The 72,089-nt window shown below is 37.2% G+C and overlaps 1 long non-coding RNA gene across 1 annotated transcript; it reads left to right on the top strand.

Annotated features, from left to right (window-relative positions):
* Positions 1–28,654: 28,654 nt before the first annotated feature.
* On the top strand, positions 28,655–33,215 carry LOC139182625 (uncharacterized). Its single transcript, XR_011566143.1, has 3 exons — positions 28,655–28,713; positions 31,252–31,319; positions 32,463–33,215. It is a non-coding gene; the product is annotated as an uncharacterized lncRNA (long non-coding RNA).
* Positions 33,216–72,089: the final 38,874 nt, after the last annotated feature.

Here is a 72,089-nt window from a genome sequence, read left to right as displayed (position 1 = left end):
GACCATTCTGTTACAATACTGTAATGTACAAAGATATTATTGTTACTTATGAAATGATTTAAGTGTTTGAATTATAGTATGTATTCCATTTTGAAACTTATATAACTTTGCAGTAAATAACATACCATATAATTATTTTAAAAAATTGTTATCAATTTTATTAGATAATTTTATTTTGATTTTTTATGGTTTTTTAAAAAGGTAACCACATTTAATAGGGAGTATTATTCATATTGAAAGGAGTTATATTTTTTGTGATTTCTAAATAACAATATAAAGGCCTTTAAATATAAAATAAATAATAGAAAGAAATAAAATGTAAGATACATTGCTGTAAAACAGCTAATAGTTAAAATTTTATACTGTTCAAAAAAACCACACAAAATTAACAAAATTTATATCACAATTCAGGTAAATTAGATTTCTTATTCATTTTTATACTGTCCAACAAGCCCTGTGGTGAGAAATTTTAAGTTGTCAGCTTTAGAGTAAAGGTTATGTTTTATATTTGGTGACTTTTGTCAATTTCAGCTAAGGCCCTTACACTTCCCTAATGTAAAGTAGTGTTTTTGCATTTTTATATACCCTGATTCACTTATAACTGACAAATGGCATATCTTGGGTTAACAAAGATATGCATGAAGCAGATGTCAGAAGATGGGAATGATTACAGTATGGAGTACCTCTTTTGTAAAATATATGAGTTAATCCACCAGTCATGAAAGTGAAGGACTGAGAAAAGCTTTCTTTGTGTATAATGTTGGCAGGTGTCATGAAACTTCCACCAAACAAGATTATTAATTCATGACCTATTTTCTTCATTGCCATTGCAGTAGCATCTTTTTCAGAAAGGACAGCCATTTCCAACAGGCAGACCTTCAAATAATGCATGGGGTATGAAGTAAATGCAAATCTGCACCACAAATTTCAAAGCCAATAGTGCTCTTGACAACCTGATGCCTATCTTCCCAGGTTAAAGCTTTCCAAGTTCTGATGGATGGTTTCCACAACCTTGCATTTACCTTAAAACCCATGTTGCTCCAAAACTTGGTTGGCAACTCATGGAAGAGAAATATACTTTTCTTGAAAATTAATTGTATCTTTTACAGCAGGCACGTGTACTAAGTCACTTCAGTCCTGTCTCATTCTTTGTGACCCCATGAACTGTAGCCCACCATGCTCCTCTGTCTATGGGATTCTCCAGGCAAGAATACTGGAGGGGATTTCTTTCTGCAGGGGATCTTCCCAACCCAGGGATCAAACCCACATCTCTTGCATTGGCAAGTGGGTTCTTTACCGCTGAGCAACCTGGTAACTGTGATTTAGCATCTATTGGTGACCTATGTTAGAGGAATTTCTGGAAAATCGTTCTATCAACTTTTCTGCTGTGTTATTGAAGATGTTATCTGTTAATCATATTATTCACTGACTTCTTTTTGAGGTCTTTGGGTCTTAGTTGTGATTTCCTTGAGCATTTGGTTTACTTATGCCTTATAATACTAAATCTTTCATCTAATTTTCCCTTTTTGTGTGGGAAAACAATCTTCCCTATCACTCTTAACAAATGTATAACATTATAGAATGCTTCATAAAAAATTAACTTCTTTCCTAAGTACATCTTACTATTGTAAATCTTAATTTTTTATTTTGACTCATTTTTCCTGAAGTGTATATTAGGTTATTTTCCTTGATTTTGCTGTATCATTGTAAACTACCTCAAATCATTTCAGACCAAGGTAGGATACTAAAATGTACACCTTAAAATGAAATTCAAGTCACTTTGCAATCTAAATCCAATTTACTTTTCAAATGTTAAATCTAAGAGCATCTTTATAACCATTGATTATAAACAGTTTTGTCACCTCCATGTCCCTGTACAAACTAGCTTCATTTTCATTTGGCCTGCATTGAAAATGCCTTCTTTTCACTTCTATCCATTCAAATATTACCTTTCAAGATCAATTTCTTATTATACCTCATCACAACATTTTCCTAATGATGAATTTGTGGCATTTATTTACTTAACCATTCATCTGGATCTTGACATTGTTCTCACTCCTGATTGATATGTCATATACCTTCTTAGTATATTAGTACCAAGATTTTTTCAGGTAAATAATGAATTCCTAAAAGTGAGGAGATGAGTTGTGTCTAGAACCTGTAATTTTGCATTCTTGTACATTTATTGAAGGCATGAACATTAATAAAATAATAAATCAATTCATATGATGAAATCAAAGCATTAACTTGGACTGAGAGGCCAAAGCAGATTTTGACAGTAGCATAAGTTCACTGAAAACTCTAAAGTATTAATTATTATAATACCTAAGATTTCTATATACTGAGTGGTAACTTGGGTCTTTAACATAATTCTCCAATTTTTCCTTATATTTTATTTCATTCTATCTCTTTATAAAATTTGTGATGGCTGTGTATGCTCTGAGTTTTTTTCTGGAGTGAAGAAACTTAGGCAAGAATCCTGTCTGAATTCAGCAGTGACATTAGGGTTTACACTGAGGGTCAGGCTATTGATCTGTGACAATTTACAGGGTTCGTGGCTTGGGTGACATTGAAAGATGAGTCATTATGATTCTCCTGGATGATGACCAATGGTGAAGTCAACAAGGTTCAGATGAAGCAACCCAAGTGAAGCTGTTGATTTTCAAATAGTGTATTCTTATATCTTATACAGGAGGTGGAATAAAGAATGGGACGTATTTGGAAGCTCAGAAAGTCACAAAATAATTTCCCTGCCACTCTAAATGACTGCCATCTTCTTGCATGCTGTGACAATTTTCTATTCTAAACACATAGTTCACTAACCATTCATACTACATTCCTTGAGGGGTTTTGTTTTTGAGGGTTCCCTTTTTTCTTTTCTTTCTTTTTTTTTTTGCAAAGTAGATAGTAGCATGCTGTTGATAAAACACTTGAACTCCTGCTGTTAAAATTGTTAGGTTCTGTTCAGTGGAGTGAAATAATGTTGTGCCGTTTGTTCCCAGGTACTGAGACTGCTGCTGAAATGTACAAATCAGTGCTCTAATGTGGGTGGAGAATAGTTCTTTGCAGGGTTTAAGGCAGTGCAAAGGGGAGCTGTCTCACCTCTTTGCTTATGAGAGGTTAACTGGCTTTTTTCACTGCTGAGACTTCCCTTCTTCAAAATTCTTAGGTACTAACACATGGATCACTAGAGGTTCTTTTTAAAAAATTTCCCATATGTATTCCCCCCGCCACACCCACATGCAAAACTTGCATTGTCAATAACAAGGTAACTCCCAAGGTTGCTAGATCCAACTTCTGAGAAGAATTTAAAGTGCTTTAATCTGTCGTTTAATTAATATGGATATTCTGAATGATCAGTGTTCAATGTGTTTTATTTTTACTTCAGAGAAGTTTCACTCAACTTCTTTACTTTTTAATTTCCTACATTTTGAAAGCAAGTTCTTCTCAAACCAAAGTAATCTTAACTAAGTTATAACTTTTTATCATTTTATCTAGATGATTTGATGTTCTGAATTTATTGGAGCCAGTGATGGGTGATCTGTTCTAAGCAGACTGTACACATTCACACATGCACACCCACTGGGACACATTCACTGTTAATGGCACACTCTTTTAAGATAGTTGTTTTCTATTTGGAAGGGACTTCCCTGGTGGCTCAGACAGTAAAGCATCTTCCTATAACACAGGAGACCTGGGTTTGATCCCTGGGTCGGGAAGATCCCCTGGAGAAGGAAATGGCAACCCACTTCGGTACTCTTTCCTGGAAAATCCCATAGACGGAGGATCCTGGTAGGCTACAGTCCATGGGGTCACAAAGATTCAGACACGACTGAATGACTTCACTTTCTTTCCCTTTTCTATCTGGGACATACTCCCCCACTACCAACTAACATTACTAAATTTTTTTTTGAATGAAATAATCCTCTCATGGGTAATATCTCATTTTGCACATTCAAAGATATTCCCTGTATCTTAGGACTTCCTTGGTGGTCCAGTGGTTAAGAATCCACCTTTCAAAGCAGGGGACCTGGGTTTGATCCCTGGTCAGGGAAGTAAGATCTCACAGGCTGCAGGGCAACTAAGCCCGAGTGTCACAACTAACCAGACTTCACACTACAACTAGAGAAGCCAGTGCCCCACAATGAAGACTCAGCATAGCCAAAGTAAAACAAACAAGCAAATAAAAACAAAGATATTCCCTCTATCCTTACAATAACTTTTTTTTCCACTCATCATCATAGATCTATTAGGCACTTAGTACTTGTCAGCAATTCTGATAAGCCTCAATGTTACAAATTTAAATCAAACTCTTGCTTCTGATAAGTTAATAAGGCAGTGTATAAAGTCAAAAATGCTGATAGACCACTACTGCGTTCATGCCGCTTGCTCTAGGTGTTCTACAAGGGGTCAGTGATGATGTTCTTATTTGAATAGCATATAAGGCTAGGCCACATACAAACTTCATATCTCTGGGTATATTTTAAAGAAAATCACTGAAATATATTATAACTATTACATAAGGTGAAATTTTGGTGCTGTACTGCTGATAAGTTTTTGCTCTAATTGATTGGATTGAATTGAAATTAAAAGTTCAAAGACCAAGGTTATGGAGCTACTTTACTCTGCTTATATCAGCCACAAATACCTACTGTCTCAATAGACATATACTCATATCAGAAATGTGTTGCCAGTTGTCAGTAGAAAATGTGACCACTTTTTATGTCTTTCGAGGCCTAAGAGTTAGGAGTAGAGGACTTGATTCTAAATGTCAATTCCAAGAAGAGATTATATACAATCTTTTTAAAGTGCTTATGTTGGTGCAAATCCCCATGAATATGACCTATTTATGAGTGAAAGAAATCCTCTTTGAGAAATTTCTTACAATGATGCTTTTCCACTTAAGGATTACCCATCCTTTTTATTTATCTTTGTTGCTTATTGCATATCGAGATTGCCCTTCTTTGTGATTTACTTCTTTTCCCCAAATGTTCTTATTTTAAAGACCTAAGAATGAGACTGCAGATGAGAATTGAATTGATATTGAAACTACAAAGAAAAAAAAATACCTCAGATTTTATCATAACTCTAAAAGCATATTTTAAACCCTGGAACACATTTGAGAATAAAAAGTTTAAACTCACACCTCTCAATACATATATAGTTAAGTATCATCTATTGTTAGTGTTTCCTAATTTGCCATTACTTGCTCTCAGCTATGTGTTAATAAGAGAGACCTAAATCTTTTATCACGTGTCTCCTAACTGGGTTTTATGAATTCCAAAGATGAGGCGGCTGGAACACCTGCTCAGACTGACAGAAATGCAGCACATGGCTTAGGAAATTGGTGCTGATCTGGACATTACAAATTCCCTCTCCTCATTTCGGCCTTTTTCTCTTTAATGGCACAGTCTAGGTCAATGGTAGAGATAGAGAATAATAACAAGAAAAATTTTAAGAGGAATTTTTAAACTTCTCTTCCCCTACAAGCTACTTTGAAAAGTCTCTTTCCTATTCCTATTTCAAAATAATTTAAACTCAGTTTCTTTACATCTTAAAAACATATTCTAGCATGATGGTTTCAATGAATGGCTTGGTAGATGATGTTTATGATAACTATGCTGTAGGTTCTAAGAACCACCAGACTGTATTACTAAAGCAATGGTCAGAATGAATCACTCCAAATTGTGTCCACTGAATCTTCTGTTTAGTACAGCTCCTCCCGGTCATATTAGATCCTTTTCAAAAGTGAGTTTTCTACTCTTGGCAAAAGGAATTTGCCTCCTAAAATTACCACTTTGGGGTGTTGTGTGATAGTCCCATACAGTATGACTGTCATCTTGCCTGCTTGGCTTTCCTTACTCAAACATCTCTCTTTCAGGAGTTCAACTCAAGTGGCTGGATGATGGTAAAATGTTAGTATTCCTGGACACATTCTAGTATCTTATCCAGACTCCTCAGGATACTAAGGTTTCTCATCAAAACTTTAGTGGGTCTCTTTGAAAACTTTATGTAATTATGTTATAGCAGAAGAGTTATAAATAAAACCATAATAACATGCTTTGTTTGCATCATGTCTTTTCATTTACAAAGTATTCCAATGTAGATTTAAAATTGGTCCTCGCAATCATTTCATTAGTTAAGTAGGGGTGTATTATTTATATCCATTTTCTAGATGACACTAGAGGTTGTGACAAGTTTAAGGTAATAAAATTTCTAAGCAGAAGGCTGACACTGTCTCCATAAAGAGGTTATTTTATGATATAGACTGAATCTAACAAATAAACCCATGAAAAGGAGTAGGTAATTCATATCAAATTATTTTTGGGTTTCCCTGGTGGCTCAGAGGTAAAGAATGTTTCATAATACAGGAGATTCAGATTCAACTCCTGGGTTGGCAAGATCCCCTGGAGAATGAAATAGCAACTGACTCCATTATTCTTGCCTGGGAAATACTATGGACAGAGGAGCCTGGAGGGCTACAGTCCATGGAGTCACCAAAGAATAGGACATGACCTAGCGACTAAATCACCACCACCAAAATCTGCATCACTAGCCACTGAAAATAAGTGTTGATGAGACAAAGAAGCTGTGATTCATCTCATTTCCCTGAGTCTAGAAGAAGCTTCTTTTTATAGTAGGATTATAAAAAATGCAGCTTCTAAACAAATACTTGAATGCTATTGATTTAGAGATAAGGAAAAAAAGGGACTTTGTAGAGGATGAGAGATGAAAATGCTTGTATAACATTCACAAAATAAGCAAAAAAGAAAAAAAAGAAAGCTAGATAACCCAAAAAACCTTAGAGGAGAAAGGGAGGAAAAAAAGAAAAGTTATACTATGCACACATGTATCCCATCAGAACTGTAGGTGATTCGTGTGTAAAAATAGTTCCATCTTCACTCCCAGCTTGTTCCCACAGAATGCGGGGTCACCAGGATTATCAGGACAAATAAGCATCACCTTCTGCATCACACAGCCCAGTAAGCCTCAGTGGCATCAGGTAGCAGGAACTGAGGTTCCATCAAACTCTGGGGAAGAATATGTGCGAGGAGGGAGGAATAACAATGAGGACTAGGAAATTACTTGTTAGTTTCTGGTGTGAAAGAAATCTTGTTGCATAGAGAATACAAGGTTTGGAGGGAGCTTTGCTGCTTCCTACAGTTTGGCTTTAAAGAGAACAAAAAAATAGTGCTTTAGAATAATAAATAAAAATTTAGCTTTTTTTCTTCTTATGGTTTTTTGTTATTCTCCTAAAAACAGGCAGATAATAAAAATATATTCAGAAAATTTTCAACTAAATTTGTATGTTAGCTGCAGAATGACTGTCACATTTGGAAGTTTTTTGAGGTTGACTTAATCGAGAGCAGCTATCACGGCACCTCCCCACATCTCCTAGATGCCAGGAATGGAAATGCTGAATTGGAGTGGATGGCATCTTTGACTGATACAAAGAGAACAGGTAGTAAGCTAACAAGACAAAAGGAAAAGGAAAAAATATATATATTCACTGAGCATAATATGTAGTGGGTTCCAATGCTGTGCCGTGGCCTGCTAGCACTAGCTTACCTGAGAGAGTTCATTGTTAAATTTTCAAGAATTTTTCAAGCCAGTTGTTAAAAACATTCATTACTAAAAATTAAATTGTATAAACCTTCACTTAACCAAACTATTAAAAGCAAAATTAATAAACTGTCAAAGGCAGATAACTTCTAAATTATTTTTCTGCATTTACTATTATTTGCTCTCTTGAAGTTATCCGTACCTGTTCTATTAGTGTTGGAAATCCTATATAACAGTGCACTACTACACCTCTCTTTTCAGTACTGTATTCAGTGACATCATACTGGTGGTTCAGATCAGCCATAGCTGGCAAATGCGACAAATCAGGTATTGATTTATTGTTCTGTTGATTGTCTAATCTTGAGAAATGTTCATAATGCAAATTAAAATGGAAAGTGTGTCATGTAGTTACATTATGAAGAGTATCCAATTAAGGAAATATTCATTTATCATTTGAAAACTGTTATCTGATTCAGCAAAGATGTGATTCATGTCACTGATGAGCAAATGCATTTCTGACACACATCTTAGTTGTCTCACTTCTCTCCTAACTTCTTACAGTAAATACCAATATCAGCCAGCCTTCGTGTCCCATATCAGATTCACTGATGAGGCATTTACTGGGAAAAGAGATGGCAGATTGGGATCTGACTCCATTTGCCAAATCCTGGTTGAATTTTAGCCATAATTTGGCTAACTCTTTGGCTATAAGAGTTTGGAGCTGGGCTTCCCAGGTGGCACAGTGGTAAAGATTCTGCCTGCCAATGCAGGAGACCCAGGAGATACAGGTTCAATGCCTGGGTCAGGAACATCCCCTGAAATAGGAAATGGCAACCCACTCCAGTATTCTTGACTGGAAAATTCCATGGACAGAGGAGCCTGGCAGGCTATAGTCCATGGGATTGCAGAGAGTTGGACATGACTGAGGAGCTGAACATGACAAGAGTTTGGAAAATATGAGTGGAAGCATTGTTAGAATAAATTAGTTATGCAGAATTAAAATAAGTATTGTGTATTTTATTATTAATTGCTAATTGTGTGCTATACATTCTTTATGTCAATAAAATTTATAATAAACTTATGTACATATGCATATGCATACTTTTTTCTTCAGAGAGACTGTTGTTTAATATTTGTTAGCATACTACTGGAGAAGGAAATGGCAACTCACTCTGGTGTTCTTGCCTGGAGAATCCCAGGGATGGCAGAGCCTGGCGGGCTGCCGTCTGTGGGGTCGCACAGAGTCAGACATGATTGAAGCGACTTAGCAGCAGCAGCAGCAGCAGCATACTACCGGTAATTATTAAAATTTTCTCTTATTCCTTGTTTCATTTTGTAACAATTTCTTGAAGTAGGTATTATCCATATTTTGTAAGTATGAAAAATGAGGCCCAGAAGAGTTTGGAAATAGTACCAATGTCACACGCCTGTCAGAGAATGTAGTTGGGCTGGGCATGTCAGCTAAATTCTGGCTCAGGCCTGGGCTTTTCTATTAATACCTCTCTGACACTGACGTGTATGCGTTAATGACCTCAGCTAAGTCACTTGTGCTACATTGTGGCCTCAGTATCCTCTTCCGTGAAAGGAAAAATATACTGTCTTTTTATTCCTCCTCAGAACTGTCAGGAGGATCAAATGTGAAAATAATTTGTAAACTTAAGAGGCTAAAGTAATACATAATTATTTACTAAAGAGGTAGACATTTAAGATAGCATTTTGTTTACAGAGCTTTGAGGCTGACTTGGGCTCCTTGAAAATGAATTTTTCCATATAGTACTTGAAGAAACAAATATGCATTTCATTTTCTCTTGGAAATACTTTCTATTATATGTTGCTAGATATTTTCCTGTTCTGGGCTTCTTTGTAAGTCTCCAACATCTTTTTTTATTTGTTGTTGTTGTTGTTTAGTCACTGTTGTGTCTGACTTTTTTGTGACCCCATGGACTGTAGCCCGCCAGGCTACAGTGGGATTTCCCGGGCAAGAATACTGGAGTGGGTTGCCATTTCCTTCTCCAGGGCATCTTCCCTACCCAGAGATTGAACCTTCGTTTCTTGCATTGCAGGCGGATTCTTCACCACTGAGTCATGGGGGAAGCAACTTTTTTTTTTAAAGCACTATTAACTTTTTACAGTAATAGACTGATGGTTTCTTAAAGTGTTTGGCAACTCTGTTTTTTATCAGCCTAGAGCATCCCTGAGGTAGTGTGTGTGACCAGTGTATTTTAGGGAAGCAGCCAAAAGCTAAAACAATGCATAAGTGAAAGAAAGAAAAACAAATGATATTTTTGAAGAATCAAGTTGTTTGCATTAGAGTCCTGTTACTTATAAGCTTGGATAATTTAAAGTTACTGGACATTTTAATATCCTCTATACCTCAGTATTAGATTGAAGTACGGATAATAGATAATTTCACCCTGTATCTGCCTCCCAATGCTACTGTGCTTCCAGGTGATGACATTTTCTATTGCAGTTCTGAGTGTTTATAGGCCTTGATTCTGCTAGGTAATTATACAATCTACCATGGCATTAAGGCTCACTGCATGAGCTAATGCCATGATATGGAATTAATCAAACCTAAGTGAAAAGGTCATTAGAAAGTTAAATTATTTCACTGATACCAGAGTAGCACCACATAAGCAAGAATTATATTCCATTTTGATATAATAGATCCTGAAATGTAGTCATTAGTTTCACCTCACTAGACCTATCTAATTATTGATGTGGTTAATTACTTAAGCCCATTGACCATTGTTTAGTATTCCATTACTTATACTTTTGGCTCTTTGAAAAAAATGTTATGTCACATTCTTAACTTATCCTTATGCTTCACCTTAATTACTTCCTATGAGCTAACACAGATGATCTAATAAAACACTAACTGTTATTTATTAAACTTTTACTGTATAGGGAATTGTGCTTGGGTGTAAAAGGAAATTGTTCTCTTCGTGGTAAAATAAGTGAATTTGCTAGTGCATTAGAATGGTGTTCACTTTCTCAGCAGAGCTTTAATAACCTTCTTTGCCACTGTCCCTGACCAGAACAGAACCGATAAAGCATCTGCATAGAAATGAGCTTTAAAGAATTCCAGATAATTTGAGGCCGAGGAATGGTATAGGGTCACTTACCAGCTGAATGTCCATTTTCTCTGGCAGGTTAAAGTAGTTTGCTGATGTAAATGTGTAGTAGTCAAGATAGGCTGGGTTATGTTGCACTAACATACATTCCCATTATCTCACTGACAACAAAGATTTATTTCTTGCTTATGCCACATGTCCCCCGTGAGGTTAGCTCAGTCTCTGGTATACATTCTCTCTCTTAGCAGCTGAGCCTGACAGAGGCTTCATCTTAATTTCTATAATCATCATGGTAGGGGGAAACACACATAGTGAATTATACCCTTACATTTTTTTTCCAGCACAGTCTTACCACATACTCCAAAGAAACAAGACTGGGCTATTCATGTTAAGCAAGAATGACACTCACCTGTTACCACTAATGACTTCACTGGAGGGAACAAGAGATAGAGTAGATCATAGGAAACTCTGTTTGTGGTTCTTGCTCTGTGTGGTCACCTCACTTCAGCGACAATTCTATAAACTTTGAGAAGTACTAAATGAATTCAGTTGAGCATCTTGGGTTATATATATGCTCTTGTGGTCTGTAATCTGTCAGAGTTTCTTCAGTACTCCTTTCACAATCTCATTTTATCCTGAAGTTCTCATATAGAATTGAGTAAAAGCAACAATTTAATTGGAGAAGGCAATGGCACCCCACTCCAGTACTCATGCCTGGAAAATCCCATGGACGGAGGGGTCTGGTGGGCTGCAGTCCATGGGGTCGCTAGGAGTTGGACACGACTGAGCGACTTCACTTTATTTTTTCACTTTCATGCATTGGAGAAGGAAACGGCAACCCACTCCAGTGTTCTTGCCTGGAGAATCCCAGGGATGGGGGAGCCTGGTGGGCTGCCGTCTACAGGGTTTCACAGAGTTGGACACGACTGAAGCGACTTAGCAGCAGCAGCAATTTAATTATTTGAGTAATTCTTTTTTGATATACAATGAAAAAATATAGTCTTTGCTTTTCCACAGCATCTCACTCAATGACAAGATCAGAGTGTTGCAAAATAAATGTAGGCTGTGTGAATAAATGAATAAAAGAGAAAAGAGAAATTCCAGATGAATTGAAGATTGATTGTCAGTTGGAAATATTTAATATCTATTTCTATTTTATTTCTGTTATTCTTTCTTCATTGTATATTATTTGGGCTTAATTTGTTCAGTTTCATCTGTTCAGTTTCAACTGATGAAACAGTTTCATCATCTCCTTAAAATGGGAGCTTAGTTCTACTTATACCTTTCTTTTTAAATATAAGCATATAAGCATTTACTGTTATACTTTCCTTCTAATTACTACTTTTGCTGTATATATATAAAAATACAATTTTTGATATTTTGTATTTTAATTATTACTGAGTTCAAAATATTTTCAAGTTTCAGCTGTAATATGTTCTTTGATCCACATGTTATTTAGAAGTGATTTTTTAATATGCAAGTATTTGAGGATTTTTTGGATAGCTCATTGCCAATGAAGATAATTTAATATCATTATTTCATAATTAATGAAGACTTACCTTCTGGTTGACCATATGGTATCTTCGTAAATATTCCTGATGCACTTGAAATAGATGTGCATTGTTTGTTTTTGTGTCCTATAATTTGCAGTTAGTCAAATTGATTAATTGTGTTGTCAGATCTTTTATCTCTTTACTGACTTTTTCCTACTTGCTTTATCAATTAAAGAGATATTTTTGAAATACCCAAATTTGAGTGTATCTTGTTTAGTTCTGATTTTAATATTTATTCATAAAGTTAAAAAAACTTTATTACATTGTTAATTGCAAAATGGTGAATTTTTCCATTTATTTTATTCTATAAGGAAGAACTCTTGCTCTCACACACATAGCCTCTTGCCTTTCTCAAAAATATCTTTCTGTTGTATTGATTCATTTTTCTCTTCAGTGTGCTATAAGTCATTATGATTACTATTTTTTGTGTTTAATTTGTCCAAAAGATCACCAGAAAATTCCTTTCAGGTAATTTTTGTGCCCTTTTAATGTATCCCATTTAGTACAAGAACACATCTTTGGTTTCTGATGCAATTAAATGTTTCAAGTTCACCTTTTACTTTCCTAGTCCCAAATGTCATATCTTTTAGTTGGAAGTGACATTTAAAAGCCAACATCTGGGCATTATATTATATGTGCTAATTGCTTTGAGTGACAGTTCTTCTAAACCCTTCAATGGAAGAGTTTGGAAGCATATATTTGTAAGCAATCAGTAGTTCATCCTGATGCCACTAATTCAAATTGAACGGTACAGGGTTTGTCCTCACATATTTTCCATTCCATGTTTGTATTTCTTTATCTCAGTATATAGTATTGTCTACACATTTAAGTAGCAAGTGGAGAAAATAAATGGAATACTGACTATAACTTGAATAACCCTAAAGAAGGAAGGAAAAGAAAGAGTGCTAAACTCATGGAATAAACATAAGACAAGTAGCAAAATATTAAAAATAAACTCCACCATGTATGTGCTTATTTTCAATTTGACTTTTTGTTTTAGAAAACAATGCTATGACAAGGCAGAGAATATAGGATGGATAATAAAAGCACAATCAAGCTCTCCTCTGTCGACGTGAGGTACACATTAAATATAAACTCAGTGTAGGCTGAAGGTATTAGGATGACAAGCTACATCTCAGACTAAGAGTAAACACTAGAAAGCTGATGTATATATATATATATATTAATATTAGACAAGGTAGACTTCAATCCAAAGAGTATGTTAAGGATAAATAAGTATTTCATAATGATAAAAGGATCATCTTATCAGAAAAGCAGAATGTCAAAGTACTTAAAAAAAGGGTATCTAAATACATGAAGCAAAAACAGGCAGAATCAAAGGGAGAAATACACAGATTATAAGAACATCTGGAAATTTTAATACCTCTCTTTTAGTTAGGAATTGATGGACTAAAGAGAAAAAAAAAACAGTAAGCATAAAAGGTATGAACAACAATGTCACTCAACTTGATATTTAGAGGAAAACTATACACAACAACAGAATGAGAAATGCAAGCAAAGAATACTTATGGGCCATATTAAATAAATCTCATTAAGTTAAAAAGATTGAAATCATACAGGGTGTGTTGGCTTACCACAGTATAATTAAATTAGAAATTGATATGTAAAATTTGTTTAAATCCCCTAATGCTTGAGGGGAAAAAATTTACATAATTCTAAACAACCCACCCCACTCCAGTACTCTTGCCTGGAAAATCCCATGGATGGAGGAGCCTGGTAGGCTGCAGTCCATGGGGTCGCTAAGAGTCGGATATGACTGAATGACTTCACTTTCACTTTTCACTTTCATGCATTGGAGAAGGAAATGGCAACCCACTCCAGTGTTCTTGCCTGGAGAATCCCAGGGACGGCGGAGCCTGGTGGGCTGCCGTCTATGGGGTCGCACAGAGTCGGACACGACTGAAGCAACTTGGCAGCAGCAGCAAACAACCCACAGGTAAATATCAATAACAAAAGAGAAAATAGGAAATACTGAAAACTGAATGATAATTAAAATGTAATATATTAGTATTTATGAACTATAGCTACAGAATACCATATAGGAAATTTATAGCTTTAAATATTTTAACAGAAGGGAAAAAATTAAAATCAATGTTCTAAGTAAACTATGGCCTTAAGAAAACAGATAAAATAAGGAAAAGAAAAGAAGAAATAATAAGAGAATATCATTGGAAAAGACTGATGCTGGGAGGGATTGGGGGCAGGAGGAGAAGGGGACGACAGAGGATGAGAGGGCTGGATGGCATCACTGACTCGATGGACGTGAGTTTGAGTGAACTCTGGGAGATGGTGATGGACAGGGAGGCCCGGCGTGCTGCGATTCATGGGGTTGCAAAGAGTCGGACACGACTGAGCGACTGAATTGAACTGAACTGATCCATAGATAGAAAACTAACAAGCAATAGGAAAAATTGAAGTAATCAAATTGGTTCTTTGAAAAGATTATTAAAACTGACAAACTTTAAGAATACTGGTCAAAAAATAAAGATAAAAAATTACCAATATTGGAAATGAAAGAGAGATATCTTGGTAGATTGTACAGATATTAAAAAGATCATAAAGAAGAATGATAAATGACTATATCTGACACTGTGTGTGAAATAAATCTTTGAAAAATCATACATACTGAAGAAGTAAAAAATCCTGAATAGCCATATATCAGTAAAATAATTAGTTTTGTAGCTAAAATTTTAGAACAAATCAATCTAGCAATGTATAACAAAAGATAATAAATTTATACTCTGACCAATTTGGTTTTATCTCAAGAATTTAAGGTTAATTTATTATTCAAAACTAAATCAATCTAATGGAATACTTCTAAACCATTAAGAGTGAGCAAACCAGGGCTATGTATGTATATCAGAATGGATGAATACAAATTCATCATACTGGGTTAAATTAAGGAGCCCAGTATTAATATATTATATACTGCATAATTTCTTTTATTTGGCATTTTGGAAAAGAAAAGGCAATAATAATATAGGAGGACAGAAAAGATGAGTTGTTTCCAGGAGCTTGGGAGTATGTTGTGAATACAAATGAAATGTATGAGATAATTCTTTGGGGTGTAAGTTGTAATCACTACTCTGGTTGTGATTTTGAGAATATAAAAGAGTGTTAGTCTTTCAGTCATGTCCAACTCTTTGCAACCCAAAGACTGTAGCCTGCCAGGCCTTTCTGTCCATGGATTCCCCAGGCAATACTGGAATGGGTTGCCATTCCCTTGTCTAAGGGATCCTCCAGGGATCAAACCCAGGTTTCCTGCATTGCAGGCAAATTTTTACCAGCTGGATCTTCCCTGGTGGCTCAGATAGCAAAGAATCTGCCTGCAATGTGGGAGACCCAGGTTTGATCCCTGGGTTGGGAAGAACCCCTGGAGAAAGGGATGGCAACTCACTCCTGTATTCTTGCCTGGAGAATTCCATGGACAGAGGAGACTGGCGGGCTGAAGTCCATGGGTTGCAAAGAGTCAGACACACCTGAGCGACTAATAGTTCCTTCCTTCCTTTCTTTCTTTCTTTACCATCGGAGCCACAAAGGACAAGTGAAGCCCTTATGAGAATATATACACATGTAAATACTTATTGAACTTTACACCAAAGATGTGACTTTTGCTGTATGTAAATTAAAACAAATCCAAAATGATTTTATTTTTTATATTAATAGAAAAAAGTAGATAAACCATCATTTTAATAAAATTCAAACAATGCTTCTGATAAAAGTCAATATCCCTTTATGATAAAATATCCTAGCAAATTAGGAGTAGAAAAAGACTTTCTTACCATGACAAAGGGTATTTGCAACAAACCTACAGTAAACATTGTGCTGCCGCTGCTGCTAAGTCGCCTCAGTCGTGTCCGACTCTGTGCGACCCCATAGATGGCAGCCCACCAGGCTTCCCTGTCCCTGGGATTCTGACTGATGAAATAATGAGCACTTCCTCCCTAAGGTTGAGAATAAGTACACCCACTCTCACTATATCTGTTCAATATTGTATTGGTCAACAAAGCTAAAAAAACCTCCCAATTTCAGAGTATGTTTTCATATTTCAGTGTCTCCAGAGAAGGAAGGCCTACTAGAAGGATCTTGGAATGGAGACCTAGTAGCCAACAGAGGAAGGTACCATTGTTATTTACATTTTGCCAATACTGAGTCTTAAAAATGCTATTTAGTTTGTTATTAAGGCTGAAAACTGAACACTAAATCTGTTTCTAACCGGTAAGTTGTACTTAATAAATTACACTTAATTTCTCTTTGCATGTTGCTGCTCAGTTCCTTCAGTTGTGTCCGATTCTTTAAGACCCTATGTCTGTAGTCCACGAGGCTTTTCTGTCCATAGGATTCTCCAGGCAAGAATACTGGAGCAGGTTGCCATGCCCTCCTCCAGGCAATCTTCCTGAACCAGGGATCAGACTTGCATCTCTTGCATCTCTTGTGTTGTAAGTGGATTCTTTACCCTGATCCACTGGGGAAGCCCTTGCATATTACTACTTCACCTCAATATTTTGAATAATCTTTGGTCCAAGGTCTATGATCCAGAGAACAACGACATTGGAAGTCTTGTTCAAAATATTTGAGAAAACCTTCACCATCTGAGGCTTACTTAAAAAAAATCCAAACATTTTTAGCTACTCATTTTTAATTAAATGGAACATAATTATATGATTAGACTCAGATGAGCTACAGGGAAATTTATCAATCTGTGTGAAAACTAAAAAATAATTGGAAAGCCTATCTCCAATGCCCCAAATTGTAAGAAATACATACTTTAGCTTTATCGGTGACTTTGCCCTGAAAATTATTCTGGGCCCACAAAAGCAAAGCTCATTCTGGAGAACTGTATTGCAGAATTTCTTGACACATTCTGAGTCCATATTGGCAAATTAATAAAGGACATCATTCTGGGTCCCTTAAAGTTATGTTTTGCATTTTGCTTTGCAAATTACTTAGAAATTCATTCTTCTGTCTTGGTGTGAGATTAGTTCAGCCTCCTAAAGGCTATCAGCAAGCAGTGTCTTTGAGTGACAGAGTCTGTCTTGCAAGTTAAGACTTCTTAGCTTTAATTTGCACTTCAAAGTATTAGTTTGTAGGTGGGGGATGCCAAAGTCCCTTCCAGAGCCTGTTCCACCTTGTTGAAGATACTTTCTGGATGCTGCAGTACTTGATGGGTACTTGTGTTTATTGCCAGCTTTTAGAGAGGATCTTTCCTTCTGACACTTAAGACTGTGTCCTTCTGTCTTCCAGAAGGGAGAGTATAAACTCACAGGGGAACTAAGATCCTGCAAGTTGTAAGATAAGGCCCCAAAATAAATCAAACCAAACCTACAATTAATTGAAAGCAAGAGATAGCCTTGAGGTTCCTGGATCCTTAGGGCTTTATGATTACAGTTTGAAAAACCACTCACCTGATGAACTTCTACCATATATATATATTTTTAATTTTATCATAGTATAAAATATATTATAGCATATCATATAGGTATACAACTTGATGAATTTTCTCAAAATAAGCACATCTCTGAAATCACTTCCTGGGACAAGAAACATTGTCTGCATCTCTGAAGGCCAGTATCCCTTTCGTGCCCTGATCTTCTAACAAGGATACCTGTTGTCCTGACTTATAACCCTGTAGGTTTATTCTAATACTGATCTAAGTGGAATTCTGTAGAAAGCGCTTTTTTGGCCTTTTTTTCTCTTGTTGTTTTAATTGTGAAGATTATTCATGTTATTATGACTAGGTGCAGATTTTTCATTCCCATTAGTAAATAATGTCACTCTGTGTGACACCACCATGACTTATTTATCTATTTTACTCTTAATGGACATTCAGATAGCTTATAGTTTGAAGCTATTATAAATAGTATGTCTATGAATGTTTCAGTACATGTCTTTTGGTAATTATATTTTGGCATTTCTGTTACAACCTAAATTTCTAGGTTGTAATTGTAGTGCATGCTAAGTCACTTCAGTTGTGTCTGACTCTTTGTGACCCTATAGACTGTGGCCTGCCAAGCTCCTCTGTCCATTGGATTCTCCAGGCAAGAACACTGGAGTGGGTTGCCATGCCCTCCTCTAGGGGATCTTCCCGACCCAGGGATTGAACCCGCATCTCTTATGTCTCCTGCATGGACAGGCAGGTTCTTAATCGCTAACATCAGCTCTCTTAAAGTTCAATCACTCTTCCATCTTTGCAAAATGATATAGTAATGTTTATGATTTAATCTCTATTTTTTTTGCAACAAAACATATAATAATAGATTAAGCATTGAAAATTAAATTTAAAAAGATATATCAGTGCCCCAAAGAAAGATATTTCCATGAACTAGAAATAAAACACACACAAACAAGCATCAAGCAAGTTGAGACTCTGGGTCTGGAATTAGGACGAGTTTCTCGCCTGTGGGATGATAATGTGTAAGTGTATATCAACCAAGATAAAGGGCTGGAGTTAACTCATGGCATGAAACTGAGTTCTCAAAAAAGTCTGAAAGAAAGTTGTGGTTGATAAAGTTGCCTAGGGTGTGGCTTATATGAAGTTAAATACCTGTGAAAATAGTAAAAGGTGTCAAGCTTGTGTTCAACGATTTTTACTTTTGTGACAGGAGATAAATTTTCCTGAGCTCTCTATGGGTTAGAAGCTCTAAGTAATTGTAGTAAACCTACTTCTGCATGGGAGAGTGGAGCAGGAAGTCCAGGTAAGGGAGACCCCCAAAGCCCCTAGAAAATAATGGATTAGCAGAAAGGAAATAAAATCTATAATAGCAATGACAATAATGGTGACAAAAATCACTTCTCAAGATAAGCCTACAAAGCAAAACTCCAAAATGTATGAGTCAAGTCAAGGACGATTGCTTGCTCTCAAATGAACTAATGGGGAGAAAATTTATTTGTATACAAAAACTGTCTAAAATAATTTTGAAATATTTGATTAGCAAATTAAGAGGTATGATAGAAGAAATACTATTTATGAAAAAGAACTACTGAAAGCACAGAATGAGAAAAGGTGTATTTAAACAGCTGACTGTATTTAGAATCCTGGAAATAAAAAATATAGAGTTCAATACATACACAGTTGAGGAGAGAATTTAAAGAGTCAAAAATGATTGTGAGCTACCTTGAATTTAACATAGAGAGATATTGAGATTTAAAATATATAAAGGAGACGTTATAGAACAGGAAAGATAGAATAACAGTAACTGGCTATGATCAACATATTCAATTAAGGAAGAGAAAAGAATGGAATAAAAGATCAGTGTTCCCAAAAATAATGGCTGCAAACTTTTTAAGAACAAAGAAAATATGTAAACTAAATATTGAAGATGCACACTCATTGTGCATTGGGATAGATAACAATAAAACCACACCAAAATATTACCTCAAACTAGAAACTATCAAAAATAAAAATGAAATTTTAAGTATAAGAAGGGAGGAAAAAATGAATTACTTACACAGCAACTATAGTCAACTTCTCATCAGCAATGCTAAATGCTAGAAGATGAGGAAATGCTATTTAAATATGTTGAATAATTTTAACACTGAAAATTACCATTCAAGGAAGAAAGGTAAATTAAAGTATTGCCAGGGATACAAAAAACAAGGAGTCTTTCTTCCTGCAAATACTTTTCAGAAAAAAAATTATTAAAAATTTAGTTGGAAAGGAAGTATGTTAATAAAACCTTGACCACACTTTAAATCAGGTGTCATCAAACTTTTTCTGTGAAAGGTTGGATAGGAAGAAATATTTTAGGGTTTGTGAGCTACATCATCTCTGTTGCACTTATTTAGTGAGGTGCTATAGTGTGAAAGCTCCATGGATGAGATTTAAAGGATAGTGTAAATTTTTTTTTTTTTTTTTTTAACAAGAACAGGTGGCAGAGCAGCTATGGCTCACAGACAGCAGTTTGCTGACCACTAGTCTAGATCACAAAGAAAGACTTCAAAAAAAATTTAAAAATGCAATTATCTCTCTGTGCTGCATCTGGTTTGGTCCTATTCAGTATCAGAATTAGTATAGAAATGACATAAATTTCTTAATTCCTGTATTTGCAACATTTCTTTCTTTAGATCTTATATTACAAGATTATATCTGTTTTAGAATCCAACAACAACATATCTTGATCATATTTATTTCTAACTGTTATTACAAATACACGCAAACCTTGGCTTTTCAGAAGAAGGGCTCTTTTGTGGAAAAAGCCCTGATATATACCCTGAAATGCTGGGGTCAGATGGGTCTCTGCAGATTTCTGTGCATTTGGACAGAACAAAAATGTCTTCTGGGCTGAGTGCCACTTGGAAGACTTTGTACAATTACTCAGATGCTTTTTCCTTCATTGCTGTTTCCATCTCTCATTTCAAAAGAGCTTCACTGCAGAGAAGCAACCTTCTTTCAGGGCTGGATTTAGCTAAATGTGTTAGATCACTTAATTTCTTCATGCTCTTGATGCAAAAGGGTTACATCCATATTACTGGTTATTGGCAGCGCTGGCAATTTTTAAAGTTAATTGATTTCCTGGCACTAAAGATTATATATTTAAAAACAGTTTTATCAGAAGAAATATGAAGCACATGCTGAAGTTAAGTCCCTAAATCACTCTCAGGGTTCACTGTAGCTTGTTCATTCATGCAATGTGAGATAGAAACTAGGGACCCAGGCAAGCACTGCATGCCTCTTAATACTGACAAAAAAGAAAGAATATGGGCTTCTCAGGTGGCACTAGTGGTAAATGCAGGAGACATAAGAGATATGGGCGCTACTCCTGGGTCAGGAAGATTCCCTGGATGAGGACGTGGCAACCCAACCCAGTATTCTTGCCTGGAGAATCCCATGGACAGAGGAGACCGGCGGGCTACAGTCCATAGGGTTGTGAAGAGTTGGACAGGACTGAAGTGACTTAGCACTCACACATGGAAAGATTTTACTTAGTCTATCCTAAAAATGTAAATTTTTTTCTGGCTGTGTATTTGTTTGTATACTCCTGAGAAATGCAGGTTTCTTTTTTAATTCTTTTGCTGACTTTATTTTTTCTGATAATATTAACTATATACTTAATGGATTTAAGGATATCAGAGGTGGAAGAGACTCAGGATGTCTGATGTGTTCTTGATATCAAAATCCTTCTACAATATTCTTGCTAAGGAGTCACTTAGCTTTTGCTTGATTACTTCCTACAATGGATAATTCAGTATATCCTGTGATTACCCAGGCCATTCTCAGTCAAGTCCTATTTAAAAAAATAAAAATGAAATAATTATTATAAACATTTTTTCTTATTATCACTGTAGTGTTAAATATCAAATTTGTGTAGTGGAGGGTTTACATGAGAGGCTGAACAATAAGATTTATACAGTAGGAATTATATTCAGAGTGATTTTGTAAAGTTATGACTATGCAACTCTGATCATTTAGTATAATAAGGTTTATTTATGGCCTTCATTACCCCAAAAATGATTTGAAAAGCCTTAGATAAAAAGGCTGACAAGCAGCATGATTAAAGTAGGTGAAGAAAACAGGCCCAAAGGAAATGAAGAAAGGGAAATGACATCAGCTAGAATTAAATTTTATTACAAAATATGTGAAATTATATACTGCACACTTACTAGTCTAAGCAGCCAAAGCAAAGATATATATATATATATATATATATATATATATATGATAGAGAGTTGACATCATTTTATAAGTAACCTAATGAAGACAGGCACCTATATAGATAATTATCCTTGAATGAGTTTGTGTTTGTGTACATCAGGTGGAATGCAAAAGTAGGAAGTCCAGAAATACATGGAGTAGCAGGCAAATTTGGCCTTGGAGTACAGAATGAAGCAGGGCAAAGGCTAATAGAGTTTTGCCAAGGGAACACACCGGTCATAGCAAACACCCTAGATATCACCAAATGGTCAATACCAAAATCAGATTGATTATATTCTTTGTAGCCAAAGATGGAGAAGCTCTATACAGTCAGTAAAAACAAGACCAGGAGCTGACTGTGGCTCAGATCATGAGCTCCTTATTGCCAAATTCAGACTTAAATTGAATAAAGTAGGGAAAACCACTAGACCATTCAGGTATGACCTAAATCAAATCCCTTACGATTATACAGAGGAAGTGAAAATAGAGTCAAGGGATTAGATCTGATAGACAGAGTGCCTGAAGAACTATGGATGGAGGTTTGTGACATGGTACAGGAGGCAAGGATCAAGACCATCCCCAGGAAAAAGAAATGCAAAAAGGCAAAACAGTTGTCTGAGGAAGCCTTACAAATAGCTGTGAAAAGAAGAGAAGTGAAAGGCAAAGGAGAAAAGGAAAGATATATCCATTTGGATGCAGAGTTCCAAAGAAGAGCAAGGAGAGGTAAGAAAGTCTTCCTCAGTGATAAATGCAAAGAAATAGGGGAAAACAATAGAATGGGAACATTTCAGACAAAGATGGGCACAATAAAGGACAGAAATGGTATGGATTTAACAGAAGCAGAAGATATTAAGAAGAGGTGGCAAGAATACACAGAATTATACAAAAAAGATCTTCATAACCCAGATAATCAGGATGGTGTGATCACTCACCTAGAGCCGGACATCCTGGAATGCAAAGTCAAGCATTAGGAAGCATCACCTGAACAAAGCTAGTGGAGGTGATGGAATTCCAGTTGAGCTATTTCAAATCCTAAAAGATGATGCTGTGAAAGTGCTACACTCAATATGCCAGCAAATTTGGAAAACTCAGCAGTGGCCACAGGACTGGAAAATGTCAGTTTTCATTCCAATCCCAAAGAAAGGCAATGCCAAAGAATGCTCAAACTACCACACAATTGCACTCATCTCACACGCTAGTAAAGTAATGCTCAACATTCTCCAAGCCAGGCTTCAACAGTAGATGAACTGTAAACTTCCAGATGTTCAAGCTGGATTTAGAAAAGGCAGAGGAACCAGAGATCAAATTGCCAACATCAACTGGATTATCTAAAGAGCAAAAGAGTTCCAGAAAAACATCTATTTCTGCTTTATTGACTATGTCAAAGCCTTTGACTGTGTGGATCACAACAAACTCTGGAAAATTCTTAAAGAGATGGGAATACCAGACCACCTGACCAGCCTCTTGAGAAATCTGTATACAAGTCAGGAAGCAACAGTTAGAACTGGGTATGGAACAACAGACTGGTTCCGAATGGGGAAAGGAGTATGTCAAAGCTGTACATTGTCACCCTGCTTATTTAACTTATATGCAGAATACATCATTAGAAATGCTGGGCTGGATGAAGCACAAGCTGGAATAAGGTTGCTGGGAGAAGTATAAATAACCTTTGATATGCAGATGACATCACCCTTATGGCAGAAAACGAAGAACTCAAGAGCCTCTTGATGAAAGTGAAGGTGGAGAATGAAAAAGTTGGCTTAAAATTCAACATTCAGAAAACTGAGATCATGGCATCTGATCCCACCACTTCATGGCAAATAGATGGGGAAACAGTGGCAGACTTTATTTTTGGGGCTCCAAAATCACTGCAGATGGTGACTGCAGCCATGAAATTACAAGATACTTGCTCCTTGGAAGAAAAGCTATGGCCAACCTAGACAGCATATTAAAAAGCAGAGACATTACTTTGCCAACAAAGGTCTGTCTAGTCAAAGATATGGTTTTTCCAGTAGTCGTGTATGGATGTGAGAGTTGGACTATAAAGAAATCTGAGTGCTGAAGAATTGATGCTTTTGAACTATGGTGTTGGAGAAGACTCTTGAGAATCCCTTGGATAGCAAGGAAATCCAAGAGTCCATCCTAAGGAAATCAGTCCTGAATTTTCACTGGAAGGAATGATGATGAAGCTGAAACTCCAATACTTTGGCCACCTGATAGGAAGAACTGACTTATCTGAAAAGACCCTGATAATGGGAAAGATTGAAGGTGGGTGAGAAAGGAACGACAGAGGATGAGATGATTGGATGGCATCACGGGCACAATGGACATGAGTCTGAGTAAACTCCGGGAGTTGGTGATGGACAGGGAGGCCTGGTGTGCTGCAGTCCATGGGGTTGCAAAGAGTCGGACACGACTGAGTGGCTGAACTGAACTGAATGTCAGGTGGGCATGTAATTCACTAGATCCTGATGTAATCCTGAAATGCTATGTGGAAACTAACCAGTAAACTCTAGAATAGTGGTTCTCAAACTTCAGTATATTGAAGAAACACTTGGGAAACATCAAATATGCACATCTCCCCACATCCAAATATTCTGATTTAGTAGATCTGTGTGGAACATATGAGTCTACATTTTGCCTGTTGTGTGGATGTGTTTTGCAAAACTTTGCTGTACGTGTGGTAAATCTCTATTCTGGTGCTGAGATCACTATAGCATTAGCTAAGTGAAAATGAAAGTTGTTCAGTTGTGTCTGGCTCTTTGTGACCTCATGGACTGTACAACCCATGGTATTCTCCAGGCCAGAATACTGGAGTGGGTACCCTTTCCCTTCTCCAAGCGATCTTCCCAACCCAGGGATCGAGCCTAGATCTCCCACATTGCAGGCAGATTCTTTACCAGCTGAGTCACAAGGCAAGCCCATATTATTAGCTATGTCAGCTACAGATTGGCACCTGCCATGGGCCTTGCCATCTACCTCTAGGAGGATTAAATCCTGTGCTGCTGCAGCTGCTGACCTTCAGCAGCCCCTGAAAGGAGTTTAGGGTAGAGAGCAGAAGTGAGCCACTCAGGGGTTAGGGGAGAAACTGGCAGGAAAGTTCTTCAGATAGTATATTTTCAGGAGCAGATTTTATAAGCCTGACTCATATCTCCTCATATCTAGAAAAGCACTACAGTCTTTCATGGTGATGACAACTCCTCGTGATTAGCAAACACTTCACAAGACTGGCAGATTCTTCTTTGGAGCAGTTTCTCAGCTGTCTGAGGTGCTGTCTTTCCAGCTGCAGTCTTCATTTTGCCCCAAATAAAACTTAACTTGCAGTTTTCACATTGTGCATTTTTTTCTAAGTCAACAGGCAAAATTATCAGTAGATCATTATTCACATAATTTTGCTTCATCTAATTTTTCCCCCTTTGGAGTTGGAAGAGTATGTCTATTTTTTTAAAGGGGATATTTATAAGAATGCCTTCATTCATTTAAAGTTCCAGATTCAGAGAAAGATAAAAGAGGTTTCCAGAAGTAATACAAAAATATCTTCTGGTTAAGAATTTTCAGTGCTACCACTGAATTGCCAGGCAACAACTTTACTTTTACACCGTATTAATATAGTTCATTGACTTTTAGTATTATTATTCTTGGAAACTTCTTTTTATTGTTCACAGGGTGCCTGAGGGAGACCATGTTATTTATAGCTGTGTGGTTATATACAGATTGAGAAACACTATCGGTGTCACTAAGTATCCCAAAAATGGGGCATTGCAGGGTGGAAGCGGCAGTTTTGCTTCTGGCAATCCACTTATCATCCTGTATGCCTTGGTGAAAAATGGATAGTCGGGCTACCTGCTTGAGTGGTTCAGGTGAAAAATTTACGTATTTCTGCTCTTCTACAATCTGGTTATTTGCCTTCTTGAAAACAGAGTGCCTAAAAACAATGGCATGCTTAAATTCACAATAAGAGCAATTCACTAAGACAGAGAATGAGTTTCTCTATGTCTTTAACTCTGGATTAATTTACCTAATCCCTTTCAACATTCCATTTTCTGAGTCAAACAGCAAATAAGCTCTTTGACTAAAACACCAGAACTGACGAGAGTTCTTTCTTTGCCAGGCACTGCGTTGTGCTAAGTGCTTCAGTCATGTCTGACTCTGAGACCCAAATGACTTCAGCCTGCCAGGCTCCTCTGTCCATGGGATTCTCCAGGCAAGAATACTGGAGGGGTTGCCGTGCCCTCTGCCAGGGGATCTTCCCGACCCAGGGATCGAACCCGAGTCTCTAATGTCTAACCTGCATTGGCAGGCAAGTTCTTTACCACCAGCACCACCTGGGAAGCTCTGTGTTAGGTTATGGAAAAAGAGAATGAATAGGACAGATGATATTCCTTCCCAAGAAGTTCAGATTGAAGCTGCTCACATCAGTTTTGGGCTTTCCACAGCAGTACCTTCCCTTGATCCACTAAAGAATTTCTTGCTGTGAGATAGGTCACTGGGTGAAGAAATCGATTCACCAGGTTATTTCTGTTATCAGGGGTTTAAAAATATTATATTTGAACAATAAAGTGTTATTGTGTTTCTGAGTTCAGAGAATAGAAGTAACAAGATCAGTTCTTTTTTTTTTTCTTCCTTTTTTAAGTATCAGGAGGGAAAAAAGGAGAAACAGAGCAGGTAATGAAGTGTCTGTGATTTCTGATTTTCTTTTCACCTAGGGAAAACATAATTACAGGGGTTTCATGCTGATTATATTTATGTGCTATGCTTTCTTTCGAGGTGAGTGATATGCTGGCAGTTATATATAGATGATAAGAAATTCTGAGAGTATTGAATGAGAGGATTTCTTTCCTTAGTGAATGGGCAATCTTCCTTGCTTGAAAGAATGCTCTCAAATATAAGCCGCTGAAATGGCTTTAGATGCAAACTTGGTTATAGCCTCTGTGGAAAAGCCAACTTTAAGAAACACTAAACAATCTAGAAGATATTTGATGAGTTAAAAAGGGATTTTCTATTCTAGCCGAGTGGCAGGAAGTCAAGTTAGACCAAGTAGTAACTAATACATGATTTTAACAGGTAGCGTTAGTGAAAGAATTAGATTTGTATCCTGAGTATTTAAATATTTTTGAAAAATTATTAGCATATTCAGTGGTTTTTGGTATATATATGTTTTTGTTTTCTTGAATTGTTTCATCAAAAGCCAACTAAGAAACAGAACCATGAATATTGAAACATGCCATATGGTAAGTTTCTTTGGTAGTGTTCCACTCTTTGCGACCCTATGTATGGACTGTGGCCTGCCGGGCTCCTCTAGGCCTATATTAATTCCATCTCTGGGATGTTTGGTTATTAGAACAAAGAAGTATAGAAGAGACCACTGATTTAACTAGCTAAATGATGGAAGGAAATGACTTTAAGCCGATTGGTTGTAAATTGAAAGAAATGTATGCCAAACACTGCATCTTCAGCTGACACACTTCATGCAGGCATGCAAATCATGACCTTCCCAGACTGCAATTTCTCTGCTTGTTCTCACTTGATTTTCTTGGAGAAGACATTTTTTCACACAGACTTTGCCTCTGCTCAGTATTCACTTCCAATCCTCCCTCAAAGTTTCTGTCCTCTTGGGAGACTTCAGAGACGCTCCTCCTGACTCTGATCATCTCTTTCCTTTAACCTTTCTGCTACTAACATATTCCATGTACCATAACCCATGACCTTTTGCTGTCTCTGGAATTGCACAGAAAATGCACCCAAAGGACAGGACAAAAGTACTCTCTTCTTTTGCAATCTGACAGCTCTTCTTATAGGGCAAAGGTTATTGAGAAAGGGCCTAACCAGAGCCCAGGATGCCTGCTTCTCTTCCTCATTCTGACCCCAGTCAGCCATGAAACTGCCCTTAGTCATGCATCTCTCTAGTCCATGCTCAGTTACTAAGTCCTGTTTGACACTTCCCGACCGAATGGACTGAAGCCTGCCAGGCACCTCTGTCCATGGGATTCTCCAGGGAAGAATACTGGAGTGGATTGCCATTTCCTCCTCTAGGGGATCTTCCCCACCCAGGGATGCAACCCAGTCTCCTGCACTGTAGGTAGGCTATTTACCACTGAGCCACCAGGGAAGCCGTCTCTAGTCCATAAGGAATGTTATAAAATAAGCTTAAACATTAAACATATGAAGAGTTTATTTTATTAAGAGCTAAAATAGATTTGAAACAGGCAGCGCCGACCAAGAAGTAGTTAGGCGCGAGCAGTCCCGAGACAGGAGTTGGTACAGGACACGCAGAGAACTTGCAGAAGCAACGAGGCTTTTGCGTGGCTGAAATTTACGGGCTCGTTTGCTCCTCGTGATTGGTTGTTTCTTACGGCTTAGATTTCATAACTTTGGCGCGTTTAGAGGCTTAAATTATGGTTTGTGTTTGCGGCTCTTGTTTTAGAGCCACCTCAGACTAAAAGCTTCCTTGTTTAATTCATTGAACGGTGGCTATCAGCTCCTCACCTGCAAACAGAACTGATGTGACAGTGAGGTAAATGAGACGCGCTTTGTAAACTGCAAAGTGCTCTGTGAGCGTGCGGACCCTGCATCCTGTTCAGTCTCCCTGGTCTGTAGCGACCACTTCCTGGGCATCTAACCCGTCCCACTGCTCGGGACCTTGCTCTGGGGAACCTGGCACCTACTCAAACGTCCTGCTGGTGCCCCCTGAAATTCTTAACCACTTTGTCTTTTCACATGTGTTATAAATCAAGGCCAAGGGAAAACAGCACAGGAGGAGACACTTGGAAATCAGCATAACGTGTATCTCTTCTTCTTTGCTACTCTATTTGCAGATGACGCAGAATTCCAAGATATTTGGGAGTTAAGCATTCCTCAAAGCTACTAGGAGGTAAGATGTTAAGACTATGACTGAGTCAGAGGTGATGGGGGTGGAGGGGCACATACTGACCACCCCTTGGAGACCACACTTCCCGGTTGAACCAAGACTTATCTTTAACACAGAAAGAAAGCCATGGATGGCATTCTAAAAACAGAAACAGCCAAGGAGTTCTATTATGCCCTTGTTTTTACTTGTGTTACTTCCTTGCGTTAGCCGACCACTTACATGCAAAGTAATGACCTGAAAAGGAAAAATAGGACTTCCGGTTCCTTCTCCTATTTTATTTATGTCTTACACATCAGTTAGCCACAGTATAGAGTATCAGTAGAATGTATGCATATCAAGAAATGAAATAAAGATGGTAGTGATGGTTGTACAATATAAATGTACCTAATACGACTGAACTATCCTCTTAAAAACGGTTAAGGTGGTAAATTTTATGTTATGCTTATTTTATGACAATTAGAAATTAATTCTGGGTGAGAGGGGAGAGGGTGGGAGGGAGATCCAAAAGGTGGGGGATACATGTATACATATAGCCGATTCACTTTGTTGTAGAGCAGAAACGAATCCAACGTTGCAAAGCAATTATGTATTAATTAAAAAAGATGAACGTCACAACAGGAAAAAAACAGGAAAAAAATTAATTTTAAAAATAAGTAAAATACAACCAGTTGGATTTTGTGGAATGTTTCTGCTGTTCTGGTGAAGATGAAATACATATACATGTACAAACCAAGGCATATGAATTACATAATTTTGTGATGCAGCAACTGAGTTAAATTCTGTCATATTTTCATTTAAAATGACATTGCATAATATAAAGTGAATAATACAATTTCTTCCATTTAAAGTTTTAATTTAAAAAGTTAGAATTATGATAAATAGCAAATATTAAACAGTATGACATTGAGAGAAAGACTGCAAAAAGAAAGGAAACAATTGTATTTTAGTACTTTTAAAGGCATTGTTCTATCTGGTTTTTTAAATGAGGGAACCCACATTTTCATTTTGTATCAGACCTTGCAAATTATGTATCTCTTTCTTTTCATCTATACTGTATCTACAGTGGTGAGGAATGTATTTGGAAAATGTAAAGAATGCCTATTACCCTACATACATAGCTTTGTGAGCAAAAAGTGCCCAGTGGGATGCTCAGAATAGAAACATGCACTTAAAAAAAATGTACTGGAGTATAGTTGATTTATAATGTTGTGTTAGTTTCAGATATATAGCAAAGTGTTTAATTAGCTATACAGGTGGCTCAGAGGGTAGAGCGTCTGCCTGCAATGCAGGAGACCTGGGTTTGATCCCTGAGTCAGGAAGATCCCCTGGAGAAGGAAATGGCAACCCACTCCCGTACTCTTGCCTGGAAAATCCCATGGACAGAGAAGCCTGGTAGACTACAGTCCATGGGATGGCAAAGAGTCGGACATGACTGAGCGACTTCACTTTCATGCATGTATCCACTCTTATTTTTTTTTTTTAACTTAAAATTATTTTTCCATAGAAGCCGTTACAGAGTACTGAGTAGAGTTCCCTGTGTTATGCAGGTTTTTATTAGTTATCTATTTTTATCTATAATACAGTAGTGTGTATATTGCAATCCCAATCTCCCAGTTTATCCCTCCTTTCCCCCGTCCCTTGGTAACTGATACGTAGACTTTTAACTTGGGCCTTGTACCCATGTCATGTTGTTAACAAGCTTATTATTTGTGTTCTCTTGTTTTGCTTTTGTCTTCAACTCCTTTCTTGATCTATGTGTTATTTGAGAGACATATTCAGTGTCACAGCCTGGCATTAATCAGTGACAACATTTAACAATGAAAAGCTATTGAAGCAGAAAGGATTTTAATTATTCGTAACTATCTTTTCACTTTCACTAATTGCTTTGTGGGGTTTCCATACATCTTTAATTTAAAAGAATTCTCAAAAATGACAAAAGAAAGAAACACTGGTATATTTTCACATACCTTTAAAGGTCCATTTTACCAATTCCATAGTAAAAAAAAAAAAAAAGGAATGTTTCCTATGATTCTGAAGTCCACTAAGTACTAACGCAGGCACTGGAAGTTGGTTTGCCTCCCTTTTCATCATATTTGATGTCTGTCAGTCCTTTTTATAATTTTTCTTGTATATTTTCCCTGTGCTAATTATTTTCTTATTATTGGTTACTGACAGGAAGAATGCAAGCATGCTTAATAAGTTTCTTTCCTCACTGTAATTTACTGATTCCATTTTATCTCCTCCTCTCCCCGCTTTCTGTACCTGTAGCAACACTGACTCAAGTGCTGGTCATCTTCAAAGCATGCTTGAGACCTGTGTCACAGCTGCAGGGAACCAGGAAGGCATTAAACCTTAGAAGCTTGCTTTTCTTTTAAAAGTGAAAGGCTCATTAAAATTTATCCTGTTCCGTATTTGATAGGTCATTCTAAACTTAAGCTGTCATTTTTGTTTTTAAGGGATATACATATGCTGCCTTTCATATTAAGAAAGATCCCATTGTATTTCTGTGGATAGAGCCTGTACTTTGAATTGTATTTCCAGGTGGCACAATTGATCCATCCGCATCCCCTGCCAGGATCTACTCTGGGACCAACAGCCTACCATGAGAGGTACCTCTACTGGGATGATTGGTACAGTGCAGTTTGTAGCTGAGAAACAGATTATCTACAAGCCAGGTTTACGAGAACCTGTTTTCTGTTTCACTGCAATTATCTTTGATATCACCAAACTTCATGGGCCCTTTCCTGTGCTCTGGTTAGCTCTACTGTGTAGCATTTGAACACCGACACTTACTTTTTCCTCTTTTGGTTTCTAGGTCACCCTTCTCTCTTTTTTTATGCTCTCTCCTTATAGTCATATATGTCTTTTTCCAGCTACTCCTCTCCTCTACCAGTTCCTCTTAAGTGCCAATGTTCTCCAACACTTCATTCTCAGCCCTGTTCTCGTTCTATTCTAAAATAATCTCACTTGGTGATCTCATTCAAACCAGGACTTCAATGGCTGTGTGTACCCTGTTGACCTCTCTCCTGCCTAGACCTTTCTTGAGTTGTTTTCTGTATTTATTATATCAGTTGTAAGTAACAGATAATGTAACAAACAACTGAAAAAACATAGAGCATGTTTGTCCCACAGACTGAATAATAAGTCCAGAGATAGTCAATCCATGGCTTTTGCAGAAGACCTTTTAGTCATTACTGATCATTTGGATCATTACTGATCCAATTCCACCTGCCTTTTTACTGCAACATTGTTAGCATATTGGCTTTGGTCCTAATGCTTGTTGCTTCCTAGTCATACAATGGCTGCTACATTTCCTGGCATCACATCCAGAGGAAACAGGAGGAAGGAATAAACAGCTGGGCCTGGCTTTTTTTTTTTTTTTAAATAGAAAGCAAAATATTCACTAGAAATCCCACCAGACATATGTTCAGATGTAACACTGACGAAGTATCACTTGGCTCTCCATAATTTTAAGGTGGATTGTAAAGTTGGTTATTAAATTTTCCTTTGATAATGGATAAAGGGAAGGGAGGATTTAGTTATGAATATATTGAGGTACCCAGTCCAGCTATGGATAAATCCGTAGTTGGAGGTAGCCAATCCAGTGTTGGCCCATCTATTTTCAAACTTGACATCTCTAGCAGGATATTCCACAGATACCTTAAACTCAGCCTACAGATTTTTTTGGAGGTGGGTAAAACTTAGCAAAAAGGAATGGCAACTGGTGACTTTCCTGTTTTTATGATTTTTAGCCTGGTGATGAAGATCATGTTTTGATTTAAGGCAGCTGAAATGTCCATGGAAAACCTATTGGCTTTGTGACCAGAGACATCAGAGGACAGAAGACAGGGCGGTTACAGCTGAAGGAAAGTGAGGATTCATCCCAGAAAGGAAAGAACCAGAGAATGGAAGCCCCAGGTATGTGTAAACTCATACTTATAAAATTATAATAGATAATTGTAAATAATATTGTATTCATTGGTTGATATAAAATGTTCCCAGAAGGGTTCAGAGAAATTCAAGGGAGCCTGAGAGTGATTATAAGAAAAAGTTGAGTGATTTATATGATCTGAAGAGAAACCAGAGTATGAGGGTAATTATAAGAGAGTCGGGTAGACTTTCCTAGAAATTGTACCACTTTAACTGGATCCTGAAGGACCCACTTTGTTCTTCCAGGGAAGGATGACAAAGATGCATGATCAATGAGCCACCAGAATCAATAAAATTCTTTTTTAAATCTTAGGGAAAAGAATATGGATAATCCTATAGATATTCCTGGAGGGAAATTTTGAGTCCCAGGTGATTTGGGGAAGTTCTTTAGAACTAAAACATATATGAAGCCTATACCTAGACTTCTAGATGGAGAATGAAAGAACTGTCTAATTAACTCTCTCTTCCTTAATAAGTGACAAGGTAAGTGCAGATAACATCAACAGGTTGCAGTAATCTGGACCAATGTCAAGATAAGGCCAAAGGAGAGAGAGAAATTCAAAATAGTTTATTTGTCAAAACACTTGGGTACCTATAGTAATGTGTACACTCTGCCCAATGTCTAGCTGACTTAGACCATATCTGTAAGGATAGAGTCAATGATGCTAAAGATGAAAAGCAATTGAAATTTGAAATGTCACCTACTTCAGTGAAACGGTGGTAAAGTTTGTTTCTAACCAAGTTAATTGCCTATATTTTCTGCTAAAACAACAAAAGCCACATTCTTCAGAACAATATAATGAAATCTAGAGACTCCATAATATATATTTTGTGATGTTCAGGATAAAGTCTATTTTTACTTAAACTATGAAGAAACAGGAAGTTGTGACCATTTTCAGGAGGAAAAACAATCAGCTGAAGTGAACCCTTGGATAATCCATATTTTTATTTTTCAGAAAAGATCTTTAAGGTAGCTTTTGTAAGTATGTTCAATTAACTAATGAGGGGAAAGAAATAGTCTCAGAAGATGAATGGAACATACTAAAAGATCAAAAAGCATATGAAAAAATGTTCACATCTTTAGTCATTAGAGAAATAGTGAATAAAAGTTTAACTTGATACCACTATAATCCTGTAGGAAAATTGGTAATAACATTCATTGGAGATGCTATAGAACAACTGGAATTCTCTTACATTTTTGATGAAAATATATAGTCATATGAGTAGTTTGGAGAATTTGGAGTTTCTTAAAATGTTAAGCCTGTACCTACCATATGAGCCACATAATCCACTCTTAGGTATTTTTATAGCAGCTTTCTTCATGTGAGCATCTAACAAAAATTACAAAGGGACATGAGGAAATTTTGGAGGGTAATAGAAATGTTCTGATCTTAATTATAGTTACATTTATACAGCTTTATATGTCTGTCAAAACTCATTGAATGATATACTTGAAATGAGTGTACCTTATTTTACATAAATTATATTTCAAAACCAATTTTTTAAAAAATCAATAGTTATTTTCAATATCCCTAGGCTGAAGGCCAGATTTGCTGGTGAGCCTGAAGAGCCTGAAAATTCTTTTTAAATCCAACCCTATAGTTAATTGCTCTCGTCTTAACTGCTGTCACTCCTCTATATAAACCACAATTACTTCTACTTTCCAAGTGCATCACACTCCTGCGATCTAGGGTCCTGTCCCTCTTTCTTTATGGGGATAACTTCTACTGATTCTTTAAATCAGCTCATACATAGTCATCTCCAGTAAGTCTGGATTTCCTAGTGTGAGCTAATGATGCCCTTCTTTGCTCCCAGGGGACCCTGCACTCACCTCTCATATAAAAAACTATATTTTACTCTTGCCTTTCTTTTATTCTCCTCACTAGGTTTAAAATTATGTAAGGATAGAAACCACTCTGTAGTCACCTTTCTTTCTTCAGTTATCAAGCCAGGAGTAGATATTCAGGTGCTTTTTGCATTTTTGCTGAGTAGGCTATTATATGGAAAGATCAAAGTTTTGGTATTTTGCATTGCTATTATTTGAAAGTTTGGGTAAATGGAACCATTTAAGAAACTTCTTGGAGAAGGAAATGGCACCTCACTCCAGTACTCTTGCCTGGAAAATCCCATGGGTGGAGGAGCCTGGTAGGCTGCAGTCCATGGGGTCACTGAGGGTCGGACACGACTGAGCGACTTCACTTTCACTTTTCAGTTTCATGCATTGGAGAAGGAAATGGCAACCCACTCCAGTGTTCTTGCCTGGAGAATCCCAGGGACGGGGGAGCCTGGTGGGCTGCTGTCTATGGGGTCGCACAGAGTCGGACACGACTGAAGTGACTTAGCAGCAGCAGCTAAGAAACTTCTGGAGGAGAGGCTCATATGTGAATATTATGGAAAGTAAGAGGATTGCTTTATGAACTCAGCCTCATTCTCCTATACACTTTCTTCTTGTGCTACAGAACTATTCCGTTGGTAAAAATAGAAAATTGGTAGAACTTTTCTCTGGTCCCCTTCTTAGAGGCACTGTTCTTTCTCAGTGAAAGCTTGCTCTCTCTGGCCTCCGGTTCTCAGGGTAGCTTTTCATCATGTTGAAAGGTGTCTACCCCCTGGGTCTCCTCTCCCCAGGCGTTGCTAATTATTTCTCCTGGTTCTTATCTGTCACATTATGCACAATCATTTCCATTCTTGTTCTTGAATCTCATGCTCTTTAAAAAAAAATCATGGTGGCTTAATAAAACATAATGGTAGGATTTCAGGCTTGATGCGTAGGAAAAGTGATACCTGAATAGGCTGAGAATTGCTGTGTTTTGGAGGGTATTATTGCTATTGCTTTTAGGAACTTAAGAGTTTTGCCAAACTTTAGCAGCACATGCATCTTTGGAATAGTCAAGGTCTTTCATTTGCTGGACACGACTAACTCTAGTCTTCTAGATTTTACCTTGGAAAAAAAAAGTCATTGTATGAAGTAAAAGTGCTAGGATTGTATCTTTCTTGCTCCTTTTACCCATAAGCTGAAAGTGGCCTTTCTCCTTTTTCTTGACACAGGTATGATTTGTCTTTTTCTCTATCTGTATTCAAATTTTTAATAGTATGGGATATATTTCTCTCTCTTGCTTCACAGTCCTCTGTCTTTGCCTCTTTCTTTCCCACTCCCTCTCTCACTCTCTCCAATGTGGCATCCTGATGAGGAGCTCTGAAAGATTTTGATGTACACCACTTTCTCTCGGTAGCTCATTTTTAATAGTGTTTTCTGAAGGGTGAAAAGAAATGACCATTATTATGGTTGTTAGAGTAATAGCAATAGCCATGATTGTTAACAATAACAACAATAATAATGAATGTTGGCATTATTTACCGTCTTGAAAGGATGATGTGAATACCATAGTCCATTACATTGTAAAATGATCCTTCAAGGGAATGTTCCATGTGGAATATAGTAACTGTTCTTATCGATTAGTATTTGGGTAAAGCACTCTTTGGAATGAACAATGATGTGTGACTGTTTACATTTCTTTTTTTTATTGAGAATATAATCCCCGGGAACTGATTATAGAATATTGCTGTGTTAAAATCATATCTATGACTCAGTTTTTCCCTTTTAAAAATTATCAGTTTCAGATGGAAAGTTTTGAAAGCCTTTACTTTCTAGGGTTGTTTCTTAAACAGCTCAATTCTCTGTATTGTAGATATGCACAGAAGGATCTGGTATTTTTTTTTTTTTTTTTTTTTTTGCGATGTTTAGTGCAAGACCCCTTTGTCAATCAATCACTCCCACTTGTGACAGAAGCTGGAAAGGTCATCGGAGTGGACGTTTTTATGGCAAACTCAAATAATGCTTTTGCATTCACTGAATTTAGAATTTCCCCATCCACTAAAAACATACACTCATTTTGCAGAAAGGATAAAATATGTAACAGACATAGCTTCACTTATACTACCCAATGTTTTTTTTTTTTTTTTTAGGATGCTTAGTGTTGTGTACATATACTTGATGCAAGATGTCTGTTTTCTTGAAAATACAATTTGACTCCATGACAAAATTATAGAGAGATAATAGCTGACCATTTACCCTGCTCATGTTCATAAATATGTGAACTTTGTTTGCAGGAGTGAAATTGTTTCTAGATTAAGAGAAAGATGAAAACATAGCACTAAAATGAAAGTACTTTCCTTGTCAACTTTAACACTGAAGCTGAAAAAAATCCTCAAACATAGGAAAAAAATGACAAGGAAATAGGCTTTACCTGAACCACTGATTACTCAGCTAACCTGAAGATTAAACTGAGGATTCATTTAAGGGAGGAGAAGAATCTCAGTGAGGAGCTCAGATGAGAGGGTTTTAGGCAACCAGTGAGGTTATATGGATTGAGCCACAGGCAAACAGATGGGGATGGCCTGGGGTGGGCATAACAGTAGGAGCCCACAGTTTCTCAGGAAACAAGAGAAATAAGTTTATTAAAGGCAAGAAAATCCAACGTGAATGGCACTTTACTTAATACTAAAGGTTACCAACACACTTAAGTGTCCATCCGGTGTGTATATTCGAAGGAGGGTTATTTCTAAGTGGAAGTGAAATTTTATGATTCATTAATGCATATTGTAAGTAGTTTGTTTGTAATTAGAATAACGTACACTTCCTTATTTATATCACAGCTTTACAGGTGGCGCTAGTGGTAAAGAACCCACCTACCAATGCTGGAGAGAAGTTTGATCCCTGGGTCAGGAAGATCCCCATGGAGGAGAGCTTGGCAGCCCACTCCAGTATTCTTGCCTGGAGAATCCCCATGGGCAGAGAATAGTCCATAGGGTCATAAAGAGTTGGACTCTGCTGATGTGACAGTATGCATATACTCATTTGTATCACATTTTTTAAAAAGTATTAAAAAGAATCACTTCTTATTTCCGAGGATTCTTCCTTTTATTTAAATTAATGAGTAATAACTGAAACTACGCTGCTGCTGCTAAGTCGCTTCAGTCGTGTCTGACTCTGTGCGACCCCATAGACGGCAGCCCACCAGGCTCTCCTGTCCCTGGGATTCTCCAGGCAAGAACACTGGAGTGGGTTGCCATTTCCTTCTCCAATGCATGAAAGTGAAAAGTGAAAGTGAAGTCACTCAGTCGAGTCCGACTCTTAGCGATGCCATGGACTGCAGCCTACCAGGCTCCTCTGTCCATGGGATTTTCCAGGCAAGAGTACTAGAGTGGGGTGCCATTGCCTTCTCTGGAAACTATGCTAGGATTTATATATTCACTATGTTTTATTTATTTACCTAATTATCCCTCTATCTTGGATTTTTCACTGACATTTTTTGTTTCAATGTGTGTTTGTGTGTGTGTGTATGTGTGTGTGATCAGTTGCTCAGTTCTGTCTGATTATTTGTGACCCCTTGCCTGCCAGGCTCCTCTGTCCATGGAGTTTTCCAGGCAGGAATACTGGAGCGAGTTGACATTTCCTACTCCAGGTGACCTTCCCAAGCCAGGGATCGAATCTGCATCTCTTGCATCTCCTGCTTTGGCAGGAGGATTCTTTACCGCTGTGCCACCTGCAAGCCCTTCAATGTGTAAGGGACATATAATGACAGAAGTTTCTAAATCTTAGAGGAGTGTCAGCAGCCTCTGTAGCTCTCCAGGAGAAATTAACTTTCTCCCTGTGTCCTTGTTTTAAATTCAGTTCCTTGTTCTTGTTTGTCTTGGGACTTAGGTTCTTGTCTTGAGAAACTATATTGCTTCTGCTCCTAGTCTGGCTTTCTTTAGCCAGTATGCACTAGGCACTTGCTCTGTGCCAGGAGCTGTTCTGGGTCCTAGGGAGAGAATAGACCAGAGAGATCCTGTTTTAAAGAGGAGAAGTCAAAAATAAGCACTAAGTGAGTTTTAAATATTGCTTTCTACTGTGGAAACGGAAAAGCAGGGTGATGTGAAGGAGTGACTGGCCTGGGGGATATGAAGGCTTTAGATTGAGACACAAGTTTTCTTTAAAGAAATGAAATTTGAACCAAGTGTTCCAGGTACCCCAAACAGCAAGTGAAAAGCCCAAAGATAGAATAAGCTGGATGTGATCAAGGACAGAAGGAAGGTCAAGCAAGTTGAACAAAATGGTAAACAAGATTGCAGAGATGCTAGAAAGGCAGGAGCCAGATCATGGAAGTGCTCAGAGCCCATCAGGATTTGAACTTTAAGTGCAGAGAGAGGCTGTGTTTTGTTGCTATTGTGGAAGTGGTGCTTAGCTTAATCAAGGCTGTAACATATTCTGAATTGTTTTCTTTAAATATGGATTGAAGAAGGACAAGAAGAGATGCAGGAAGATAGGCTGGATGTGTCTGAAGGAATCAAGTATAATATGGTAATAGAGAATGTAGAGTGAGTAAAACTGAACCAGGAGGAGTAGCCTTGAGTGGACTCTGCCATCTGTAGGTAAAACAGGTGGGTACCTATAGGATTTGGTTTCAATGCTCACAGTTACAGTCAATGCTTTTTTTCCTCTTGTAGACGGCAATTGACGTCAGAACCTATCATTAGTCATTTATTGCTTGGACTAAATTTCCCCTTTCCAAATGGAAGTTCATTTCTTAGAGATGCTATATTAAGACATTAAGGTGAAAGTCACTCAGCTGTGTCCTACTCTTTGTGACCCCATGGACTGTATAGTCCATGGAATTCTCCAGGCCAGAATACTGGGGTGGGTAGCCTTTCCCTTCTCCAGGGGATCTTCCCAACTCAGGGATCAAACCTAGGTCTTCTGCATTGCAGACAGATTCTTTACTAACTGAGCTATCAGGGAAGCCCAAGCAAATTCAATAATCATAATACTACAGAACCAAACTTGGGTCTACCTGCCTATGAGCAGTGACACCAGTCTACTGACACTGGTTGTAGTGAAGGAAAGTGCTGCATTCATTGCAGGGTGTCAAGCAAGCAAAATGTCTGTCTGGGGAGGCCTTACAAATAGCTGTATAAAGAAGAGAAGTGAAAAGCAAAGGAGAAAAGGAAAGATGTAAGCTTAAGAATGCAGAATTCCAAAGACTAGCAAGAAGAGATAAGAAAGCCTTCCTCAGCGATCAATGCAAAGAAATAGAGGAAAACAACAGAATGGGAAAGACAAGAGATCTCTTCAAGAAAATTAGAGATACCAAGGGAACATTTCATGGAAAGATGGGCTCAGTAAAGGACAGAAATGGCATGGACCTAACAGAAGCAGAACATATTAAGAAGAGGTGGCAAGAATACACAGAAGAACTGTACAAAAATATCTTCATGACCAAGATAATCATGATGGTATGATCACTCACCTAGAGCCAGACATCCTGAAATGAGAAGTCAAGTGGGCCTTAGAAAGCATAACTATGAACAAAGCTAGTGGAGGTGATGGAATTCCAGTTGAGCTATTTCAAATCCTGAAAGATGATGCTGTGAAAGTGCTGCACTCAATATGCCAGCAAATTTGGAAAACTCAGCAGTGGCCACAGGACTGGAAAAGATCCGTTTTCATTCCAATCCCAAAGAAAGGCAATGCCAAAGAATGCTCAAACTACCGCACAATTGCACTCATTTCACATGCTAGTAAAGTAATGCTCAAAATTCTCCAAGCCAGGCTTCAGCAATATGTGAACCGTGAACTTCCAGATGTTCAAGCCGGTTTTAGAAAAGGCAGAGGAACCAGAGATCAAATTGCCAACATCCACTGGATCATGGAAAAAGCAAGAGAATTCCAGAAAAACATCTATTTCTGCTTTATTGACTATGCCAAAGCCTTTGACTGTGTGGATCACAATAAACTGTGGAAAATTCTGAAAGAGATGGGAATACCAGACCACCTGACCTGCCTCTTGAGAAATTTGTATGCAGGTCAGGAAGTAACAATTAGAACTGGACATGGAACAACAGACTGGTTCCAAATAGAAAAAGGAGTACGCCAAGGCTGTATATTGTCACCCTGCTTATTTAACTTATATGCAGAGTACATCATGAGAAACTCTGGGCTGGATGAAGCACAAGCTGGAATCAAGATTGCCAGGAGAAATATCAATAACTTCAGATATGCAGATGACACCACCCTTAAGGCAGAAAGTGAAGAGGAACTAAAAAGCCTCTTGATGAGAGTGAAAGAGAAGAGTGAAAAAGTTGGCTTAAGGCTCAACATTCAGAAAACGAAGATCATGGCATCTGGTCCCATCATTTCATGGGAAATAGATGAGGAAACAGTGGAAACAATGTCATACTTTATTTTTTTGGGCTCCAAAATCACTGCAGATGGTGATTGCAGCCATGAAATTAAAAGACGCGTATCCTAGGAAGAAAAGATTTGGCCAACCTAGATAGCATATTGAAAAGCAAAGACATTACTTTGCCAACAAAGGTTCGTCTAGTCAAGGCTATGGTTTTTCCAGTGGTCATGTATGGATGCGAGAGTTGGACTGTGAAGAAAGCTGAGTGCTGAAGAAGCTGATGCTTTTGAACTATGGTGTTGGAGAAGACTCTTGAGAGTCCCTTGGACTGCAAGGAGATCCAACCAGTCCATTCTCAAGGAGATCAGCCCTGGGTGTTCTTTGGAAGGTATGATGCTAAAGCTGAAACTCCAGTACTTTGGCCACCTCATGCGAAGAGTTGACTCATTAGAAAAGACTCTGATGCTGGGAGGGATGGGGGACAAAAGGAGAAGGGGATGACAGAGGATGAGATGGCTGGATGGCATCACCGACTCAATGGACGTGAGTCTGGGTGAACTCCAGGAGTTGGTGATGGACAGGGAGGCCTGGCGTGCTGCGATTCATGGGGTCGCAAAGAGTCAGACATGACTGAGCAACTGAACTGAACTGAACTGAACCGAAGCAAGGATTCTGAATTAGATACTACTTGAAAGACCTGAACTCCCTGAAGACTTTCAGGGAAAGATTTTTAAAGACAGGGTTTTGGAATGGGGTTGTGGGGTGTGTGATTAGCTAGTGGATGTTCTTCTGATTGGTTGGTGGTGAGGTAATCAGGTGTCAGCATCATCAGCCTTCTGGTTCCAAATGGTCTGTGATCTATCTACCTGCTTTTGGACAGTATACAGTTAACTTCTACCTGGTGGGAATTTCAGTATCTAAAAAACAGTTCAAAGCTCAGAATATTATCTATAGTCCTGGAGGAGGAACTGGATGTCCTTGACTTTGTTTAATGGCTGAGTTATTATTATTTTTGTCTTGCTTGACTGTTTTCGTTTCTTTTTGCATTTTCTCACTTTTGTAATTAAATTTATTCTTTGACTAAAGTTTTTCTACAGACAAAAGGCAGGCAGAAGACATTGTGTAGGGAAAATATGTTCTGGGAAGGCCCCATAGGATCCTTCTCAGTTCAGTTCAGTTTAGTTCAGTCACTCAGTTGTGTCTGACTCTTTGCGATCCCATGAACTGCAACACACCAGGCTTCCCTGTCCATCCAGGTTACAATAGCATTTCTTGTGTGGGTTGGAAGATTGTCGTTACCAGAAAAAACCAGCTTTGTTAGAAGGGCAAGCCAAACAGAGTAAAACATAAAAAAAATACAGCATTGCATATTCTTGATCCATTGATTTGCAGAGACTACGGTATTGGATTTTTCTGTTTCCTCTCCATTACAGCATTACATTTAACTACCGAGAAAATGTTTGTTGGCAAATATTGTTGCACTCTCCAGCATTCTCATCTTAGTTTAATAGTCTAATTCGCCCATGCGATAAATACACGTGACTTTTTAAAGAAATCTGCTTTTGGATATTTGACTCTACACATGATGAAGCACAAGATTATTTTTTCTGAAGGGTAATCAAAGATGATGATATTTTGGGGAGAACAGTTTAAATTGAATTCCTTTGAGTTTAATCATATAATATTTGGCCGTGCTACCATGTTTTGAGCAAGATATCATGTGTTTTATGAGGCATAGCTTGATAAAAGAACAAAATCAAGAACAAGAGACATAAACACCAGCCAAAAGCAGGAATTTAATCAGAGCATTGAATAATATTTTTAAGCATTTGTCATGGGCAAAATATTAAATACTTTGTAGGATATGAGGCCCTAGGGAAACTACATATATACTTATACAAGATAATGGTACATATGATTTTGTAAATTGGCTGATACTTAGTATTGCAATAAGGGGTCAGAGAAATTCAGAGAAGTCTGAGGGTGATAATAAGAGAATTAGGCAGAGTTTTTTAAGAGTTGTAATAATTTAAGTGGATTCTGAAGGATCCATATTGTTCTTCTAGGGAAGGATGACAAGACATGTGACCAATGAGTCATAAGAATCAATAAAACTCTTGGCCCCTACAGCTTTAATATTAGGGAAAGGAATATGCATAATCCTACAGACATTTATGGATAGAAAGATATAGAGTCCCAAGTGTTCTGGGGAAGCTCTTTAGAACTAAAATATATATGAAGCCTAGGCCTAGATTTTTAGAGAGAGATGATGGGAGGATCTGATTAAACTTTTCATCCTTAATTAGTGATGAAGTAAGTGTATATAACATCAGTAGGTTGCTGCAGGCTGGCAGGATGTCTAGAGGAGAGAGAAACATCGAGTATTGTGTTTCTTTGTCAAAATTTATGGGTACTGACAGTAATAACTTATCTGTATTTTCCTTTTCTTGTTAATATTTGGATTCTTTAAGTTCTTTTAAAAGAAATAGTCTATGTAGTTATATTATTAAAATAACTTTAAAAAGGATTTTAACTTGGGGCAAAATTATAATTATTCAAGTATAGGTGCAAAATACCAAGAATACCTATTTCAAATTGTGCTCTGGTGAGTGTGTTTAGCAGCACATTTTTAATTTGGTGTAAATTGTTTTTTTAATTTTTTCCCAGAGTGGTTTCTTACTGTAGTCTCTAGTAAGAAATGGGGTAACAGGTCACCTTTTTCCATAGCTAGATGAATACTTTTCATTCAGTAAGCCTTTCATAGATTTTATTTATTCTTTTTATTTATTTATTCTTTGGACTGTGCCACTTGGTGGCTTCTGGAATCTTAATTCTCTGACCAGAGATTGAATCAAGGCCTCCTGCAGTGGAAGCATGGAATCCTAACTAATGGACTGGCAGGGAATTTCCATCATAGATTTTTTTTTTTTTAAATTTTGAAAAGAATACATATAATCAGGTACTTATTCTATTGTCTTTTAAAAAAATGAGAAACTGTATATTGGTACAATTTAAATACAAGAATTCTGTTCTGATGAAAAAAAAGATATAATAATGTTATGTTAATATTTTGAAAATAAAAGTGTTAAATGCTATTTTAGAAAACATTCCAAAATTTCCTCTGTTCTGAGTCAAGAGTAAATGCTCGCTGGTTTTATTTTGTGCCGTATCAAGTGGGAAGACATCTGGTTAACAAAAACAACTCATAGTGTTTCTTGACTTTGTAAAAGTGTACATTACTGAAGAGAATGTTAAGCCTATAGAGTAACAATGACAAGCAAGAGTGAGTGGATATAAGACAGTTTATATTCACTCTTATATTATAAATCATTATTATTTTATATTTTTCTGAAATCAAAGTAAAACTCCCCTTTTAGGAGCAGCAAGTATTCTTATTAAAGGAAACATAAAAAAGAAAAAAAATAAAGATTGTCTAATTCTAAGGTATAGAAAACTTTCATTTTTGTTGTTTATTTAGATTAGTTGTAGAATTTAGTGTATTTTTATTTCTTCCTTGAAAGATCCTGATTTCTACTTTTAAAATTATGACATGCAATAATTTAGGCTTTCTTGAAAAATAAGAATGTATTATGTTGAGCATTTAATTAAATATGGTCCCTACTGAATGAATCTTGAAAAATTGCTAAGTGGAATGAGTCTTGAAGAAAAGGAAACATATTTTGGAGTAAACACATTTATTATTTATGTTTACTGTCCTTATTATTTCAAGAAGGAAAATACAGACTCTGTTACTGAAAGAGTATGTGTGGGTCCTGCTGCTTGCTGCGCAAAAGCCAATAAACAGGCCAGATTGGTGGAAAGGAAAGTTTGCTTTATTTCAGATGCCAGCAACTGGGAGCAGGGATGGTGTCAGACATCTGTCCATAGGCTGACTTCCACCCCCACCCCCACTGGCAGTCAGTGGGGCAAGAGCTTTCATAGATAGAAGCCCCCCTCCCCCCCAACACACGCTTCTATCTATGAAATCTCCTTTTATCTCTGAGGTTATACAATTATCATTTATGTATTCTCCTTCAAGAACTCAGTAAGGAGATACCACTCCACAACAAAAGGATATGCCCTTGGGAGTATGTCCTTATGTATGCAGGCCTGGAAGTATATCTAGCTAATGATTATGGTTTGAATAGTAGAAAAGAGATGACATTACAACTTATTTTTAGTGAGTTACTTTAGTTGTATATGTTGGTTTTTAATAACTCAAAATGAAGATAATTCATTACCACAGGCCAGGAAAACCTTTGCTAAGAGAGTATTTGTGTTTGTTAGTATTTGATGTGAATCAAAGCAACCATAAAATGAAAGAAATACTTTAGAGTAAATGCCTCTAAATTTCAAACTAAAAACTCACTTTACAACTCTGAGTATTGCCGAATTATCATGTCATATAATGACATTAGAGATTAAAAAAATATTTGTAAACTATGGCTACGATAACATTTTCATTTATTGGTGCTTATATAATACATTCTCAGAGGCTTTAAAAAACAATTTGAAAACGTCTTGGAAATGTTCTATCATTTCAGTAAGGTAAAAAGCAAATATATACTAATTTGGGAGATAGCAAAACTATAACCAAAAATAGATTAAGTAGTATGTTCAGTGTCTCTGAATAAATTGGAATTAGCATGCTGAATAACTCTTCTTGTACAAATGATCTTCATTTCACTCCTCTTGAAACACAGTAAAAACCTATCTCAGAACTCTGCTCATGTTAGCTCCTCTATTTATCTTGTTAGCCAGGATGGCACTGATTTGCGTTAAAAATCAGTAGCTTGAGAACATCCTCATTTAAATGACAGGCAAAGAAAAATATGCCACAAGCAGTAATGCTGAAATGTAACTAAAGAGAGAGAGGAGGAAGACTATGAGAGGGTATATTATGAAACTGACTTTTAAAGCATTGAAAGTCATGAAAAAAGAGAGAAGTTAATGGTATAAAAAGCTTCCAAGCCATCAAGTGAGATGAAGACTGAACAGTGCTCACTAAATTGAGGAAACAGAAGCTATTTGTCAATCATGCTGAGTTTGAGATTCGGTTGAGTAGAAGACATGGAATCTAGATTGTGATAGTTTGAGAAGTGAGGAGAAGACAGAGTATAGGTAAACAAGATTTTAATTAGTTTGCAAAAAAGAGTAGAGATAATTAATAGCTAAATTAATAGCTAAAGGAAATTTTGAACTAAGAAGGTAGATTTTAGAATTTGAAAATAGTGTTAATTTCTGACAATGAAACCAAAAAATATAAAATTAACTATTGGTAGAGGAACCTAAAGATGATGCTGTGAAAGTGCTGCACTCAATATGCCAGCAAATTTGGAAAACTCAGCAGTGGCCACAGGACTGGAAAAGGTCAGTTTTCATTCCAATCCCAAAGAAAGGCAACACCAAAGAATGTTCAGACTACCACACAATTGCACTCATCTCACACACTAGCAAAATAATGCTCAAAATTCTCCAAGACAGGCTTCAACAGTATGTGAACCGACAACTTCCAGATATTCAAGCTGGATTTAGAAAAGGCAGAGGAACAAGAGATCAAATTGCCAACATCTGTTGGATCATCAAAGAAAGCAAGAGAGTTCCAGAAAAACATCTGCTTCTGCCTTATTGACTGTGTGGATCACAGCAAACTGTGGAAAATTCTTAAAGAGATAGGACTATCAGACTACCTTACCTGCCTCCTAAGAAATCTGTATGCAGGTCAAGAAGCAACAGTTAGAACCAGACATGGAAAAGTGGATTGGCTCCAAATTGGGAAAGGAGTACGTCAAGGCTGTATATTGTCACCCTGTTTATTTAACTTATATGCAGACTACATCATGAGAAACGCTGGGCTGGAGGAAGCACAAGCTGGAATCAAGATTGCTGGGAGAAATATCAATAACCTCAGAAATGCAGATGACACCACCCTTATGGCAGAAAGTGAAGAGGAATGAAAGAGCCTCTTGATGAAAGTGAAAGAGGAGAGTGAAAAAGTTGGCTTAAGACGCAACACTCAAAAAATGAAGATCTGGACCCATCACTTCATGGCAAATAGATGGGGAAACAGGGGAAATAGTGTCAGACTTTATTTTTTGGGCTCCAAAATCACTGCAGATGGTGACTGCAGCCATGAAATTAAAAGATGCTTGCTCCTTGGAAGAAAAGCTATGACCAACCTAGACAGTATATTAAAAAGCAGCTATATTACTTTGCTGACAAAGGTCCATCTAATCAAAGCTATGGTTTTTCCATTAGTCATGTATGGATGTGAGAGTTGGGCTATAAAGAAAGCTGAGTGCTGAAGAATTGATGCTTTTGAACTGTGATGTTGGAGAAGACTCTTGAGAATCCCTTGGACAGCAAGGAAATCCAAAAGTCTATTCTAAAGGAATTCAGTCCTGAATTTTCATTGGAAAGACTGATGGTGAAGCTGAAACTCCAATACTTTGGGCACCTGATGCAAAGAACTGACTCATTAGAAAAGACCCTTATGCTTGGAAAGATTGAGGGCAGGAGGAGAAGGGGATGATAGAGGATGAGCTGGTTGGATGGCATCACTGACTCAATGGACATGAATTTGAGCAAGCTCCGGGAGTTGGTGATGGACAGGGAAGCCTGGTGTGCTGCAGTCCATGGGGTTGCAAAGATTTGGACACAATTGAGCAACTGAGCTGAAATGAATATGGTGTCATATAACAGTGACATAAGGAACAATTAATTGGAGCCTAGTAAAATAATAGTACAGTTTTATATGTGTTAAATGGACATGAAAAAAATAATACAATAAATAAGACACTTTAATTTGAAAAATACCCATGTTTGCTTGTGAATGTGAACTTCAGAAAGGTTTCAGTATTGTGGAGTATTGTGGAGTGGTAGAAGGTCGGTGTGTTAGCTTCTTTGGGTTGCTGTAACAAATGACCATAAACTGGGTGGCCTTAAACAAGGAAAGTTTATTCTCTCACAGTTCTGGACGCTAGAAGTTTGAAAAGAAGGTGTAGGCAGGTCTGTGCTTTTTCTGATGGTTCTAGGGAAGAATTCTCTGTTGCCTCTTCTAACTTCTTGTGGTTGCTGGTAGAATCCTAAGGATCTGCAGATACGTTACTTAAATGTCTGCCACTCTCTTCACAAGCCTTCTTCCCTGTGTATCTGCTGCAAGGACCCTGTTTACAAGTAAGGTCATATATATAGGTTCCAGATGGACATGGAGTGTTGAAGGTCATTATTTAATCTAGTACAATGGATCGTATGAAATTAAAAGGCTCTAACACTAGATGTGGATGGGAATGGCTTGTAACACATGTGGGGAACTAAGACAGCTGGTAGGTGTCTGAAGTGTGTTTAGTTTTTGCATTATTTGGCTCATTTAAATTGGGTGCTGTTTTTGATGTTCACTAGTATTTTTCGTGCATAAGCTAAAATTCCAAAATTCCATTCCTGTTAGTCCCTAATACATCAGTCATTTTGGAACAAATTCATGTTATCAAAACAAGTGTGATAGAAGATCTGATTATGCAATGAAATGCATAATTCTTAATCACATTGTTTGTTCAGCTTTGAAAAACCCATCAACCCATGCCTTCTCAAGATATCAGACATTTTTATCATCCCAGAATGTTCCTTTTCTGCTTCATACCTATTATTCTTTCCAACAAACCACTGTTCTGATTTCTATCATCATGTTTGATTTGCCTATTCTGAAACTTTGTATAAATGGGATTATAGAATATGTACTCTTCTGGATCAGGCTTACTTTATAAAGTATTGTGTGTTTTAGGTTCATCCATGCTGCTGTATTCATCACTACTTCACTCCATTCTTTTAAATTGAGGTAAATTTGCATAACATAAATTTCACCATTTTAATGACATAAGATATATAACTGTGCAATATTGTGAATGCAATAAAACCAGTATCATCAACATTGTCACATTTCAGAATATTTTTATCTCCACCAAAATATGTCTCTTACATTAACAGTTACTCTCTGATCCTTTCCTCCCTTTCTCATCGTCCCTGGAAACCACTCCTCTACATTCTTTCTAACCTGAGTTTGCTTATTCTGAATGTTTTATATAAAAGGCATCACACAAATATGACCTTTGTGACTGACTTCTTTCACTTATAGTGTTTTTGGGTTCATCCAGGTTGTAGCTATGTTAGTACTTCATTCCTTTTATAACAGAATAATATTCCATTGTATGAATATGCCACATTTTGTTTATCCATTTATCAGTTGACAGACATTGGATTGTTTTCATTTTTGGCTACTATGAATAAAGCTGTTATGAACATTTGTGTTAATTTTTTTTTTTTTTTGCTTGAATATGTCTTTAATATTTTGAGTAAGTACTTACGAGTAAAATTGCTAGGTCATTTTATACTTCTATATTTAACTTTTTGAAGAAATGCCAGACTGTTTGTTAAAGCAGCTGTACCATTTAAATCTCTACCAGGCAGTGTAAGAGGACTCCAGTTTCTCTACATCATCATCAACATCAGTTTTTCTTCTTTAAATTATGGCCATACTAGTGGGTGTGACACTCCAGTACTCTTGCCTGGAAAATCCCATGGACAGAGGAGCCTGGTAGGCTACAGTCCATGGGGTCGCTAAGAGTCAGACACGACTGAGCGACTTCACTTTCACTTTTCTTTTCATGCATTGGAGAAGGAAATGGCAACCCACTCCAGTGTTCTTGCCTGGAGAATGCCAGGGACGGGAGAGCCTGGTGGGCTGCTGCCTATGGGGTTGCACAGAGTCAGACATGACTGAAGCGACTTAGCAGCAGCAGCAGTGGGTATGAAATGGTATCTCATGGGTTTTGATATGGAGTCAGTGGCCAATGACAGTGAACATCTCACTGTTATGGTCATGTGTCTATACTCTGAAGAAATGTCTGTTCGAATCCTTTGCCCATTTTAAAATTCCATTGTTTATCTTTTAGCTGTTAAGTTTTTAGTTCTTCATGTATTCTAGATCTTAGGCTCTTATCAGATTTAAGATTTTCAAATATTTTCTCCCATTTTGTGGATTTTTTTTTTCACTCTGTTGTTAGTGTCCTTTGAAGCACAATAAAATTTAATTTTGATTTAATAAAGTTCAATTTATTTATTTATTTTTGCTTGTTTTTTTGGTGTCATATCTAAGTACCCATAGTCATGAAGATTTATTCCTATATTTTCTTTTATGATTTGTACAATTTGAACTCTTAAATATAAATATTTTTATCCATTTTGAGTTAACTTTTGTGTATGATATGAGTGTCCAACTTCATACTTTTCCATGTGGATATACTGTATTTTCAGCATGTGTTAAATGCTCTCCTTCATTGAATGGTCTTGGTACCTTGAAAAGATCAATTGAGAATATATTATGTGTTCATTTCTGGATTCTCAATCTTATTCCATTAATCTGTATGTGTATTGTTATGCCAGTATGCTATTGTTTTGATTGTAGCAGCTGTATAATAAGTTTTGAAATCAAGATGTATAAGTCCTTCAAGCTTGTTCTTCCTTTTCAATATTGTTTTTGGTGTTCAGAGTCTTCTGAAATTCCATATGGACTTTAGGATTAGCCTTTACATTTCTGCAAAATGGCAGTAGGAAGTTTAATATGGAATGCATTAAATTTATTAAACATTTTGAATATTACTGCCACCTTAACAAAATTAAGGCTTCTAATTCATCAACACAGACATTAATTTTTAATTTAATTTCTTTCAATAATATTTTACCGTTTTCAAAATATTAGCATGGTACAGTATGCAGGGCTAGAACCACTTTTGTTAATTTATTTCTAAGTCCAGTATTTTATTCCTTTTTAAAAAAATAATCTTGTAAATGATTTTTCTCCTTAATTTTCTCTTGGATTGTTAATTTCTAGTGTATAGAAATACAAATATTATTAGAACTCAAATTAATAGAAAAACTTTTTCTGAGACTTTGGCATATGGATGTTAAAAACTGACATATTTCATGGGTGCTATATCAAACTCTTCAAAACAGAAGACATATGTTCGCATGCATCTACCAAAACCAGTGAAGGGGAAAAAATTCAGACAATCAAATGGAGTTTACATCAAATAGATTTTTTTTTTCTTTACTAAATTACTTAAATTTTTCACTTTTCAGCAAAGTCATTGGTAATTTTCCCAAAAGTAATACTTTTTCAAAAGACATTTTGACTTGATATTTGAATGATAGGAAGGAATATAGCAAATTCAAATAAAGAAAATGTTGAAATCATATTTCTAAAGAAATGTTTTGGAACTTTCTCTAAAAGAAGCACTTTTCTATTTATTATATGTAATTCGTGCATATATCACACTCTCAGAGAAAAATGAGAGCAATCAGGGGGAAAAAATCCCTTAAAATGCTATAATTTCAGTTTATCTCAAGTTACTTTTAAAGGCACACTTTTGCAACAGAATTTTTTTTTTACCATCACTGAATTAAATAGCCTATGAAATGTGTGTCTTCTTCCATGACAATTTGGTAGAACAATGTTCTTATTACATATTGCTCAAGTGAGAATTTAAAAAACAAAACAACACAACACAATATTACTATGAAATGTATTATTATTGCAGAACTATCTTATACTAAAAAATAATTTAAAATTATGTCATGTGGCTGTTTTAGATTTTAGTGTAGAATATTATGCTTTGTGGTAAGTATATTCTGTCTTTTAAATTTCATATGCTTTTTGGTTATTATATTTCTGTAGAGTAACCACATTGCAATCAAATAGAATTTATCTTTGTCTTGATTATTCAGTATAAAAGAGGACCCACACAGCCAAGATGTATGCTTTAGGTTATTTAATAACTGTTAAAGAGACAATTTCGATGCATGAATCTAGAATGCCATCAATCAACCTAATGAAAAGAAATATTATTATCTTGCATTTTTCTTTTCTGTTATTGATTTGTGGTGCCCCAAGACCATTTTAAAAATGATCAGTGTAGTCCTTATCTGTCATGGAAACAAATTCATTCTTTGGGTGGCTGAGCAACATGAGGGAAAATAAATTTCTCAGAAATGTATCCCCTGAAGGTTGCTATCCATTATTGTTACAAGTTTGCAATGGAAATGTCTTTATTGCTATAAGAGAATATGATAAAATTTAAAGCTTGTGAAAAATGATTATAAAACAAATATAATACTTATATACTATATCACTAACCATATATCACCACAATATGATATATTTATTTATTAGACAATGTTTTGAGTATATCAAAGCAAACATAGAACAACTCAAATCTGAATGTTAATCCAAAGAGTAATAAAAATGAAAAACTGATGCCTTCAGGGGATAGAGAATTAAAATATTCTTCCTTTTCAACATAGAGCACTTAACATTTTCTGCTTGGATGGCAGGTGTGAACTCTATAAATCAGATTTCGTTATAAATCAGTGTTTCACTTAACTTTATCTCTTCCACATTGCTCCTAGTCTGAACTTCAGCATGATTTCATGAGTTTTTCTAAGAGATCATCTCAACAGAAAAATAAAGCAGAAGTTAATGAAACTAATTCTATCACTTGAGTTCAGATTTAGCCCTATGCCATCTGGGCTTCCCTGGTGGCTTACCTGGTAAAGAATCCACCTGCAATGTGGGAGACCTGTGTTCCATCCCTGGGTTGGAAAGATCCCCTGCAGAAAGGAATGGCCACCCACTCCAGTATTCTGGCTTGGTGAATTCCAAGGACTGTATAGTCCATGGAGTTTCAAAGAGTTGGACATGACTAAGCGACTTTCACTTCTGTGTCATCTATGCCTCCTTTCATATAAACCACATCACATGAATTAGAATATATTATTATTATTTTACTATATATAGGTATAATCTTTATTTATATGTCTATCCACTAGTAAAAGGGCTTTCCTGGTGGTTTAGTGGTAAAGAAACTGCCTGCCAAGAAAGAGATGTGGGTTCCATCCCTGGGTCGGGAAGAACCCCTGGAAGAGGGAATGGCAACCCACTCTAGTATTCTAGCCTAGAGAATCCCATAGACAGAGGGGCCTGGTGGGCTACGGTCCATAGGATCACAAAGAGTCAGACATGACTGAGGCAGCTTAGCACGCATATAGCAACAATAATAGAAAGGTATTCACTCATGGCATCAAAAAGTGGGGCAAAACTAAAAGTTAATAAGTAACCGGTATTAACTCTGCCAAATCAGTAAAAAAGTTGTAAGAGAAGAAAGAGTAAATGCAAAATATGTGATAGGTATAAATAAGATGGACATCAAGAAATATGTCAGCCATTATGTTACATGTAAATAAACTGAGATTAGATTAATGTAAAAAGTATATTTCTGCAAAAACCAAATATTTAATAAAAGTTGAAAATAGGGTGTGGGGGTAGAGAAACACTGGAAAAACACTAACAGTAGGAAAATAGGTATGGGGATATTATATTGAGGAAGAATTAAAGCACTAAACATAATATAGAGGGGCATTGCATAATGAAAAAAAGACAAAAAGGTACAATTTATAATAAAAATGTAACAAAGAGTAGTGCACACACACACACAAACACACAAACCAAGAACAAATCAAAAACCAGGAACTAAATACGTGCAAGAAAAAAAATCTCTTTGAAGAGCATAGAGAAAATGATTAAAAATAAATCACAAGTATAATAATAGATTTCATGTTACTGTCAGAATTAGACTATTGTAATAGGCCAAAAGGCTTGGATGAATAGAATTGTACATGCACACATATTAAGTATGACTAGTGTAGTCTGTCATTATTATAAGATTTTTAGAGCCATATATAAAGAGAGAGACAGGGAGAGCTTTGTCTTAAATAAAGATTATTATGTTTAGAATATTGATTTATTATGTTTGTTTAGAAGATTGTGAAAAATTAGCTATGCACTTGGGCATTAAGAAAAACATTTTAAAAAGAGAGCTATGATTTTTATATTTTTCTGCAAAATTATAGATAATAAAATGTTAAAATGTTAAATTCTTGAAATTAATATTATATCAAATGCTGTGATAAGATGATGGCTTTCCTGGTGGCTCAGATGGTAAAGAATCCATCTGCATTGTGGGAGACCTGGGTTTGATCCCTGGGTTGGGAAGATCCCATGTAAGAGGGCAGGGCAACCCACTCCAGTATTCTTGCCTGGAGAATCACCATGGACAGATGAGTTTGGCAGGCTACAGTCTATGGGGTTGCAAAGAAGCAGACACAACCAAACAATTAAGCATATAATAAGATGAAGATCAGTTCAGTTCAGCTCAGTCACTCAGTTGTGTTCAACTGTTTGCGACCCCATGTACTACAACATACCAGGCTTCCCTGTCCATCACCAACTCCCAGAGCTTACTCAAATTCATGTCCATCAAGTTGGTGATGCCATCCAATCATCTCTTCCTCTGTTGTCCTCTTCTCCTTCCACCTTCAGTCTTTCCTAGCATTAGGGTCTTTTCCATTGAGTCAGTTCATCGCATCAGGTGGCCAAAGTATTGGAATTTCAGCTTCAGCATCAGTCCTTCCAGTGAATAATCAGGACTGATTTCTCTTAGGATTGACTAGTTGAATCTCCTTGAGTCTAAAAGATTCTCAAGAGTCTTCTCCAACACCACAGTTCAAAAGCATCAATTCTTTGACACTCAGCTTTCTTTATAGTCCAACTCTCACATCCAGACATGACCACTGGAAAAACTATAGCTTTGACTAGACAGACTTTTGTTGGCAAAGTAACGTCTCTGCTTTTTAATATGCTGTCTAGGTTGGTCATAGATTTTCTTCCAAGGAGCAGGCGTCTTTTAATTTCATGGCTGCAGTCACCATCTGCAGTGATTTGGAGTCCCCAAATAAAAGTCTGTCACTGTTTCCATTGTTTCCCCATCTATTTGCCATGAAGTAATGGGAACGGTTGCCATGGTCTTAATTTTCTGAATGTTGAGTTTTAAGCCAACTTTTTCACTTTCCTCTTTCACTTTCATCAAGAGGCTCTTTAGTTCTTCTTCACTTTCTGCAACAAGGGATTAGTGTCCTTATAAAAGTGACCTTAGAGAGATTGCTTGCTTTTTTCACCATATGAGAATACGGAAGAAGTCTGTTGCTCAAAGAGGGCTCTACTACTACTACTACTACTACTAAGTCACTTCAGTCGTGTCTGACTCTGTGCAACCCCAGGGACGGCAGCCCACCAGGCTCCGCTGTCCATGGGATTCTCCAGGCAAGAACACTGGAGTGGGTTGCCATTTCCTTCTCCAATGCATGAAAGTGAAAAGTGAAAGTGAAGTCGCTCAGTCGTGTCCGACTCTTCCCCTCTGTCCATGGGATCTTCCAGGCAAGAGTACTGGAGTCGGTTGCCATCGCCTTCTCCAAAGAAGGTACTTATTCTTCCTTTACTATAAAATCTGCATCCGAAGTTAACCAAATAGTAGATGACTGTTTTCCTCTATAGAAAAAAAAATCCAACTAATAAATGTCCAAGGAACACCTGGATGATAATAGTACATTTTGCAGTCTCTAATGGATCTTAGTAAATAATGAGTGATGGCTACTGACACCAGTGAGTGAAAAACAGACGGGAAACTCTGTAATGAATGGGTCAAAGTGGCAACATCTGAACATATTGAATCAAGCATAAAAAAATAAATAACCAGATGTTAGACAGCTTCAGGTATGGTGTAAAAAAGAAAGTCAAATCACTTATAGGTATTTTGCCAAATAAAGAAGAAAAACCCCTCATATGTGAGTCCAAGTATCAGTTATCAGTAGTGAGGAGACAGCAAAGCAGATAAATCAGAAAAACCTATAGGAAATGTTTTAAGAAAAATGATCCAGATTCTTCAATAAATAAGCTGAAGAATGAAAATGAGAGAAGGTACCTGCAAATAAAATGATACAAATACTTTAAATAAAATAAATGCCACCAAACAGTAGAAAGAACACTGTATACTGAAAGAATATATGGTGGCATGTAGAAATTAGTATTATTTATTTAGCATTATAATGATATTGTGATCATGTTTCAAAAAAAGTACTCTCTTAAAGATATATAGTATTTAGAGAAGGAATTCTGAGATATCTGAGGATTATTTAATAACAATTGTGAAGTAAAGTAAAACTGGCTAAGCATGTTGGAACTATTGAAGATGTCTGTTGGATACTTGAAGGTTCTCTACACTAGTTTTTCTACTTCTGTATATGTTTGAAAATGACTATAATAAGGGAGGTTAAAAATAAAATATTAGTCCTATTTTTATTGAAATAAAATTCAATTAAGAAGAAAAGCCTTTTGACTGTATATTTCTAATTTTATTGAATTGTGCATGTTAAACCACTAATAGAATGTAAAAATAAGAAAAGTAATAAAGGAAAGCATGTGATTTTCATTTCACCTGAGTGTTTCATTGGAGAGAGTTCTTATAACTTTGCTGATAATATATCCTGCACAAATTATAAAGTACTTCATAAAATATTAATCTGAACTTTTGTAATGTGCAACTTCTTTTTGTCAAAGGGAAAGTACTGTTACTGAACACTCTAAACCAGTCAACTGATGGGATTTATTTGTCTTTGGAGGACATATGCACTAAAATATTTTTTATGCAGAGGGAAGTACATGCACATATGTATGTTCTCAGTCACTCAGTCATCTCCTTGCAGCCCTATGGACTGTTGCCCACCCGGCTCCTCTGTCCATGGGATTATCTAGGCCTGAATACTGGAGTGGTTGCCATTTCCTGCTGCAAGGATCTTCCCTTCCCAGGGGTTAAACCCATGTCTCCTGCAGCTGCTGCACTGGCAGGTGGAGTCTTTATCACTGAGCCACCTAGGAAGCCCTCGCATATGTGCAAATTAATCTTTATGACTTTGCCATTAAATTGTCTGTTTCTATTTTCAGTTTTATTAAAACATATACTTTTAGTTTGTTTCAATACGCTATTTCAGAAAATCTGTAACAGAAATTATGGGTCAGTACTTGGAGACATTAAATACAGGTAGAATGAAGAACAGTTATTCAAATGAATAAATGATTGCACATTTATAGATCTAGATTCCTGTGATATTTCAGTACCATTACAATCTTGATATTTTCTTTATTAATTATGACTTGATGAGGGTTTGAACAATGCATATTAAGTCTGTTCAGTTCAGTTCAGTTCAGTTGCTCAGTCGTGTCTGACTCTTTGCGACCCCATGAATCACAGCACACCAGGCCTCCCTGTCCATCACCAACTCCTGGAGTTCACCCAGACTCATGTCAGTGATGCCATCCAGCCATTTCATCCTCTGTCGTCCCCTTCTCCTCCTGCCCCCAATCCCTCCCAGCATCAGAGTCTTTTCCAATGAGTCAACTCTTTGCATGAGGTGGCCAAAGTACTGGAGTTTCAGCTTTAGCATCATTCCTTCCAAAGAAATCCCAGGGCTGATCTCCTTCAGAATGGACTGGTTGGAGTCTCAAACATGTGTATGTTAATTTCATAAAAACAGAAAAATCCAACCTTGTTGTTTAAAGTCCATTGACTGAGTTATTTTTGATATTTGCTGATTAATATAATTTTGTAGATAAGGTTAGTTGTTTTCCTTTAAGAAACAAAAGTAGGCAACTGAATTTTCTCACTACTTACGAAAGATTGGGAACAGGCTGCAAAAGTTACCTTGAGAAATGTTTAGATTTTTATTAGAAATTAGGAGAACCCAAAGACTATTTAATCGAGACCTTTAAACAAACAACTTTTCTCAGTAGAAAGTCCCAGAAGGCATTGGTAGAGATAAAGGAAAAGAGACTAAATGATATAAAATATTAAATTTAAAAGTGGTAGAAACTGGTAATTATTTGGTATATCTGTTTTAGACACAAATGGTTATCTAAATTATTTTTATCAATAACAGTAAAAGTGCTTTGTTTTATCTTCTTAAGTCTCCCTTAAACTATGAGGCAGTAGAGTAGTGTTAAAAGTCTGTCTCTAACAGTAACATTATGACTCTGAGCAATCCACTCAGACTTTTTTAGTTCTAGTTTTATTCTTTTAGTTTAAATTTAATTTTCTAGTATTATGATAAATTATTCCGAATGGTAATTGTTCTTCCTTTTGAGTTATGAGATCAAATAATTATTTGTATATGAAAGTGCACTATAAACCTAAGGACTATGTCAATATCACTACCAGTTCAGAACCATACCCTATAATACTAATGCACACGTGTGTGCTCGGTTGCTCAGTTGTGTCCGACTCTGTGAACCCGTGGACTAGCTTGCCAGGCTCCTCTGTCTGTGGGATTTAGCCAGGCAAGAATACTGGACTGGGTTGCCATTTCTTCCTCCAGGGAATCTTCCCAACTCTGGGATCAAACCTGTGTCTCTTGCATCACCTGCATTGGCTGGAAAATTCTTTACCATGAAGCCACCTGGGAAGCCCATAATTCTAATGAGCAAATATCAAGTCGAGCATATGCGACAAAGGAGTGGGCAAAAGATGTGATGGGCCAATCATGTCTGTAGAAGTGACAGAATGATGCTACCACATTCAGGATCATACATTGGTGAAGAAATATTCCTCTTCTCAACACAGAACTTTGTTGAACCTCAAGTTGTTTGGTCCATAAAGGACCTTAAAGAATTTAGACTCTTTCACAAAGAAATATTTATTCTTGAATGTTCCTTCTCTTTGAGGCATTGAGGCCAAAGCATGCCTCTTCCAGACAAGTGAGTTATCACTTTGATTTTCCATATTTGCTTTGGGACTTCACTACTTCATAGTTTTGTATGATCTTGAAAGGTTAATTCATTCTCTAAGCTTCTGTTTCTCCACTCTGGAGTGCTACTGACTGTTGCTTGGAAGTTAACAGAGCAGAACTCAGTAGAGCACAATCATTAAATGTAATTTCCCCCCTCTTCCATTCATACCACCTTGCTGAATTTGTTGTCAGTCTCTGCTAGAATGAAATCTCAGAGAATTCCCATGACTTTTCTAGTCACTCTTGGATTAGGAAAGTGTTCTAAGCACTTTGTCATTTTCATTTTATTAAAATGGTATTGCAGTTCAACAGTCAGAATTCCAACCTTCATATGAGGTTAAAACACTTACCTTCCTTCCACACCTTGAATATTCTGCAGGGTGGAAACCAACAACGGGAAGGCAGATAAGATCAGTTCTCAATTTCTCATTCTTCTGCTTAACTTCCTTTTCTTTCTATTCTTCTACATTCCATCTCCTCATTCATTCCTTTGCTGTTTGCTTCTGGCTTCTTCAGTGTTGGGGTGGGTCATGGGAGTGAAGAGAGAAATACCTACTTAAGAAGAAGAAAATACCTACTTAAGAAATGACACTCACATTTTCTAGGCTGGGTAGACTTTGAAAGTTGACTCTCACCTTGGCCATTTTTGGCTTCTAGATTCTCTCACAATGAACATTTCACCTTACTCTGTATGATGCAGCCAAAGCATCTTTTCTAACTGGTCACTTTGGATCTCTGCTTGAGCTCTTGTTTACCTTCTTTTACTGGATCTTTCTCCCAGTCTTCCCTTCATGGCTTTTTCTCCAAAGCATTTTTCAGTTAGACATATTTATCTATTATCTGTCTTCTCTCAATAGAATATAAAATTTTAAAAGGCAAAGATTACCTATTTTTATTCATTACTGTATTTCCTGTACTAAGAAATGCCTGGTTTGTAGTAGGTATTCAGTAAATATTGTTGACAAAGATGAATGAATGAATGGAGGAATGAATCTTGGAGGAAGAGCCCCTTTATTGGAATCCTGTTGTTTTTCTACAGTGCCCTATTCAGTGTGATCCAAAACAAGGCCTTGGTGGCTTCTATCAAAATATACACAATTAATTATTTTAAACAGTAACATTTGACAAGTGAAAGTGCAGCTATTTTTCAAATCAGCCTTCTATATTCTTGGGGCTATTAGATAACCACAAACTCAAATATTTGGACCTTTTACAACATTGGTGAGGCAGTAGTTCCTATATCTCAGAGGGTGCAAATTCAAGTTCTCTGAATCTTGAAGTGCCTTCTCAATGACTTAAATGCATGTTAATCTCCTTTTTCATGCCTCTTTCCCATGCCCTTTCAAAGCAATTCTCTCTGCAATTCCTCCCTTCTCTCCTTTGCCCTGCTCTCATCTTTCTGCTTTGTGTCCGTCAGTTGTGCCCCACTCTTTGCTGACCAACGGACTGTAGCCTTAAATACTAGGTATTGAGGTAAGATTTGCAGCACAGAATGGCAGGTTGCTGGTCCTGTGTAGGTGTAGTCAAGCAATTTGCAATTTGCTTCAGACCTGTTGTTTCGTTTTGTGCCATCAGAACCTCAGTCAAATTTGAGACAAGAAGAAGTTCAATTTTGGAATCCTGTTACACCTACCTTGAAAAGCTGTGGTAAATATGTAATGAGATAAAGTGAATCAATCATGTAGCAAAATGCTTAACATAAACCAAATGCTTATTTTTTCTCAGTCTTCTTCCCTAAACTCATTTCTTGTTGTTCATACTAAAATGATGGATAGAATCATAGCCCATAACTATATTTCCTTGGAAAATTTTGAACATAGAGAAAGAGTGAAAGGGGTAATAAATTCCCTTGGAAATATAAAGGAGAGAGAGAAAAAAAAAGACAAACAAGAAAAAAGCCCACATTCATCATAAATATTTCAGATATAAGTTAGAATTACAGTATTTATTTTTTCCTGACAGGAGTATATCATCTTCTGTTGCTAATTTTTGAATTTCACTTTAGAGGTGCAAGCTAGGCAATTTAAACTTGCCAGAGTCATATAAATTACTGACTTACTTTAGCAGAAAGGGCTATTTTCTGGTATTCAGTGATTAGACCTGAAATACATTTTATACCAAAGTATGAGATTAGTTTCACCTCTAAATGTAGTATGCATGTGCTTCTTGTACCCTCCTTAAAAAATTAACTATTCATGTTTAGCAGAGAGTGAAATTTATCAGGGACAAAGCACTGCACATGAGCTCATTCCCTTGTTACCCTGATGTATGGAATTATTCCCTCAGGTTCAAACCTAATCAGATGTGACCACAACTCATCTAATACTTTCTTCCAGATCTGTGCAGCCTTAGCAATATTACCAACTAATGAATTCTTCTACAGAGATGCTGATAGTAAAGTCCTTCTGTAACCAAGTAATTTTTCAGAGAATTGTATTTTATTTTGAGGCTGCTGCTGCTGCTAAGTTGCTTCAGTCGTGCCCAACTCTGTGCGACCCCATAGACGGCAGCCCACCAGGCTCCCCCGTCCCTGGGATTCTCCAGGCAAGAACACTGGAGTAGGTTGCCATTTCCTTCTCCAATACATGAAAGTGAAAAGTGAAGTGAAGTCGCTCAGTCGTGTCCGATTCTTTGCGTCCCCATGGACTACCAGGCTCCTCCGTCCATGGGATTTTCCAGGCAAGAGTATTGGAGTGGGTTGCCATTGCCTTCTCCATTATTTTGAGGCTAGTAGTAGCTTTATTTGAGGTATCAGTACTTTGGGAATTTAGTGGATTACTTTGAAGGAGGAAAGGAACAGGCCAAGCTGACTCCATCTTGAAAAAGAAGGAACCCCCATCTTACATTCCCAGTGAACTTTGGACTGTGTGCCTGGTAACCATGGAGATCACATACCTATGGCCAAACAGGCCTCCTGGACTGATAGACACCAGATTCCATACCAAGATTTCCCTTTGCCAGAAAGAATGTGATAATCCCCTATGTAGTCAATCACCTTTGTAATCTTTATGGCACCCTTTGGTGTAGGTTATAATGTATAACCAGCTGACCCTTCTGGTTATGAATCAGGGCTGTAACCTGATTTTATCTCCCTTTAACACTTTCCAGGCTAGATTCAAAGAATTTAGGGATGTGGGCTTGAGCAGTACACTTAAGGTATATAAGGTTTTCACAAAAGTTGGTTGGGGTCCCTGGCTAAAGAGGAAACTCTGCCTCAACCTGACAGTGTAATAAACTGCATTCCACTATCCACGCTGTCCTTCTGAGCGAGTTTGTTTCCTGGAGCATTTAACGTTTGGTTATAACAACCTGTGTGCAATGAAAGATAGATTAAAACATTTTACTCAGAAGCTATGAACATTTATAAAAAGTTGAAATAAATAATTGGATTAGAACAAAAATGTAATATGACTTATTTGGATATACCATTTGGGATATCTCTTCCTTGTTTGAGAACATAGTTTCACCTATAGAATTAGTCACATATGTAAGTCCTATGAAATCTTTCCTGATAGCTCAGTTAGTAAACAATCTGCCTGCAATATACAGGAGACCTCAGTTCACTTCCTGGGTTGGGAAGATCCCCTGGAGAAGGGATAGGCTACCCATTCCAGTATTCTTGGGCTTCCCTTGTGGCTCAGCTGGTAAAGAATCAGCCTATAATGTGGGAGACCTGGGTTTGATACCTGGGTTGGGAAGATTCCCTGGAGAAGGGAAAGGCTACCCACTCCAGTATTCTGGACTGGAGAATTCCATGGACTGTATAGTCCATGGGGTTGCAAAGAGTTGGACATGACTGAGTGACTTTCACTTACTTATAAATCGACTTTCACTTACTTATAAATCCTGTATCTGAAATGTCCTTATGACAAAGACACCCTTAGAAGTCCTCCTGTTCCATGTATTTTGAGCACCTGCTTGAAGACCTAACACAAACACCCTAACAGAGAAGCCCAGTAAAGGTTTATCAAGCTTTTTCACTCCCACCTTTATCAGAAGCAAGGTAGCCAAAGAAACTTTTTATGAGTTCTAACAATTCTTCTACATCGCTGTTTGACAGTAGTCCCCAGTTGTAATCCACAGTGTCCCACAATGCACATTCCTTGAAACTCAAGTCTTTGTGAAGGTTTAGGTAAATCAAATTTCAAACTCTGTCCTCAACCAACCATGACCTGGGGGAATTTGCTAACCCTGATCCGGTAATCTGGCAATCAGAATGGGTGAAAGACCCTTAAGTGGTAAGGCGGTGGGTTGGTAGGGTCAACCTGAGTCTCTTGATGTCCTGAAATACCTTGAACTGGTCAAGGAGAGACCCTGAGTTTCAGATGGGGATGTCTGAGCTCCATGTGTGTCACATGGAACAAGAGGGGAAGAACACTGATCATGCTTTTAAGGAGAACTTACTTTTAAGAATAGCTCACAAGGTCTAGCACAGTGATAAAAAACAGGTGACCAAATTTTTAAAAGTAAATATGGATTTCAAATTTCTACTTCCTTTAACAGCATAGGCTGGTCTTATTGACATAATATTAGCCCGGGCGCAGAACTCAGCCTTGACACCAATTTTCAAAGGAATCCAAGTATACCAGGAAATGAGACTTTTTTTTATGATCTTTCAAAAAGACCAAAATATTGTAAGGTCATAGTGAAAGAAGATATTTCATGGGTCCTGCAGCATTTTCTAATTTCTCTTTCCCTGGTCCTTCTTCTTCCCTAGTACTTTTTTAAAAGTCTTTCTTGAATTTGTTAAAACATTCATTCTGGGTTTTTTTTTTTTTTTTTTGGCCCCAAAATGTGTAGGATCTCAGTTTCCTGACCAGAGATTGAACTCATACACCCTGAACAGAAAGGCAAAGTTTCAACCCTTGGATCACCAGGGAAGCCCCTTTCCTAATTGGTTTTTCTTTACAATTACTTCTTTTCATGGTGATAAAATACACATAATAAACAATTTACCATTAGTGGCATTTAGCTCATTTATTGAAACATTGTACCACTAGCTCCACTGTCTAATTACAGAACATTTTCATTACCCCCAAAAGAAATCCATTAAACAGTCATTCCCCATTTCCCTGAACTCCTGGCAACCAATAACTTTATTCTCTCTGTAAAACTGCCTACTCTGCTTTTTTTTTTTTTTAATGGAACCATACAATATATGGCATTTTATTTCTGGCTTCCTTTATGTAGCTTGTTGTTTTCATGCTATAGCATGTGTAAGCACTTTATTCTTTATGTCTGAATATTCCATTGTTTATATATGCTACTTTTTATTTATCTATTCATTAATTAATGAACATTTTCATCATTTTCATCTTCTGGCAATTATAAATACTGCTGTGAACATTTGTGTAGAAATTTGTTTGGATATCTGATTTCAGATCTCCTGGATACATACCAAGAAATAGAATTTCTGGATCATATGGTAATTCTGTTTAACCTATTGAGGAAATGCCAGCGGTTTCCCACAGTATCTGTACCATTTTACATTCCCATCAGCAAAGTACAAAGGTTCCAAAAATTTCTCCATTTCCTTACCAATACTTGTTATATACTTTTTTTTTTTTTTTTAATTAAAGCCATCCTAGTGTGAGGCTATATATTATTTTGGCTTTGATTTGTATTTTCCAAATGGTGAATTGGGTTGAGCTTGTTGTCCATGTGTATGTAATCTTTGGAAAAAAATGTTTAGTCAATTCTTTGCCCATTTTTAAATTGAGTTATTTTTTTTTTGTTTTTTATTGTTGTGTTATAAGTGCTTTTTATGTATTATGAATACTAAGTCCTTATTGAATATATAGTTTGTGAATATTTTCCCCTATTATCTGTGCTGTATTTCCACAATCTTGATCCTTTCATTGTTACTTTGCCTCCAATATTTTCTATCCCTACTGTCTCTTAGGAGTAAATATCTCCCTTTCCAATGTGTAGATGAGTAGTTCTTCTGTAAACTCTTTCTAACTGAGGCACCAATCTAAGTTACTGGGACCTCAGGCTTCATTGTTGTTCTTTAGTCAGTAAGTCCGGTCAGACTCTTTGTGACCCCATGGCCTGAAGCCCTCTGCCCATGGGATTTCCCAGGCAAGAATACTAGAGTGGGTTGCCATTTACTTCTCTAGGGGACCTTCCCTACCCAGGAATCAAACCTGTGTCTCCTGCTTGGCAGGTGGATATAGTACCACTGAGCCAACCGGAAGCCCCAGGCACTTTATTTTCTTAGCTGCTGGTATGAAATGTCTCTTTGTGGAGACCTGTCTTTGTTGAAAGAATAGATTGTACAGGTTTCATTAGGCAAAATCTATTCTCTCAACAAAGACAGGTTTCCACAAAGAGATATTTCATACCAGCAGCTAAGAAAATAAAATGTACTCCATATTTTTTCAAGAATAAGTTTTATATGCAGAAAATGATTGTTTTTTTCAAAACATTACACAGAATGATAAATTTTGCTATTATAAAATAGCTGTTACTAGAAAAATTGAAGGCAATAAATGCAGTGGTTATTTGAAGGTTTAAATGATAGGTAACTTGTCCTGGGAGCATTGATAACCTGATGCAGGTGTGCCAAATATAATCCTTGTAAGGTCTACACTATGGATAAATCCTCTTTGTGGAAGAGTAGTTCTATTACCAAGTCTTTGTCTTTAGAAGTTTTCAATCACATGATAGAATTAGGCCAAGTGTGAAATATTGTATACCTAGATTACTGGTAAAATGAGTGAATTGAAAACATATACTACTTGTACATTTGCTGTCAACCAAGATAAATAAATTTTAAAGATTGTTGACTTTATGATTCAAGATGGGAGCATGGGCAGACTTTTTTTTTTTTTTTTTACCATAAGTACATTTCCACTAGTTTCACAATATATTTAGGTCCATCCTTATCCCTGTGATATTTTTTATAAAAGTTCTTTTTGACATGTGCTTACTTTAACATTGTCTGTCTCTCAAAACCGGTTTGACAGTAGTACCTAAAGAACAAATATCTGATAGCTTTTATGGACAGTGACAGAGCAGTGAATGCAAATATAAACTCACTACTCCTTAAGGATCAGTTGTTTTTAGTAGGTTTTACATCTGCATTCAATTTGACAGCCATTCCCCAACAATTTTGGTGAAAGATTTCTTAACTCTGATTAAATTTATTTTATTGATACACTGTTATCATCAGATTTAAAATGTAGTATCATAGATATGCTGAATTTCAGCACCATTAATAAGATAAATTTTGCTTCACACTTTGCAATCTTATGAAATTATAATTAGATTTATATAGCTATAAACTTTTATAGACTTATGTATTATGTATTATATAAATACAGAACACACACACACACACACACTCTTGAGGATCTTGAGATGAGATCATCTTGGATTTCCTGAGTGGGCCTGAAATCCAAGCATGGATGTCACTAGAAGAATGAGTCAGAGATAAATTATACAGAGAGTGGAAGAAAAGATATAGAGGAGAAGATGATATAAAGACAGAGGCAGAGATTTCAGTAATGCATCTACCTGCCAAGGAAGGCCAAGGATTGCTGGTAGACACCAGAAGCTGGAAGAAAAAAGAAAGTATTGGTCCCTAGAGACTTTGGAGAGAATGTGGCACTCTTAGTACGTTGATTTAAGACTTCTTCCCTCCATAACTGTGAGAGAATAAACTTTTGTTGTTTAAAACCACTAAATTTGTGGGTTGTTCATTTGGCAGCCCTGGGAAATCAATGCAGATTTTGTTACTGAGAGTGGGGTGCTGATGTAAAAAGTACCTAAAAATACAGAAGTTGCTCTAGAATTGTATAATAGGTAGAGACTGGAAGAATTTTGAAGTATATAACAGTAAAAGCCTAGATTCACTTGAAGAGACATTTGATAAAAATAAAGACCTTAACGGTGCTTCTGGTGAGATCTCAGAAAGAAATAAGAACATATTATAAAGACACTTGTGTTCCTTGTCATAAAGTGACAGAGAACTGTGGCTGAATTGTTTTCTATTTGGGGATGGAAGGCAGATCTTATAAGTAATGAAATTGGATATTTAGCTGAAGAGCTTTCCAAACAAAGTGCTAAAGATACGGCCTGGTTTCCATTGTTGTATATGGTAAATGTGAGAGGAAAGAGATAAGAAAAGAACTGCTAAGCAATATGCAAAAGCAGGAAGTCAAGAAACACCTGGAGTAACAGGCAAATTTGGCCTTGGAGTACAGAATGAAGCAGGGCAAAGGCTAATAGAGTTCTGCCAAGACAATGCACTGATCACAGCAAACACCCTCTTCCAACAACACAAGAGAAGACTTACTGGGGTCCAGCCCTGGTAGGAGCCAGGGATTCCCTCGGGAGGACAGCATTGGTGATTAAAAGATAAATAATAGATAAAAGGAGAAAGAGACGGGGAAATAATTTTGCAGTTAAGAAAATAGAGGAGAGAAAAGAGGCTGATATTCCTTGGTTTAGGTAAAAAGCCAATAAAGCCCCAGCATGGGACTTGCTCTGTTCACGTAGGCTGCAGCCGCCCTCTCGAATCGCGGAAGGTGCCCCACCTTAGGCACCTTCTCGAGTGGGTCTTAGAAGCCCAGGCAGGAAAGTGAACACAGAGGGCCGCTGTGCTCCAGGGGATCAGCCTGAAAAGGAAAAGGAAAGAGAAAGAACGACACGGGGAGACCAAGCTTTGAGCAAGGCCCGTAGCTTTATTTTCAAAGGGAGCTTATATACCTTAAGTTGTGCATAGAGGATAATAGGGGGTGTGAAATCATGCAAAGTCAGCAGTCTTTAATCCTTATCGAGACCAGGCTTTCTTTTCTGCAAACTTATCATATACAAATTGTTTAGGTGATTTACATCATCTTCTGGCCAGAAGGCCTGTTAACATTTTATGACTCTGATAAAGGTTTGTCAACCATAAGACTTATTTTCTCTAAGAGTAATTATTTTAAAATTTGGCGCCATCCTCTGAAGGTGTTAGATAAAGTTGCATTCCTATAGGGCAGAGGTGCAGTGGGTTTACAACAAGGAAAGAATTCATTACCTTAAGGGTCTAAAGTTGTTAGCACCAAGGCCACTACTTATTTTTTCTATGTACCAACTATATTAATTAATACACTTTTAAGGATACAATACAGGGGATGTGGAAACTTGGCAGCAAGCATTGGCTCAACAATGAAATCTTCTACTAGTTCTAACAATTTCTAACTCTCCGAGAGGCTCTACACTACATGAATATCTTAAAAGCTTCCCGTGTCTCTCACGGTTGGGAGACTGTAAACAATCGTATGCGTAGCTGTAGGAGTCCGGGTAAACCTGTCAGGCGAGTTAGAGAGCCCTCTGAGGGGTTTGGATTTAAACACTCCTATTATGCCCAGGAGGCTAATTAGCTAGAGCTCTAAGTTTATTTCATTCAGAGAAAAGGTGGTCGGGGATAGCCCTCTGTGAATATCAGAGGAGTTGGTGAGAGTCATGAGGCAGTAAAACAGACAGACTCTGGTATTGGGGTAGATGCTCAGGCAGGCCCAGAGGGGCACCCCTCAAGTTCTGGCTCGCCTTGCCCACCAGAACTCTCCCACATGACCTTGTCATGGGTGGGGACTCCTGTGCTGGCTCCTGGCAAAGACTCTACACATGGACATCACCAGATGGTCAACACCGAAATCAGATTGATTATATTTTTTGCAGCCAAAGATGGAGAAGCTCTATACAGTCGGCAAAAACAAGACCAGGAGCTGACTGTGGCACAGATCATGAACTCCTTATTGCCAAATTCAGACTTAAATTGAAGAAAGTAGGGAAAACCACTAGACCATTCAGGTATGACCTAAATCAAATCCCTTATGATTATACAGTGGAAGTGAGAAATAGATTTAAGGGACTAGATCTGATAGACAGATTGCCTGATGAACTATGGAATGAGGTTCGTGACATTGTACAGGAGACAGGGATCAAGACCATCCCCAAGAAAAAGAAATGAAAAAAAGCAAAATGGCTGTCTGGGGAGGCCTTACAAATAGCTCTGAAAAGAAGAAGAGCAAAAAGCAAAGGAGAAAAGGAAAGATATAAGCATCTGAATACAGAGTTCCAAAGAATAGCAAGGAGAGATAAGAAAGTCTTCCTCAGTGATCAGTGCAAAGAAATAGAAGAAAACAATAGAATGGGAAAGACTAGAGATCTCTTCAAGATAATTAGAGATAGCAAGGGAACATTTCATGCAAAGATGGGCTCGATAAAGGACAGAAATGGTATGGACCTAACAGAAGCAGAAGATTTTAAGAAGAGGTGGCAAGATAACAGAAGAACTGTACAAAAAAGATCTTCATGACCCAGATAATCATGATGGTGTGATCACTGACCTAGAGCCAAACATCCTGGAATGTGAAGTCAAGTAGGCCTTAGAAAGCATCACTACGAACAAAGCTAGTGGAGGTGATGGAATTCCAGTTGAACTATTTCAAATCCTGAAAGATGATGCTGTGAAAGTGCTGCACTCAATATGCCAGGAAAATTGGAAAACTCAGCAGTGGCCACAGGACTGGAAAAGATCAGTTTTCATTCCAATCCCAAAGAAAGGCAATGCCAAAGAATGCTCAAACTACCACACAATTGCACTCATCTCGGCAATGGCACCCCACTCCAGTACTCTTGCCTGGAAAATCCCATGGGCGGAGGAGCCTGGAGGGCTGAAGTTCATGGGGTCACTGAGGGTTGGACACGACTGAGCGACTTAGCTTTCACTTTTCACTTTTCACTTTCATGCATTGGAGAAGGAAATGGCAACCCACTCCATTGTTCTTGCCTGGAGAATCCCAGGGATGGGGGAGCCTGGTGGGCTGCCGTCTATGGGGTCGCACAGAGTTGGACACGACTGAAGCGACTTAGCAGCAGCATACGCTAGTAAAGTAATGCTTAAAATTCTCCAAGCCAGGCTTCAGCAATACGTGAACCATGAACTTCCAGATGTTCAAGCTGGTTTTAGAAAAGGCAGAGGAACCAGAGATCAAATTGCCAACATCCAGTGGATCATGGAAAAAGGAAGAGAGTTCCAGAAAAACATCTATTTCTGCTTTATTGACTATGCCAAAGCCGTTGACTGTGTGGATCACAATAAACTGTGGAAAATTCTGAAAGAGATGGTCATATCAGACCACCTGACCTGCCTCTTGAAAAACCTGTATGCAGGTCAGGAAGCAACAGTTAGAACTGGACATGGAACAACAGTCTGGTTCCAAATAGAAAAAGGAGTACTTCAAGGCTGTATATTGTCACCCTGCTTATTTAACTTGTATGCAGAGTACATTATGAGAAACAGTGGGCTGGAAGAAGTACAAGCTGGAATCAAGATTGCTGGGAGAAATATCAATAACCTCAGATATGCAGATGACCCCACCCTTATGGCAGAAAATGAAGAGGAACTAAAAAGCCTCTTGATGAAAGTGAAAGAGGAGAGTGAAAAAGTTGGCTTAAAGCTCAACATTCAGAAAACTAAGATCATGTCATCCGGCCCCATCAGTTCATGACAAGTAGATGGGGAAACAGTGGAAACAGTGGCTGACTTTATTTTTCTGGGCTCCAAAATCACTGCATATGGTGACTGCAGCCATGAAATTAAAAGACGCTTACTCCTTGGAAGGAAAGTTATGACCAACCTAGACAGCATATTAAAAAGCAGAGGCATTACTTTGCCAACAAAAGTCCATCTATTCAAGGCTATGTTTTTTCCAGTGGTCATGTCTGAATGTGAGAGTTGGACTATAAAGAAAGCTGAGCAGCAAAGAATTGATGCTTTTAAACTGTGGTGTTGGAGAAGACTCTTGAGAGTCCCTTGGACTGCAAGGATATCCAACCAGTCCATCCTGGAGGAGATCTGTCCTGGGTGTTCATTGAAAGGACTGATGTTGAAGCTGAAACTCCAGTACTTTAGTCACCTGATGTGAAGAGCTGACTCACTTGAAAAGATGCTGATGCCGGGAAAGATTGAGGGCAGGAGGACAAGAGGACGACAGAGAATGAGATGGTTGGGTGACATCAATGACTTGATGGACATGGGTTTGGGTGGGCTCTGGGAGTTGGTGATGGACAGGGAGGCCTGGCGTGCTGCGATTCATGGGGTCTCAGAGTTGGATACGACTGAGCAACTGAACTGAACTGAACTGATGGAATCAGCGCTTGAATTATTTGGGGGTACCTAGGTTATTCAGATTGAAAATGATGGAAAATTAGGCTCTTTACTAATGGGAAAGCATGTGATAGAGGTCTAAGAGTGTGGCTAGACAATTTTTGCTAATCAATTAGATAAGTCACTCGTGAATCCAATCAACTATCTCAGCAGAAACCAGGAATAGATAAGGGTTAACCAGGACAGGTCTGTGTGAAGAATGCTCTTGTCTAATGGTATGGATGCTTATGATATACATGGGAGACATGAGGTTTTTGAGACTGCTATACCAGCAGAAGCAATATCAACTTGGACAAAAGAATACAGACAGGGTGAAATGAAGGATGTGTTGGACTTCTGGTGTTCTCCATAAGGGAAATGAGCTGATAAAGATTATTGACTTAAAAATGTGCAACCCTTCAAGAAAAAGGAGAGTGACTCCAAGGGCAGAGTTGTAAATGCAGAAGCTGAAGACAGAGAAATGGGTGCAGAGTAAGATGGGGGCACTAATATTGCCAGAGCCTCTATGAAGGAACACATTTCAGTTGTTTTAAGCTTCCAAGTTTGTAGTAATTTGTATGGCAGCCTAGGAAACAAATTCACTCACATTTTCTGGAATTTACTGGTATAATTTGCATTCTATTTTAGGTAGTAAACCATCTTCCCCAACAGAACATGTCTGGAATTTTTAATTCTCTTTTGTAAAAAGTTTTCTTATGTATGTGTAAAAACTAGACAAAAGCAAAGTTGATTAGAAGGCAGAATGGCATAATGGCAATCATATTAAACTTTGAATCAAACTAGATTTAAAGTCTACTTCTCCACTATGTGACATCAAACAAATGAGTAAACCTCTCTGAATTGACTTTCTTTATCTATAAGACAGAAATGATAACAATTAAGTTGACAAGAGAATTAAAGTACAAAATATATTTAATTTGGCAGGCACAGTATATGCTAATTTTCTTCCTTCCCTTTATCCCAGTAGGATTATTATAAATAAGCAATAGAGGGAGGTTACCCTGTAATCATGAATTTAATGCTTGGAAATTTTGAACATCTAGAGTGGTTTTAATCCATGTGGCAATTTAGAGAGACTGATAAGGTTAGATCTTTTGCAGTCCTTGTAAAACCTGCTTTTACACAGATGTATATCTTTATGGCCCCAGGGAATTCATTTAAGAACTTTTTTTTGGAATGATTGCTTATTAAACTTATGTGTACCAAAAAAAAAAAGTTACACAGTCAGAGGAAAAGAAATATCTCAATCGATGGTAAGTGAAAGGCTGCAGTCTTTGAGTTTTCTGTTACTTTATTCTATCTGCTGTATCAGATCCTAATTAATAAAACACACAGACAAGTTCATAGATTCTCAAAATGATCTTAATGATGAATAAATGTCTGTATTTATACTTTCTGCT

This window comes from Bos indicus, chromosome 4, assembly GCF_029378745.1.
Source record: "Bos indicus isolate NIAB-ARS_2022 breed Sahiwal x Tharparkar chromosome 4, NIAB-ARS_B.indTharparkar_mat_pri_1.0, whole genome shotgun sequence".
NCBI lineage: Eukaryota > Metazoa > Chordata > Mammalia > Artiodactyla > Bovidae > Bos > Bos indicus.
The sequence above is the reverse complement of the archived record's forward strand: the minus strand, read 5'-3'. Positions and strand labels throughout refer to the sequence as shown.